The 72,089-nt window shown below is 41.2% G+C and overlaps 3 protein-coding genes and 1 pseudogene across 4 annotated transcripts; 1 reads left to right on the forward strand and 3 right to left on the reverse strand.

The window, feature by feature from the left end:
- Positions 1-23,213: 23,213 nt before the first annotated feature.
- On the reverse strand, positions 23,214-24,173 carry LOC308094022 (gap junction Cx32.2 protein-like; the record flags this gene model as incomplete). The annotated part of the gene is made up of 1 exon (XM_080440461.1): positions 23,214-24,173. One exon carries the CDS (start codon positions 24,171-24,173, stop codon positions 23,214-23,216), a length of 960 nt encoding a protein of 319 aa, XP_080296587.1.
- A 169-nt stretch (positions 24,174-24,342) lies between these two features.
- Positions 24,343-27,289, forward strand: LOC308094032 (acid sphingomyelinase-like phosphodiesterase 3b; annotated as a pseudogene). Its single transcript has 5 exons — positions 24,343-24,391; positions 25,284-25,453; positions 25,714-25,894; positions 26,602-26,735; positions 26,927-27,289. The product of its transcript is annotated as an acid sphingomyelinase-like phosphodiesterase 3b (transcript).
- Positions 27,290-27,893: 604 nt separating this feature from the next.
- LOC308098835 (enoyl-[acyl-carrier-protein] reductase, mitochondrial-like) lies at positions 27,894-29,532 on the reverse strand. Its single transcript, XM_080447293.1, has one exon. The coding sequence runs from the start codon at positions 29,476-29,478 to the stop codon at positions 28,282-28,284; it is 1,197 nt and encodes a 398-aa protein (XP_080303419.1). The 5' UTR covers positions 29,479-29,532; the 3' UTR covers positions 27,894-28,281.
- Positions 29,533-62,337: 32,805 nt separating this feature from the next.
- On the reverse strand, positions 62,338-65,511 carry LOC308098897 (galactosylceramide sulfotransferase-like). The gene is made up of 2 exons (XM_080447361.1): positions 65,284-65,511; positions 62,338-63,412 (listed from the first exon to the last, which is right to left on the reverse strand). The coding sequence occupies exons 1-2, from the start codon at positions 65,455-65,457 to the stop codon at positions 62,507-62,509; spliced, it is 1,080 nt and encodes a 359-aa protein (XP_080303487.1). The 5' UTR covers positions 65,458-65,511; the 3' UTR covers positions 62,338-62,506.
- Positions 65,512-72,089: the final 6,578 nt, after the last annotated feature.

Genomic DNA, 72,089 nt, shown 5'->3' on the forward strand with positions numbered 1-72,089 from the left:
TTCACTCTCATACCCGCATGTTAACTTGACAGCTTTAACAGTCTCCATGTACTTTTTTGGATTAATGAAATCTTTCATATTTTTCAAGGAGGTCACTCTCCTGGCACATTGAATCAACCTTCCCAATTCTCGCATCTTCTCTCTGACTTGCTGTTTATTCTTTGCTGATGTTCCTTTTATTCAGCAAGTGTTGCCCAAAATCAATAATGACTTGGTCATTTTTTATTATGTTTGAGACCGGGTCAGGATTCACGGAAGTAATTACCTCCCACAACTTTTCAGTTGTGTATGTACACATAGATTGAACACGGTTCTTGCCTGGCTTGGGGGCTACTGATCCAGGTTTGTCTGGACATATACGTATGTGTCGCCACAGGGCTTTGCGTGTGAAAAGTGCTTGACAATATGCACAGTGCATAAAGTGCTCTCCCTGTGTCTTTTTAGGAGGACGTTTAAATGGCACTAATTCTCCCTTTCCTGACCTCATAACAGAGGCATTATGAACATAGTTTCCTTTGTTTCGAATAGAATCTAACAGTCTTTTTCTTTCCTTAGATCTTATTGGAAAGCTCAGAGCGCGAGCCACATCAGATATATCTTGATGAGCATGTTCTAAATGCCTTGCCATCTTTGCATAAGGCTTAGAACAATACAAGCAATAATGTCTCTTATCATACACTCTTTTCCCATCCTTTCTTTTGCATTGACCAACAACGGTGCCTATGCTTTGACTTGAACAGGGTTCTTCATCTGCTCTACTGGAACAGGGTTCTTCATCTGCTCTACTGGAACAGGGTTCTTCTGCTTCACTGAGAAAGGGTTCTTCTGCTTCACTGGAACAGGTTTCCTCTTCTGCTCTGACTTTAGATGTATGGCTCTGCCTGTCAAATTCCATGTTGTCTGTCGTTGTAGATTCACAGATAGGGGAACATTATGGAAGGCTTATATTTATGTTTTGATTCGATGTGGATGCTAGCATCACTGTCAGTATCACTTTTGTAGGTTTCGGGGATGTAACATTCTCCACTCGATGCCGAAGAATCTTCAAAAACGGTATCTTTCATCTGAAATGAATTAAAATACTGTTACAATTGGGTAATTACAATGAAATTTAAATAAATAAATAAAAATCAGGTAGTCTCTAATTATTATTATTTCAATGAAGAAAAAGATGGAAGTGCTGATTATAGATAAAAATTGAGAAAAACTAAAAACAAAACAAAAGAAAACCCCTCATGTCAATTTAAGTGCTCATCAGCAAATGTCATTGCAAAAAAATATATGTTAATGACTCAGATTGTACCAGGCATGCAGACAAACACAACTGTCAGCCAGATACAACAGGTGTGTCATTTAAGGTGTGAGTTGTCTAAATCATACAGGTTAACATGTATTTATGTCGTGATCATTTGAGCTATGACTACAACATAAAATCTCACTCAAAAAAGACTGACAGTCGAAAGTGTTTTTGCCTAGAGGTAGAGTGCATCAGTGGCTCCCTTTTGTATGCTCTCTCATAATGGACTCCCTTTAATGGTGAGCTGACAATCCTTTCTTTTTTCCCCCCTTAAAAGTAAAAAACAAACTCCTTTTAAATCTATGTTGTGTTTCCCCATATGATGGATAAACTTACATTGAAACTTACATTACATTTAGTCCGTTTCGGTCTTGGTGCGAAATCCTCAGATGTGTCACTGTCACTGTCACTGTGTGTCACTGTCATAGCCTGCAAATAAAAAGTGAGAATACATTATGTAAATATTTACCATAAAACAATATTTAAAGTTAGTGTAAAGGGACTTAGAAATCCCCAGACAAACCCTGGATGCTTTCAGATGGCTTGAATCAAACAGGTTTTTGGGGACATTTATGAAAATAAATAAATAATAATAAATCTCTGTTCCTTATGGGAATAGAGTGCCTGGAATAGAGTAATAACTAAACAAGAGAATAATCCGTGTGTAAATTAAATCTGCCTGAAATATGCACCGCTAACACTAACATTCTGAATGCATTACATATAATTGCCTGTTGTGCTTATGCACAATACATTATCATGAAAATTAATGTCAATCATCATAAATGCTCAGATAGAGAAAAACATAACTTGAAAAAGTGATGGATATGGATATACCTGTTGAGCCTTGCTTGGAGAAGCAGCAGCATCCATCTGGTTCATAGATAGGGAAGGACAAGGGTCATCTGAAGCCACGTCATTAGCTGTGATGCTGGTCATCTGTAATACATTTAGTAAAACGACATTTCAGAATATGATATAAGAACCCAACAGTTATAAGGTAAACTTTATACAATTTAAAACGAGTGAACAATTATGCTGACAGTATCTCCCAGAGGAGATGCATGCCAGCATGCACAAAAAGTCAGAGAGAACAACATCATAATGAACATTCTTTTCTATCTTACCAACCTCTGTTTTCACACATCTTAAAATCAAACAGGCTTTGTGGGGACATTTCTTAACACAATGTGTTAGTTTCTCATGGGGACCAGACTACCAGTTGTCTGGTTTTCCTTATGGGGACCATATTAAAATATTTCACACAGTTTTTACTCAAATACCCAACACTCAAACACTTAGTGACACTCACAATTAGGGGAAATTGCGAGTGTCCAGAATAGAGTGATAACTAAACAAGAGAATAATCCCTGTGTAAATTAAACAAACTGTTTAATGACATTAACAATGACAACCTCCAAACGTCGTTTAATGATCTACAAGCTCATAGCGCGGCACATGGTGCCACACTACAAGCGCGTAGATCTGCTATTTTCAATAGTTAAAGTTATCTCAAAACATCAAAAGGCGTTCCCTTCCTGAATGGGTTAAACATACCTTCAAGCTGGAGTTTGCAGGTGCAGGGTTTCTGCGAGGGGGCTGTACATCTTCTGGGACCTGCAGAAGGTCACAATAGAAAGAAAAAGTGAGTTGTACTCAGTGTTCAACTCATGCTGCTAACAAGTGTAGACAGAAACGACTGGATTCAAAATACCTTGAGCTTGGACGGCACAGTGAAATCTCTTTGTTGGAGTTAACTTCTGTGCATGTGGACGACACTGGAACAGACAAAGTGAATCATGTTAGCTGGATATTCAATCTTTAGACCTGTAGGGTCCGGATTTTCACAATCTAAAAAAAAATAGCAGATCTTCAAGCTCATAGCGCGGCACATGGTGCCACACTACAAGCGCGTAGATCTGCTATTTTCAATAGTTAAAGGGATATTTCACTTTCAAAACAACTTTTGCTCATTTTATCATCTACTCAGGCTTTAGTGAACATCCCAGACATGTTTTAAGTTGCTTGATTCAGTATTTAGATATTTTAGCTCCTCCGCCCCTGCAGCTGCCTCCTCCCATACAAACCCATTGTAACTTCAAACTCCATTTTGACCATGTTAGATTCATCAAAAACACCCGTCCTTTTTTCTGGTGACTGATACTGCCCTCCTAATACGTGAGGGGGCCGTGCTTTTTTTATAACTTTTTTAATTTATTTATTATATTTTTTATTCTTATCCTGATGCTTTTTATTTTCCAAAACAAATATTAAAAATAAATGAAAAAAGTTATTAAAAAAACACAGCCCCAAATGGGTCCGTGTTTAGACCCTACAGGTCGTGTTTAGACCGTGTTTAGACCCTACAGACCCTACAGGTCTAAAGATGGAATATCCAGCTAACATGATTCACTTTGTCTGTTCCACTGTCGGGGGTCATACCTATGTTCCCCGGGTTCTATGTTCCCCACTAAGGTTATGGTTAGGGTTAGGTACAAAGAGACAACGTTTGGAGCCAGAACATACCGTGCTACCATGCATACCGTGGGAGAGCACACACACACACACACACACACACACACACACACACACACACACACACACACACACTCCCTCATTCTTTCTCTCTCACACAAAACTTGTCTGTCTGCCTGCCTGCCTGCCTGTGACACACACGCACACACGCACACACACACACACACACACACACACACACACACACACACACACACACACACACACACACACACACATACAAGTATTAGTATTATAGTTGTAATTATTATTATACCACAATAAGATATAGAAATTGACAAAAACACAAGAGGTTCACTCACCAATCAGTGAGAGAAGTGACAGCGGCTGGATGAGGCAATCCTTCTGATGTTAGGTCTGTATTCTGTTGTGGCAATCCTGAGGCACTGGTCAAGATGTTAATTTGAGAGTCTGTTTCTGTCCTGATTCTTGATCGAATTCATTGTAGAAAACGATGACTCACATATGTGGAGGGGAACATATGTAGATTCACTGCAGTAGCTCTCATGTTTTTGAATTGGGTTTGGGGAACCACATTGATCCAAAAGTCACTCGCGTTACGTCCTTGTGTTGTGCTTTGAGCACATCAGATGCGCTCATGTCCAAAACCTCCATCTGAAGAGCTGCCTCGTCTATGTTAGGTCTGCAGTCCACTGGCCATCAGCTGAAACAGAGAACGGCTGTCTGAGGAAGAGGAGGATGTCAGCTGATAGTTTATAGCTTTCAAATCGTTGCTTGAAGTTTTCTGCCAGGCTCGTCACAAAAGCCTTCATCGCTGGTGTCTCGCGCATTTTCTTCTCCTCGCAATGCTCCCGCAGACGTGGAAAATGCAACTTTCTCCCGTTAACATCTCGTTCCAAAAGGCTCAGCTTTGATCTGAAAGCCCCAATCGCCTCATACATGTCAGCAACAGTGTGGTTCTTGCCTTGCAGTTGTAGATTGAGGTTATTTTGATGAGACATGATGTCACACAAAAAAACATTTGCCATCGCTTTCTTGTCACTGAAGTTCTTAGGATTTTTGGCTCTGCTGCAGGCTGGATAAAAACGTCAAAAGCTCCTCGCTCAGGTCACACACCCTCTCCAACACATGGCCCTTGCTAAGCCACCGTACATCATTATGGAGCAAAAGATCTTTGTGTTGCGCAGACATTTCCTCCAACAAAGCCCTGAAAAGGCGATGTTGCAGACTCAAATTTTCACGAACGAAATTTACAAGTCTCGTCACATGCAGTATCCGTCACAGTTTTCATTTCCCCGCATAGTTTAGCGCACAATACTGACTTGTGAATAATGCAATGAATTGAGTGCTGGGTTAATGGCAGCAATCCTGCTTACCAAGCCCTTCTGCTGTCCCACCATGGATGGAGCCCCATCAGTCACAATGGAATTAATCTTGGTTATATCCAAACCATTCTTCTCAAAGAATTGTTCTATCTCGTTAAAGCATATTTCTCCCGTTGTGCGCCCAGGCAGAGGAATCAAACAAAGCAGCTCTTACCGAAAGTTGTGTCCATCAAAAAAATTGCAAACACAGACAGCTGTTCCATGTCAGTTCGATCACAGGACGAGTCTACAGCTAGAGATACTGCATCTGCTTTTTTTTTTAAATCAGTGAGTAGTATAGATTGGAAAAGCACTCGTTCGCTAAAACCTCCACTCTTCTTGTTGCAGAGTTATCTGACAATGGCACCTGTTTTAATAGGTCCACAACAGTTTTCTTAGTTTTGTCATCGTGACTTAAAACTTTGGTAACCATGTCAATAGCACACATTTTAATTAACTCAAATCAATTAATGGTTTCTTAGATTTAGCCAGGTTCCATGAAACAACCAATGATGCTGCTGTTGCACTCTCTTGTGTAGAAGTACATTTGCTGAGAGTAGACACAGACTTTTTGTATGATTTTATCAGAAATTCTATTCTCTCTTTGCGTTCATCTGTTGTAGGATACTTGGCAGGCACTGAAATCTCCATGCATAGTGTTGAAATAACGTTTTAGATCGTCGCTTTTACAGACAGCAACAGACTGTGTGCAAATCAAACATGTTGGCTTCGCATTGGCATGGCCCGGCAATGTAAAACACAACGTATCAGTCCATTCAGGTCTGAACTGACTTGTCGACTTTTCTTTTTATAACGCTGGCCATGATTCTTGTTGTTTTTATCTCCTGACTGTGATCACTCATGCATCATGTAGGAACCGTGCCCACATTACAGTATGTAATCATGTGCTGCAACAGCAGGTCAGGTGGAGTATGGAGGTGGTGTATCCTGGGGTATGTGGTCAAAATAGTGCTTTTTGGGGGGTCTGTTATAATTATTACGCGCAATTTGTAAGTGTGTGTGAATTTGGTTTATTTTTTTTTTTTCATTTTTTTTTACCACAAACTGTTCAGGTATAGGGTTTTTCCCCTGTATGAATCTGCATTGTGTTTCTTCAAATGACACATTTGACCAAAGCCTTTACCACAAACTGTACAGGTATAGGGTTTTTCCCCTGTATGAATCCTCATGTGACTTTTCACTTCAGTCATCTGACCAAAGCCTTTACCACAAACTGTACAGGTATAGGGTTTTTTCCCTGTATGAATCCTCATGTGTGTCTTCAAATTACACATTTGACCAAAAGCTTTTACCACAAACTGTACAGGTATAGGGTTTTCCCCCTGTATGAATCCTCATGTGACGTTTCACTTGACTCATCTGACCAAAGCCTTTACCACAAACTGTACAGGTATAGGGTTTTCCCCCTGTATGAATCCTCATGTGTGTCTTCAAATTACACATTTGACCAAAGCTTTTACCACAAACTGTACAGGTATAGGGTTTTTCCCCTGTATGAATCCTCATGTGTGTCTTCAAATTACACATTTGACCAAAGCTTTTACCACAAACTGTACAGGTATAGGGTTTTCCCCCTGTATGAATCCTCATGTGCCGTCTCATCTGACCAAAGCTTTTACCACAAACTGTGCAAGTAAAGTCTGTTTCCCCATGAGTACTCATGTGTGACTTCAGACTGCCCTTACGATTAAAGCTTTTGGTACAAACTGTACAAGTAAAGGCCTTTTCCCCGGTATGGATCATTGCAAGTTTCTTCAGGCTGTCCTTTCGTTAAACATGTTGCGAGTTTGTTTTGATGATTTCAGGTCTTGAGACAGAATGTTGCTCAAAGTCAATCTTTGTCTTTCCACATGTTGTGTCTTGTGTGATCTCTCTGTTTTCAAAGCTGAGTTATCTTCCCTGGTCTCCTCCCTCTCATCACTGTCTTCAGTGTCAGATTCAGAACAGCGTGAAGAGATTCAGATTCAGATTCAGATTCCTTTATTTGCCATTGTGTAATACACAGGAATTTGCTTTGTCAATCACATGATTGTGTTTCGATTTTTTTCACATATAACATAAAATACCAACACACACAAAACAACACCGTTCAAGAAAATAGATCTGTTCTGCTCTTTGAGCTCTGCTAAACAGCGCCCCCTATGGTTGTCATTTTATACTTGCCCCAGTATTTTTTCCTCTGACTCACTTCCTGTTTGAACCACAACAAGCTATGTGCAGCTCTCATTTCTAGCTGAAAAGTCTGGTCAAATATATGTCTGTAAGTACTGTTCTTGTGTTTTATTATCTCATTAATGATGAAGCATGATTGCCAACACCTTTTTTAGAGCTCAACTGTGTTTTCTCTCTGTGACAAAAACGTCATATTTTTAGCCTGTTAGCTTTCACCATTAGGCTGCACTGCAGTCTCTGTCATGTTAGCTTTTAAGCTATTGAGCTCTGAGCTAATGTTAATGCCTAGATGCAGCAATGCTGTATATTTCTTTTCACTCATGTGTTTATTTGTACATATTTGGGAGTGATCTGCTTATTATTATTTTTGGAACATTTTCAGTTCATGCCAATTAGAATTCAGTGTTATTAATGTATTCCTTAAAAACGGATTTATACATTACTTTCTATGCAAATTCACAACTTTCTTGTACACTTAAATTTTATGTTTAAGCTACTTTTCATGTGGTTTCCAGTATGTACATGCTACCTCCTTACCATTACAAAGGTTAAGCTGCTTAATTCATGTAGGCTAAAGTTACTTTAAAAGCAATGTTAAAAGGTTAAAATATTTACAGTGGAAAACTTTAAGAACACTTTGTAACAAATTCATTCCATGTGCATTTCATGTCTTTGCAGTTCTACAAGTAAAAGATAAATAAAGGAAGCAAAGGAAAAGAGAATTCAAAACCCAAAACAAAGACTTTGCCTTCAAACTGAAATCAGTCTCCTCCTGGTCCTTCTTTTTACTCATCTGATGTTAGCTGTCTGCCTAGCTCGGCAAAGGTGGCTATACGCTCAGCGAGGGCAGAACAAGATCAATATAAAGTGCCATAGTGTTCAGTAGTGCAATGTCATTGCCAGTGTCAAGTTACAGTGACCCTTGGGGGCGGGGGAGAAGGGAAGCCAGACTCATTGAGCAGCCTGGCAGCTGAGGGGAAGAAGCTGAGTCTGTGGCGTGCTGTGGTGGCCTTCAGCAACCGCATCCTTCTCCCAGAGGGGAGCAGGGTGAGGAGGCTGTGGCCAGGGTGGGAGGGGTCAGCCATGATCTTTCTTGCCCTCCTCAGCGCCCTAGAGTCGTGCAGGGTCTTGAGGGAGGGTAGGGGACGGCCAATCACCCTCTCTGCGGAACAAATCACCCGCTGCAGCTTGACGAGACCTTTTGCAGCTGCAGCAGGGAACCAGGTGATGATGGAGTGGGTGAGGATGGACTCAATGATGGCCGTATAAAAACGGGTCATCATAGCCCTCGACAGTCTGTACTTCCTCAGCTGCCGGAGGAAGAACTGTCTCTGCTGTGCCTTTTTCAGTAGGGCCATGATGTTCGGTTCCCACTTCAGGTCCTGGGAGATGGTAATGCCCAGGAACTTAGAGGACTCCACAGATTTCACCAGGGTGCCTCGTTCCTCCGGAAATCCACCACCGTCTCCACTGTCTTTTGGGCATTTAGCTCCAGATTGTTGCTGCTGCACCACCTACGCAGCCGCTCGATCTCCCTCCTGTAGGCCGACTCGTCCTCCTTGGGAGATCAGGCCCACCAAGGTGGTGTAATCGGCAAACTTGAGGTGCTTGACCGACGGGTGGAGGGAAACACAGCTGTTGGTGTACAGGGAGAACAGTAGTGGGGACAGGACACAGCCCTGCGGGGAACCAGTGCTGGTGGACCTGGAGCTGGAAATGCTTTCCCCAGCTTCACACGCTGTGACCTGTTGGTTAAAAAGTCCGTAATCTACCTGCAGGTGGAGGTAGGCACTTGCAGCAGGGACAGCTGGTGCTCCAGGATAGATGGTAGGATGGTGTTGAAGGCCGAACTGAAATCGACAAACAGGATCCTGGCATAGTTGCCGGCAGTGTCCAGATGGTGTAGGGCGTAGTGCAGAGCCATGTTCACGGCGTCCTCCGTGGATCGGTTTGCTCTATATGCGAACTGCAACGGGTCCAGCACAGGATCGGTAATGCGCTTCAGATGAGCCAGGACAAGGCGCTCCAGTACTTTCATGACCACAGAGGTCAGGGCGACAGGTCTATAGTCATTTAGGCCTGTGACCTTGGCCTTCTTGGGGACGGGGATGATGGTCGAGGCCTTGAAGCATGCTGGGACATGACACAGCTCCAGTGAGGCGTTGAAGATGTTGGTGAACACCGGGGCGAGCTGGTCAGCGCAGTGCTTCAGGTCCTCCAGTGCACTCAACTCCTTTAATCTCACTCAACGAGGTCCTATAAAGAACAGAAAAAAAGATAAATGTACTATTACTGTTTTCCTATGTTTGTGTTGCTGAGTTCTCTAGTTTTTGCCAGACCCAAGGGGTCGGCCTACATGAGGCTTTGTCGGTCGGTCTGTCCCTCTTTTCCTGTCCTGTCCCTCTTTTCCTCTGCACACACGTCATGCGAAGTCCGGCCATTCAGATTTCAACCACTAGGGGTCTGGCAGTACCAGGTCTCCTGGTTCCCTTGTTTATTTTCATGTGTATGGAAGCATTATTAAAAGGCCATAATCTAATTGTGAGCTTATTACTAATTTTGTTTTTGTAAAAGAAAAAGGATTACACACTTCAACATTTCATACAGGTGTATGCTACTACTATAAGAAAATGCTTGAGACTTAACTATACTGAAAGAAAATGCTTGAGACTTTACTATACTGAAAAGCAATTTATTGATGACGTTAAATTCTCAGTGGTTACAATGTCAAATTATTACATATGTTATATTGTTGCTTCGGTTATTTCTTCACCAAAACTAGAATACAGTGTATCATCAAATATGTTACTTTATCCACTTAAATCTCTTAAGGAGTGTTGGAAAAATAACGTTATTCCAAAAAGCTAAACAAATTGTGACCAACAGTGTATTTGGGATCAGCTGATAACTGGGAGGTCAGAGGCCATCCACCAGCTTTTAATAAGTAAATTAAAGAAACATTAAAGTAATTTAAAGAAAATAAGAAATAAGACAAAAAATAAAGGCCAGTTTGCCGAACTTCAGGAACCTCATCTTCATTCATGAGGTTCATCTTCATTCCGCCCTCTAGTGGATAAAGAAAAAAACAGTTAAGAGCCTGACATACTGTAGATTGACATTTCTGAGCATTAAAATGCTAAATCAGAGTGGTATTAAAGGCCCAAGAAATACTGATGCAAAAACACAGACACCCTGTGTGTCCTCAGCGGGAAATATTACTCAACAATATTACTCACAACGCCTCGCGCTGCAAGGCGTTGTGAGCTTGAAGATCGGCTATTTTCGGCAAAGAGGTTTGGTGTAGGGGGAAAGGAGCAAATCAAGTACTAAGTAGCCTATTGAAGGTTTAAGTGGTTAAATGTCTGAAATTGACAAAAAAAATCATTTACACAACACTGATGACAGTTTATGAAGCTACTGTATCTATGAAATCTATGAAAATGTTTAATCTGCAACACAATTTTATACAGTATGTAGTGGGGGTCCCTGCGTGTCTTTTCGTTTTTTTCGTTTTTTTCCACACGGGAGGGGCTGGAGCAGCTCTGGGATCACCCGTGGTGATTCTGAGAAGTATAGGCCAGATGGATCACCATGTCAAAAAACATGGCTCCCATCCGCTTCCGTTCTATCTCCTTCTCTAAAACCGCTATAACTCCGAAACCTTTTACGCTGGGGAAAACGACTCATTTTGTATGCACGATCGCTCCGCCATTGTTACTCGCGTGAGAGATGTTATCATTTCAGGCGTTAGCCAGGACCATCGGGCAAAATGGAGGCATGCTTTTTTTCACATGGAATGCACGTCGTGGAGTCTACAGCTTAAACAGCGCTGCGCAGCTCAACGTCACTGTAGTCGGACCCCCGAACCGGTCAATTATTTTGCGTATGAAGCACATGTCGGCGACTATTTGCCAAAACAAACCACAATCTGACAAAACATAGTCTCTAGTCTTGTTCAGTGCTAGTCTGGGAGAGTTGATTTGCCGCTTAACAAGCCTGTGAGCTCTGATTTGTCTGAACGGCCTGTCAATCTGGGCTCTCCGCCAATCAGGGACTTGCGTGTAAACCTTCGTTTACTATGCGTTCAGGTGATTGGTGGGTCAGAGATTGGGGAGGGCGGGCTGTTATGCGTGCTAGGGTGTCGCTTCTCAAAAAGACCTGATCTACAAGCTAACAACGCCTAGCGTCGTGAGGCTTTGTTAGCTTGTAGATCAGTTCTTTTTGACAAGCACGTGATTTGTAGCCTACTTGCACACAACTCTGTGTCTTCCTGTTTCTAAATGTTCTCTTTACATTTCTACACGGTGTAGTTGAATAAGTGAATGCTTAGTCTGCAACTTCAATCCGTGAAGATCGTGGTGAGACACGGTAAATACCAAGCTGCCACTTACATTGTTTATAAAAATTACAAGGTACCTGATACAAGCTATTATTAGGAGCTAACGTTAGCCAAGCCAACTCTGCGACAGCTAAAAGTTACACGCTTTAATTGGCACAGAGTTATTGTGGTTCTCCTCCTTAATTGAGTCCAGCTGAATAGTACACTCTGTCTTCTCCAGGGAACTCAGCTATGCACCTGTTGTTGATTTCCCGGATATCGTTGTTCAGCGGAGTGTATACAGTGCCTTAGAGAAGATTGTGTCTGTCAATACATTCATTCTGCAGGTCATGGAAGGTGTATGCAATTAGTGTATTCAAGTCTTTAACCAAGTGGTGTGGCGGAATGTGGATTTGAACTTCAGTGTGTCCATGTGCAAGTCTGTCTTCCTCTAATTCAAGGAGATAGTTAGAGAAGTCCTTCTCAGCTGTATCTATCCTCATGTTGATGTTAAATCTGTGCTTCTGCATGGCAAGATATAGTGGTGACGTGTGGATGCAAGCTCTAACTATTTGGGCCCTACTTGCTCTCTTGATAACAGGGAGAGTCTGTCTAGGGTCTCCACCCAGTAGAATAGTTTTGCCACCCTCTTCTAGGGTCTCCACCCAGTAGAATAGTTTTGCCACCCTCTTCTGACTGCATCAGGTCTCTGAGTGTTCTTTCCACACACTCAACATTAAAGCGGTTAACGCAGAAGATTTCGTCCCAGATGATTAAGTTGCTCTGTTTGATTAGTTTAGCCAGAGAGGACTCGGCTTTGATATCACAGACAGAGTCTTCAAAGATGGGTATTGGGATCTGAAATCTTGAATGTGCTGTGCTGCCGACACATAGTACAATGCCATTCTTTGCTCTAATCGTAGCTGCAATTACCTTAAAAGTAAAGGTTTTTCCATATCCTGCAGGTGAATTCAGAATGAACTGTCTCGTAATGGGGTCCTCCTTTGGTGCATGGACTGCCCGATAGACAGCTTCACAGAATACATCTGTTCCACATTTAGCTGAGGACTAAGAAACTTTACAATTTGTTCCTGCTCTACTTTGTTGAATTGTTCAGATCTGAAAACTACCAACTTTTCTTGCCCAGTTAGCGGTCTTGGCTGTGGCATGTCCTTGTAGTTGGCTAGACTACTTCCCATTTGTGACAGTTCATCATCAATGGCAAGAAGCACCTGATTGTGTATAAATGCTTTGTCTACTGCATCTGTAGAGCACTGCTGTGCAGTGGCTTCCTCACAGATAATGTCATCACTGGATTGGAGAGAGTCCCTGTCAAACAGAGATTGTAGTTTAGGAGGGGGGTCCATGAATGGCTGGAGTTGGATCTTTCCATACTGGCAACAGTCACGGAAGGACTTCTTACCAACAGGGCCTTTTCCCAAGGGAACATCACAGCATGGCATGAATTGCAGATGCTATCCATAATTGGTGTGTCAAAGTCAACTATTTGTGTGGGTTCGTGTGGAGGTATCCATTCTCTTCTGAAGTTTCTGTCCTTTTTTGTGGTCCTTTTAGGCTTTACTCTCTTGCTTTTGCAGCATGTTGCGTTTAGATGTTCTCCTGCACGAAGCAAACACTTGCGCTTGGCGTCTCATGTCCGGCGGCCCAGAGATAGTTTTCTTTTCCGTGGCATGGTTCTGTAAGAGATATTTATGAACCAGGACGACCTTTGATGGCCTAGTCACTCTGCACACACGTCATGCAAAGTCTGGCCCCTCTGGCCTCTCCTCTACTCTCGGCTCCTCTCCTCCCCGCTTTGCTTTGCGGCCCTAATAGCCCTCATGTGATAAAGAGGTCAGACTTCCTGTATCTGGTTGCTATGGCAACCTGCCAGATCAGGCTGAGGGTCTGATAGGCAAATCAGAGAATCAATCAAGCCGAGAGTCTTATCACTGATCGAGGTGAGGTAAGATGCCTACAACATAGCCAGAGCTCTGATCAACAGTCTGTGGCAGGTCTTGGAGGCATGTGGAGTAAGATTATTCTTACTAGTTAAGATTAATAGATAAGATTATTCGGGCCGGGCCCTGTTCAGGCTGGCCCAGTTATGTCCCAGTTAGGGCCTTGATTTTCAGGCCCGTTGAGAACTCTACTGTGGATGAGCCCACTGATAATGCCCGGTTCAAAGTTCAAACTGGTCTTTCTTGTTACATCTTGTGTAAAGTTACATAATGTATATATACATTTATTTATATGTATGTATCTATCACTGGTTCACAAACCATTTACCAATAAAGAATTGTTTTGTCTCCTCGGAACAGAAACTAGCTAGTGAAAATAGACGATCTACAAGCTCACAACACGTTGCTATCTGAAAAGTTGTGAGCTTGTAGATTGCTATTTTCAAAATATTTTTTTGACATTTGAAAACTTGTGAAACGGGACATTCTGCAGAATGACTACGTTCTACTTTTGGTACTTTAACTACATTTTGATAGCAATACTTTTGTACTTTTACTCAAGTAAAGTTTGAATTCCAGACCTTTTACCTTCTGTCTACATTGCAGTATTGATACTTTTACTTAAGTAAGAAATGTGAGTACATTTTTCACCACATGTAGTGCCCCCCCCCTCTCCTCTCCTCTCCTCTCCAGACTTAATTGAGTGACTCTTCCACCTGGGCACCCAGCTGTGTTGCATCTAAGTTGACGAGACTCTGAGAGTATATAGTGAGTGGGTTTAGAGCAGTTTAGTGACTGTCTTCTCACCGTCATGGTGTGTGCTGCGTCATGTCAGAGACTTGCTTGCGTTAGACTCGCTCAGACATTTGCAATAAATAGTGAGAACCTTTTTTTCCTCCTCTGTTGGAGGACAAAGCCTACCTTTGTACTTTGACCAGTATAAAGTTGTCAGTCGGCCCAACTTTCTTATTTTAAGTCTTACTTTACCTCCCCAGGTGTGAGAGAAGTGACATGTTCACAGATTGTTTCCATTGTGGCCCTATGTATTTAATTAATCAACATGGCATCTAAAACAAATCACACACCAATACATGTCATCAAACACGACACTATAAGAAGAAATTGGGGCGGGGGGTGAATGTCATAAGTGAATGACACTTCCTTTCAATGGGAAATTGCATTTACCTCCCTATGAGGACTTATAGAGTTTCTCAGGCTAGTTTTGAAAGAAACCAGTGATTCAAATGTTTTAATGGTGTCAGGGCAGTCCAAATTTTGGTAGCAGAGCAGTAGAATGAGAATGTTCTCATGTTGTTCTATATTTGGGCACATTTCCCAAACACTCTGGAGAGGGATTAGACAGTTGAGTATAAGGGTGGGCAGTGGTTGTCAAGCACTCTCAAATGAATATGTGTGTGTGTGTGTGTGTGTGCACGCGCAGACCCTCATCTCAAAATATGATGTGCCAGGGACCCCCCATAAGATATTTGTGTTAAAATATTTCAAACATATTCCAATGTTTTTTTGGGCGTAGCTGATCTACAAGCTCACAACAATTTTCTGTCTAAGTCCCAAGACAATGAAGTGATAATTTAAGGACTTTTAAGACCTTTTTTTCTTTTCTTCAAAAGGCCATTATTGCGTCAAAAATAGCCTACTCGCGCGCGCAGACCCTCATCTCAAAATATGATGTGCCAGGGACCCCCATAAGATATTTGTGTTAAAATATTTCAAACATATTCCAATGTTTTTTTGGGCGTAGCTGATCTACAAGCTCACAACAATTTTCTGTCTAAGTCCCAAGACAATGAAGTGATAATTTAAGGACTTTTAAGACCTTTTTTTCTTTTCTTCAAAAGGCCATTATTGCGTCAAAAATAGCCTACTCATAAAAGAGGCAAACATTTTGAAAATAGCCGATCTACAAGATCTTGTGAGCTTGCTATTTTCACAATATTTATCTGTGGAGTCAAACTAATTGTAATGCCTCAACTCCTACAATTCCAAAGTCCTTGTCAGTTTGGGGGATCCCTGCAGTTCAAATATGATTATTTTGGGGGTCACTGGGTCAAATATGGTTATTTTGGGGGGTCCCTGCAGTTCAAATATGATTATTTTGGGGGGTCCCTGCAGTTCAAATATTATTTTGGAGGGTCCCTGCAGTTCAAATATTATTTTGAGGGGTCCCTGCAGTTCAAATATTATTTTGGAGGGTCCCTGCAGTTCAAATATTATTTTGGAGGGTCCCTGCAGTTCAAATATGATTATTTTGGGGGTCACGGCCTGAAAAGGTTGAGAACCACTGTCTTAATGTGTTCTTAGTGTTCCCAGTAGGCTACTGTAACAGAATGGGTTAAAAACACAACATTGATCTAAATCCATTGAATAAATGTAATGGTGCATCGTTGGTGCACCATTACATTAATGGTGCATCCAATCGCGGTTGGATCTGGTTGCACGTAAGCAGAACTTGGTCCTGGAACGCAGCACAAAGTGACACAGTATGAGCTTGTATATCTGCTATTTTTAATAACCAACCAATGTGCTATATACATAAATGTGCTAAAATCTAAAATAACACAGATGCTTTCCCGGTTTTAATGGGTTAAGAAACAACAGACAGAGCTGATAAAACCTGACCCCGTATGTCATCAATGGCTCTTGAAAGCCAGTGGTGGACAAAGTGTCACGATCCGTGTCCTAACTGTATTCCTGATGTGTTCCTTGATCCTAGTTTTAAGTTAGTGTTTTACTTTTCTGTTGTGTTCCTTTCATTTTGAAGTATTGTGTATTCCGTGTTTTTTGGTTGCAGTTGGAGTTTTACTTTACACTTGTGCACCTTTATTTTGTAGTATGTAGTGTCTCCTGGTTTCCTCTGTTGCCGTCTCTGTACCTGTCTTGTCTCACCAGTCCTGTGATTTGCCAGTGTTTCCACCTGTGTCCTCTTAGTCCCCCAGCCTATCCCAGTGTTGATTGTCCAGTTGAGTTCACCTGTGCCTAGTTAGTCCTTGTGTATTTATACCCCCCTGTTCCTTGCAAGATTGTGAATCTATTCTTTCCCCAGCCAGCAGGCAAGGTCCACTGCATTTTCTTATTTCCATTTATTTTGTATAGAATTTTTCAAAACGGGAACAAACATACATGAAAAAGGGAAGACTAGCACATAACTAACAAACAAACCGGACATACAAATACAAACATATGAGGAGAAAACTGTCTCAAACTGCCTCTCTACTATGCATACATATATCACATACACTTGGTCACATCTTCAAAACCGGTCAACAAAAAGTCCATTAATGGGACAGATTCAACATACACCCCATTCAATATGGTCAATCAAAGAAAAATTGCAGAAGGAAATGTTATTAAAATAACTGAATTCAAATAAAACCAGGTCTTATGGTAGAGACATGTGGGGTAGAGACATAGTCATTTTCCATTGGTGTTTACGTCCTGTATGCACTGTCCGTTAAGAATTAGGTAATGCTATATGTATTTAGCCACAGACCCCCCCATCTCAAAACATTTAGTTCCAGGGACCCCGAGAAGCAAAGATTTGAGTTAAAAAAAGATTTGCCCACATTTTCACAAAAATAGCAGATCTACAAGCTCAGAGCCCGGCACTCGGTGCCGTGCTGAGCTTGTAAATCTTCTATTTTTGAATAGCCAAAGAAATCTAAAATGACACGGTATATGCGTTCCCGGATTGAATGGGTTAACCCAGTGGTTCCCAAACTTTTTAGCTCAAGACCCAAAAGAGAAATTAGTCGTTTGCCCGGGACCCGAACTATTGAAAATAGCAGATCTACTTTTTTGACATTTACTCGCTATTCATAAAAATTGGTCTGCGACCCAAACATGACCCATTGTTTGGGAAACAGGGCTTTAATGCAGACTACTGCACTAATTGATTGGGATGTTTTACATTTGGTTGCATTAACCATCACACAGTGGTGTAAGAAGTACTCTGATTTTGGACTTAAATAAAAGTAGCAATACCACAGTGTAAAGATATTCTGTTATAGTCATGCATTCACAATCTTAATTACAAAAGTATTAGCATAGAAGCAGCACAAGTACTCATTATGCAGAATGGTCATTTCAGAAATATATATCATGTTTTGGACTAACCCGCTTAAGCACTATTTCATACTTGGATTATTTATATTTGAAGATTTTGGATTATTTGGATTCATTATTATGAATCTAAATTTGCAAAGTAGACAGTAACTAAAGCAGTAAAATAATTGTAGTGGAGTGAAAAGTAAAATATTTGAGTCAGAGATGTAGTGGTGGTATCAAGAAATGGAAATACTCGAGCAAAAGTACCTTGAAATTGTACTTAAGTACATTACTTGAGTAAATGCACTTAGTTACTTCCCACTGCCATTACACAATCCCACCGGAGATCGAGACACAAAAGAGTTTGGATAAAAAGAGAGAATAACTTTATTTTAACAGGCATCTTTATCAGAGAATACAGATGATTATTCAAACTCAATATTTTAAAGCTTGGCCTCGTTTAAACTATTGGTAAAGACACTTAATTCTCTACACAACAACTACTATATAAACATCAGATACAAAAAACAAACACAAAAAAAATCAATGCAATTATTTTATTTTCTGCATGTCACAGAAACTGAAGCGGATATGAACTCGGCCACATTCCCAAAACTGTCAAATTAAAGTGAATCTCTGCCATCTAGACAACCGACCGGTGACAAAGATTAAGACGAGACCAGATCAAGCTGAGACCGCGTCTATTGTTGTCCTAGTAACAGCAGATGTTGTCCACGGTGAAAGAAAGCGTAGCTGTCCTCGTCAATGCCTGTTTTTTGTTATTTCTTTTATATCACAATGCCAAAACATACCGATCTGATTCTTGTTTGGATGAAGAAACGTCAGACAGACGAACACTCACGTTGCGTTGGACGCTGCTTCTCCGTTGGTTGTGTTGTTGTTGAGAAACAGGAAGACAACCACTCCTTCCTTTGTCAGTCTCTCTAACAATAGATTTAAATGTTTTATAAATGCAACTATTCTAGTCGGAGTCAACATGTGTAAGGTACAATCACCAGACAATTGGACTCGAGTCATAGTGACTCGACTCGAGTCTGACTCGAGTCGCATATTTGACGACTTGCGACTCGACTCGGACTTTGAAGGTAAAGACTTGCGACTCGACTCGGACTTGGAAGGTAAAAGACCAACGAGACTTGAGACTCGACTCGGACTTGCTAGCCAATGACTCCCGACTCGACTCGAGACAAGATGACTCTAATGACTCGTTTTGTTTTTTCCCCTATGAATGATCTGTGTGTGAAATGCGCTCTCTCTTTATACAAACCCATGCTCACTCTACCGCAAATGCCTCTCTCTCTTTATACAACCCCATGCTCACTCTACCGCAAATGTGCTCTCTCTCTTTATATAAACCCATGCTCACTCTACCGCAAATGCGCTATCTCTCTTTATACAAACCCATGCTCACTCTACCGCAAATGCGCTATCTCTCTTTATACAAACCCATGCTCACTCTACCGCAAACGCCACCGCCACCCCCAGCGGGGTCATTTTGATTCTATGACGGCTGCCGTCTAGTTATCATCAGTGCCAGTGTTGTGAGGAAAAACAAGCAACCAGGTCTAGGAAAACCAGCCCAAAAGAAGCGAGTCAAGCGACTATGGGCCACATGAGCACTCTACATCAGCTATTTGAAAATAGCAGATCTACAAGCTCACAACGCCTCGCGATGCAACTAGTCATTCGTGTTTTGTTTATGACCCCAGCCAGCCACCACCCCAACAACAACAGTAGCACCAGCCAGCGAGATATACTTACCTACGTAATCCATCACTTTCTCACGTCGCCACTTTTCCATTCGTCCGCAGGTTTAATAACTTTAACTTCACCAAATCACTCCCACCAAACTTGAATTCCATCCTTATTTTTTTTCCACCATAAGTTTCTCTCTGCTATATATATATATATAAGCTTAAAGGAGATGCCTTTATTCCACTGTGTTTTATTTTATTTTATTTTTTTACCAAGGACCCCTTTGCAAAACCAAAATAAAGACACGTGTAGTGTTGCCAGATCTGCTTATTATGCCAGATCTGCTAATCATCATTTCCCCGCAAGATTTTATTTGAACATAGCAGATCTACAAGCTCAACGCGTCTCAAGGACAGTAATAATAGTGATACATTGCACTCTGCTCCTGTGTATGGGTTTGTAACCTTTCCTGTGCATGCTGATGGAGCAGGTGACATTGGTTGGCAGTGTAGAAATGCACCATAATTGACTTTGGTAGGTTGAACTGAATTTAGGCATTTAGCACACTCTTATCCAGAGTAACTTACAATAAGCAAGGTAAACATGCATCAAATGCAGAAAGATAAGCCTCTGTCTAAATAGCATGCCATCTAAATTGCAATGTAACCTTTGCAGAAGTCTGCATCCAGACTAGGTCAAGAGCAGCAAGACAGGTTATCTTTTTTGGGGCAAAAAAAACAACTATGCTCATACAGGATTCCAAAACAAAATCATAAAGAGTTCCCAGCTGGCCGAGCAGTCCAGGCGCAGACCATTGGCTCTAATGCAGCCTGACCGCAAGCGGGTTCCAACCCAACGACATGTCTGCATGTCTTTCCTGTCCATCTTCACTGTAACAATGAAGGGGGAAAAAATGCCTCTTGATGAAAAAAAAAAAAAAAAGTGATGATGATCCATCCTGGCATCACACCTGGCATGACACCTACAGTATGTGGAGATCCATGTGCATTGTGATTCCACTGGGTTATGTGCAGGCTGGGCACAAGTAGTCCTCACTGGTGTTAGGCCTGCCTACACACACCCAGTGGAACCACAATGCACATGATGAGCATTCAATCTGAAAGAAGATGGATACAATGTTATTGTCTCCGCCGGAGGTGGAGAGTATGTTTTCGCTTCGTCCCGCCGTGTGTTAGCATGGCCCCTAGCCAAGCTAACATTGGTCAAGCTTCACGTGACACGTGTCAATAAGTTGACACCAATGTCTTTGATTGGCTAGAGGGACGTATGACGAAATAAAACCCTATAAATAGGTGTGTCACTTCAAAAAGCCATTACCTTACAGTACAAATCACCCGTCCGTGCGTGTGTGTGTTCCTCTGAGAACACCTAACATTGGTCAGTTTTACGTGACATCACAATATGTAATATAAATATATAAATAACTTAGATAGGAGAGGCTGAGATCACACAATGCAACTAACTCCCATTATGCAAACTAAAGAAGCAGCAAATGAGAATCTGAAACCTGATGAAGACGCAAAGGCGCAGAAGGCCAAAGCTAAGAAACAGAGAGAAAGAATGAAATTAAACAGAGCTAAGAAACAGAGAGAAAGAATGAAATTAATCAGAGACAAATAATCCCTAAATGACAAAGAACGAAGACTAGCCACAAATGCTGACAACATGACACAGCAAAGATTGCTACAATCTCTGGAAGAAAAAGTACAAGAGTCTGTAGAGAACATCGAAAGGAAAAAAAGGAACTGGTCAAAGTATTCAAGTAATGAAAGACAACATCAACAAGCACATAACACCAGTAAGAAGAGACGCTACAGATCACAAGAACTAGAAGTTGATCAAGCTGCTGCCGCATTCTTAAAGAAGATGTCAGAAAGTGGACCCAATTATGTCTGTGCTTCCTGTGAACGAATTCTCTACAGAGAATCAGTGGCAGAGTTAAAACCTGGAAAGTATACAGGAACGATAGATATTGTAAGTCTCCTGGACAAAGACCCAACTGCAATCAAGCAAAACAACACTTGGATCTGCCACACATGTCATCGGTCCATTAAACTAGGGAAACTCCCTACACAGGCTTGGGCTAACAACTTATTACTCGACCCCATACCCCGAGAACTGCAGGATTTGCACCCGTTAGAAGAAAGGTTGATAAGTCAACGTATTGCCTTCATGAAACTTGTTGGCTTGCCAAGAGGCAGACAAAAGGCAATCCATGGTAATGCAGTCAATGTGCCATCTAACCTAGACACTATTATCAAATTATTGCCAAGACTTCCTGAAACTGCTGAGGTTGTTCCCTTGAAACTAAAACGAAAACTTTTATATATGAAACTTTTTATGAAACTTATATATGAAACTATATATGAAACTTTTTTTGATCTCTTTTTTTCATCTTATTTTTTTTCAACATTGGAAGACAAAATATGGTTTTTAAAACATTTTTTTGAGAATAAATATTTCTTTAACATTCACCTTTTAAGAAATAACTTTTTGTTTAACTAAAAGATATATATTTTACCCTACTGTATCTCATTAGTTATTGCTATGATAATATAATTGCTATATATCAGATGCGTGATAGTATATATACATTTTTGTAATACAGTAATACATTTATGACAATTAATATTATTGTCTGTTCACCTGCCAGAGGTTGTATCTCATTACTTATTGTATCTCATTACTTATTGTTATGATAATATAATTGCTATGATATAGTAACATGTTCTATTTTACGTAAAAAATAGAACATTCCTAGAGAACTATGGTTAAAGATAGGGTAAGTGATTTCCATTTGATTAAAATAGCACAGATCTGCTGGCGGAGACTTCTTTATTATTATTACAATTTAAGGTTAGAGCTAGCATGTGCTAGCATTGCTTACAAAATCCTCAGTTTCCATCCAAACATCGCAAAATCACGGTAAAATCCGCTATTTCTACCCGATCGTTTTGAAAGGTATCACTAGTCTGTTGGCTTGTGTCTAATCAGAATGTCAAATAAAGATGTATAAACAATCATATTTTGTTAAAACTGTTGTGAAAAGGTATCTTAGTTAAGTCCTCCTGGTCACTGGAACCAGCCAGTTCTAGCAGGGGGCAGTGGCAAACACTTGATCTCAGAGATTATGCATAACAAAGAGAGCCTAACCCTAAACCATTAAACAAAGGATATGTAAATCCCGCTATGCATGATGGGATTGATAGCCCTGTTTACTATCTTTGAATGAGATCCATTCAACTGGTCTTTTCTCTACTGAAGAGTTTTAACTTGACTTCAGTTCTATAAGCTGTAGTTTCAAAACTATTCACTCAATCTTATTAACCAATATATCATTATTTTGCTATGATTCCCTGCTTTCATATGACATGAAAAAATTAAAATGAAAAAATGCTAGATGACTGTCTCCCAGTCAAAATTGGTCACATATTTATATTTTGAGCACTTGTTATTGTATGCCCATATATGGAGTTCAGGCCAGCCTCTGACATCATATTGATGAAATCAGCGCACTCCATATATGGACATTTTCAGACGTATCAATGTTTTTGGGAGATCCGCTGATCTGATGACTTTCCACTCGGTGCATCAGGTGATACAATAGAATAGAATAGAGTTTAGTTACTATTTTCAGGCTGGTTTGTGGCCTGAAAATCTGCATATTCTTGATTCTTGATTCATCGTCCACAGCTGTGGATGCAGAGACGAAGGCTGTAGGCTTGTAGTAGAACGTTTAGAGAAGGTGGACGGCAGGAGCTGAAGGTGAATACTGTTAGTCGTTATTCAGTGACCTTGGGGGACAGGAGGTCTTCAGAGTGATGATGAATCAGAGCTGCTGTTTCTCCTCCCTCGCCTCCACCCAGACTCCCAGAGAGGCTCCTCCGCCCCAGTATGTTCTCCAACTCCACGATGACATCGTTGCTCTGCCACGGTGTGTCCTCTGTGTTCTGCACCATGGTAGAGTTGTAGCTGGGGGCGCTTCCACCGGGCAGGCGGTCCGGGTCCTCCACCGCTGTCCTCTTCACGGCCCTGCAATTGCGTCGTCGCCTGCAGCATCTGCAGAGCAGGTACAACACCTCCAGAACGTTGAGGAGCACGGAGAAACAGGCCACGGCCAGCATGAAGACGATGAAGACGTTTTTCTCTACGTGACGGGACGGGTAGCAAGCCACGCCTTTGGAATGGCACGGTTCGATGGAGCATGTGTACTCGGCCTCCAGGAAGATGGTTTTGTGGTACAGGTAGTACTGTCCCACGATGGAGGCCACCTCGATGAGGATCTTGACCACCAGGTGGATCAGGTAGGTGCACAGAAGATTCCCTTCGATCTTCACGTGGCCGCTCTCGTCGGTGTACCTGGGGTGTTTGAGCTTCCTGGTGCCTCCAGGGGGCGCCGGGCTGCTGGCCAGCTGCTTCCTCAGTTTGTTCTCCTTGTGGATGACATGCATCACGTGACCCAGGTACCACAGAGTGGGCGTGGACACGAAGATGATCTGCAGCGTCCAGTAGCGGATGTGCGAGATGGGGAAGAAGTAGGTGTAGCAGAGGCTTTGGCAACCGACCGCATTGTTGTTGCAAACGAAATTGGACATCTCGTCGCCCCACACGTTATCGGCGGGACCGCAGAGCACCATGATGCGAAACAGCAGGAGGACGGTCATCCAGATCTTCCCGATGCCGGTGGAGTGAGACTGGACTTTGTTCAATAAGCTTGACAGGAATCCCCAGTCTCCTGCCATGATCCTACCGGTTCTGTAAAACACACACGTTAGACTTGATGAGATTGAGAAGAGAGTTCTTTGAGCGGAGAATAACACACTGGACCATACAGTCCAGCCCTGTGCTTCTGACATAGTGATGATGTCACGATGAGTCAGTCATGTCCAAATATGGAGTCTCAGTTCGACCATGTCCAGATATGGAGCCTTTGGCATCTGTACTCACTCTGACATCACGGGTAACCATGGTGATCTAATGTAAACAATAGATGACATCACGGGTAACCCTGGTGATCTAATGTAAACAATAGAGTAACCATGGTGATCTAATGTAAACAATAGAGTAACCATGGTGATCTAATGTAAACAATAGATAATAATAATACATTTTATTTTATTTATTTGTATAGCACCTTTCATGACATGAAATGCAGCTCAAAGTGCTTTACAGAGCAAGAATACAATTACAGTTAGAACCAATTTAACAATAAAGCAAACAAAAATAAAATAAAATAAAATAAAAGCAAAGGCATAAAACAACATTAAAATAGGCAATACAGTGAGGAATTAAAAATCAACCAAAGAATCAGCTAAAAGCAAGAGTGAAGTAATAGGTCTTGAGCTGTGCTTTAAAGCTATCGACAGAGGCTCCGGGAGTTTATTCCACACTGTCGGTCCGTAAAAGCAGAATGCTGCTTCACCGTATTTTTTACATGTCATTGTATGTCATTGTAGGCACAAGCAGGTTCTTAAACCTTTTCACGTCAAGGACTCCCAAATTGATATGTATAAATTCCGCAGACCCTCTGAAGGAAAGGATTTGAGCCAGGGATCCCCAGAAGAGATGACTTATGTTAAAAATGTCTAAATGCTTCACCTTTTTTCAACATTTTTCCAAATGTTGCAAAAATAGATGATCTACACTTGTAAGCTCACATGATATCAAGAACTGTATATATTTAGCATGAGTAGACTATTATTGTACATAAAAAAAATATATATATATAATAACAATTGAAAGTATCTACAGTTATTTGACTGAGGGATGTGTAACCTTGCCATGCATGTACACAGTATGTACAAACTGCTCATGCACTGTTGAATTTAACATGTACATTTTCTTTTGTATAGGTGGATATTACAGTGAGAAGCTGTTGAATCGAGAAGGCTTCAGGGTCCTGGTCCTAAACACCAACCTGCACTAAAGTCAGAACAAGCAGACCCAGAACATGGCAGACCCAGTGGGCCAGTTCAAATGGGCTGATCAGGTTCTGACAGAGGCAGGCAACAACAAGGAGAGGGTAAACTTCCTCTCTTCCGTGTGAAACTCAAAACAGTACAGCATCTACAGTAAATGAAACTTTAGAATTCTATTTTACCAAATGACCTGAGTGTGTAGAGAATTGTACAGTATGAATTGGGATCTCAGACATAAAGTATCGTGTCGAGCTCCGTGGCATAATACTGTTATTAAATTGAGGGTCCTTGAGATGAAAAATGATGAGAATCATATATCTATAGACTCTATAGCATCTCCCAGATTGTGTCTTGCGTCTTTCAGGTGTACATCATTGGCCACGTTCCTCCAGGTTTCTTTGAGAAGAAGAGGAGTATGCCTTGGTTTAAAGCGGAGTTCAATAAGCGCTATTTGGAGCTGATCCTGAAACATCATTCTGTAATCGCTGGCCAGTTCTTTGGTCATCATCACACTGACAGCTTCCGCATGTTCTACAACTCTGCAGGTATTCATATACATTTGTTTCCTTCGTTATTATTTTGTATGCATTGGCTTTGATTTCAAGTAATATCCAATATTTTAACTACTTGAACCCTAGCATCCCTTCTCTGGGGCTAACAATCGGCAAACATGGCAGAGCTACAAGCTCACAGCTTGTAGATCGGCTATTGTCACTAGAATATAATCAAACATTTTGAGTGTAGATTGAAAACAGGAGAGGGCCTATAGAGCCCTTGGGAATACGATCAACTATGCACTTAGTTAACTCTAAATAATTGTACTGTTATTGACCACTTAAACCCTATACTTGGCTTGTAGATCTGCTATTTTCTGTGAAGGTTTTCCCCACAATATGGATGCTGGGGTTCAAGTAATTCATTGTTATATGAGGATGTAGACCTAATCATTTCATTTTATGAGGGTGGAAAAGTCAATGTACATCAATATTACTGCACCAGTGAACCTATTTAACAATGACACCTATTGCCAATTACATAGAATTTTTGATCACTGGCAATGACCGTATGTCAACTCAAGTGACATTGCCACAGATTGTGGACTTTGAGCCTGCTACAGAAGATATACGTACATTTATTGATTGTGTGCTTGAGCAACTCATTTTGAACAATAATTAATATAATGGTCTTGTTAATTTCAGCCTCAGTATATATGTTTAGGGAGTTTCAATATGTTGCCTTCTCTCTGCAACAGGCTCTCCTATCAGTGCAATGTTCTTGAGCCCAGGGGTCTCACCATGGAAGACAACACTGCCTGGGGTCGTAGATGGAGCCAACAACCCTGGGATCCGTATCTTTGAATACGACACTCAAACACTCCTAGTTAAAGTAAGAAAAGGACTTTCTCTTCACTTAATGTGCCAAAAGAGGGACAAGAGGGTTAATGGGGTTAAGTACACCCTTTTTTGACAGAGGGACCATGAATGTGTAACCTTGCCATGTACACAGTATGTAGAATCTGCTCATGCATACTGTAGTCCAATTTTCATTCATGGCCTTTCCTATATCAACTCCCACAGGATGTGGTGACATACTACCTGGACCTGACCCGTGCCAACCAAGCCCAGGCTCACTGGGAGCAGGAGTACCGCCTGACAGAGAGCTTCAGGGTGGCAGACGCCTCTCCAGCCTCCATGCACCAGGTGCTGGAGAACATGGCCAACGACCACAGCTACCTACAGAAATACTACGAGTTCAACTCGGTCAACTACGACCTGACAGAATGCGACAGTGACTGCCGTATTGACCACGTGTGTGCTGTTAGAGAGGTAGACTTTGACAGTTATGAACACTGTCTGGAACAAGAAGGAGCCACTTCACTTCATGCTGCCTTGCTGCCAGTCCTCACTGTGGCATTCGGTGTAGTCTTGAATTACTTGTAAAATAGCATTGAAGTTGAAACATCACCACCCATCTAATCTTGCATCACCAGGCCATCTGCAGTACCTGTGGAAAGACTGGTTTCTAATTGCTGTGCAGTGATCATCATATCTGGTCAAGAGCCCACTTGGCCTACTGTCCACCGCAGGTCAGTCTACGGGTCAACCACTCCCTCATTGATTTAACGCATTCTTTCGTGTCAGGTACACTAGGTCTCTCATAATTGGACGGGTGGGTCGAGATTTAAAAACAGTCCATTTCTGTATCCACTCTAGACCAGATATGCAAACTGCAAAGCGAACCGATCCCAGTCTACCACCTGTCACTGAACCTTTTGCCATTCAGTGAGCCATTGCCTGCCATATCATACGATTCAAGTAAAGAGCTTTTGATATAAGCAATGTCTTTTTTATTATTAGTTGTCTTTAATCTATTGTTAAATAATAATTCCATTATTATTTGTCTTTAATAATTGGTGGCCACTGCTACCAATTATGCATTTTCACCCAGTGATGCAACACGAATGCTGAAATCAGTCATGTATGTGTAAAATGTAACTTATACCAGGAAAACAGCACATTTATCTTCAATATTCTTAAATCATTTATCGCATGTTTAATTCAAGCAGAAAACAGAAAAGTGCTTTGACATATTGGCCATTTGTTTTTCAGCCAAATATGGTAAGTGAGTGCATTCTTACCTGTAGAACATATAGTGCTATATACACAATAAACCAACTGCCAATTACGACTTTATTGTCATAGCTGCTAGATTATTCCTGTAATTCCACAGGAAGTGTTTTTGATCACTGCCGGTAAACCAACTCAAGTGCCATTGCAACTGATTGTGCACTTTGAGCTACAGAAGATGTAAATTTATTGATTGTGTGCTTGAGCAACTTATTTTTGAACAATAATACATTATGGTCTTGGTTCTTCACACGCTGGGATTTTGACAGTGCAGTTTTTATTGCTCCGGGGAGAGCTCAAACGGGTCACATGACCAGGACCTGTTTGGATGAGATGAAAGGCTGCATGGCGGAGTCCAGGGCTGTGCGGTAGTCCTGCAGGCTGACCTCAGTACAGCCCGGTGCGGTCAGCTTCCCCTGGCGCACCAGGGAGCACAGCTCCTCCAGCATGCCTCTGAAGGCCCCTTCGTCATTTGCGTGATCCTTCTTCCACCGTGTGACCCAAAAGCCGCGCACTTCCACATCCTTAAAAATGAGAGCACTCACAGGTACAATGACAGGCTGTTTAGCCATGCCTCCATAGGTCACCATGCAACCTCCAACCTGTAGGTGACGGAGGAGTTCCGTTGCACTCTTGCCCCCTACGCCGTTCAGTGCCAGCTTGGGTCTTGGACACGTCTTGAATAGTTCTTTCATCTCAGGCCGTCTTAGCGTCTCCTCCTTGATGACATGGCTGGCCCCCATGGCCTTCAGCCGGTCACTGAGCTGCGTGAACTCTGGCCTGTCTCGTACAACGTTGATGGTGTTGACTCCCCTTGCAGCGGCAATCTGTATAACAGCCTGACCTACTCCACTGTTGGATGCATTTTGGATCACTGTGTCACCTGGCTTGAGGTCCTTAAAGTCAGCCAGCATCCTGAAGGCAGTGCAGGGGTTGACCCCCAGTGTGGCAGCACACAACAAGGGAATGTCATTTGGCAGTGAGATGACATCTTCCTCTGCTAGCACTGCTGCTGTCCTCCAGGTCCCTTGCCCAGTGTCTTTGGGAATAACCCAGTCTCCCACTTTGAGAGATTTCACCTGGCTCCCCAGTTCCACAACCTCAGCCACGCCCTCATTACCCCCCACTGCTGGGAAGTCAGGTAGGATAGCATATGTGCCTTGAATCATGTTGATGTCTGCAGGGTTGATTGGGGCTGCCAGCATTTTGACAAGAACATCTTTTGCACCAATGGAGGGCAGGTCCACGTTCTCCAACTGTACAACTTGAGCAGGGTCTCCATGGTTCCTGTAGACCAGTGCAGAGCAGCATCCTCCTCCAGTAGGACCAGTAGAGGAGTACAACCTCTGTGTATGAACCCCTGAACATGTGTTACTATGTGGTGCTGCTGCTGCTGCTGTAACTGGCTGTTTTAGCACAACAGTCGCGAAGGTTCTGCAAGTTGTCTGATGTCTGGAACAACTGCTCTGAATTAGTACGCGTGCAGCTCGAGGGAGCTTCATTTTACGACTGTATGACTGTTGTTTACACCGCTCATGAAGTATAGGAAGCGGCCATGTTGGATTAACCCATTTTATGCCGATGAAACGTAACCATGGTGATCTAATGTAAACAATAGATGAAACGTAACCATGTCACACAGGGGTTGTTGACATTAGATCGCCATGGTTACCAAAGAGGTCAGAGTGCGTCCATATGTCATGAAGTCCATATTTGGATGTGATGGTTGACCCAGGACTCTATATCTGGACCAGACTTTCCGCTAGGCAATTTGTGGGCCGGACACCGTGACCGGCAAGATTATATTGTATCCGTCAAAGAATATATATTATCGGCCATAATAATGGTTTAGTTTAGCTTTAATTTTCAACTCTCAGAGGGTACAATTGGTCCATTTGGTTGGTTTGTAAACTAGCAACCATATAAGGAGTTCCCAATGCAGCTACGCCCAAATATGGAGTGTGTTGTCTAACCTCATATTGTCTTCATGGCATCAGCAAACAAATCAGTCAGCTCCATATATGGGCACAAAAGGGGGCATGCCCATATATGGGCATTTACTGATGACATCAGGGATCTCCATATATGGGAATAAAAGGGACAAGGACTGACAAATACAGAGATCTCCATATATGGGCATATCAGTATGCCCATATATGGGCATATATTGATGACATCAGGCATCTCCATATATGGGCATTAAAAGGACAAGGACTGACAAATACAGGGGTCTCCATATATGGGCATATATGGAGACCTCTAGTCATGTATAATGCCCGAACGTACCATAGACCTGTACTCAGCACCAGTGAACGTACCATAGACCTGTACTCAGCACCAGTGGCACTGATCAGCCACGGGCGTGGCCGCTGATCTGAGGGACATTTATATTGCGGTCCACCCAGGAGAAGGTAGCTGTGCTTCGTAGAAAATCCAAGCTCAAGAGCAGTGACAACCATACACTGTAAAAATTAATGGACAAAGTGACGCTATTGGTTTCTACAGAACGTAAATGAAGCCTATTGTTCAGGAATTTCAAATCTGCCATCTTTCTACATTGCGTCATATCCTGCGCAACCGGAAAGAATGTTATTGGTTGGGTAGCTTGTCAATCAAGAGCGGGGACGGGGAACAAATTCTATTGGTTGTGTAGCTTGTCAATTAAATCATTCCGCCCCTCCTACAGCATATTGCATATTCTACTTTATCATCAATTTGATAAAGATGTCCGATTGCCGTGAAAGGCCTGAGAAGAAATGGCACCCTTTTCACATTGGCCTATTACAGTGCCACCAGGAGGCCACAATAATAACCTACCTGACCTGGCGGAGACCTTTTCTAGTTCATTTATGTATTTAGTTAGTTACAGAAAGAATGTGCTCTCCATGTAAAAAACTTTAAAGGTTTCGTACCCAATCATCCACGGATGCGGCGGACCTTCCTGTCCCAGCGCTCACCTCCCCACAGGAGCGACAGAGATGTGTCTGGTCATCTATGAAAACATATTTCTGAGTTCAGTGAAGTCCAATTTTTTGGTCAGGGTGAGGCTGATAAACATTTGATTGAAGCCTACCAGAGTCCTCCTAAAGCTGTCTTCCAATATTTTGGCGTACCAGGTCAAGGTTGCCTAGCAGGCCCTGCTCCACCCCAGCAGTGGCTAACACCAGCATCTCTGCGATCTTAAAATACAGGTTAGTGTTAACAGTGTTCTTTTAGAATGTATTAAATTGTTACTAGGATAGATATTCTAGGCCAGGGCTACTCAACTTAAGATGGCTCAGGGGCCACTCAGCAAAATACCAAAAGTCCAAGGGGCCGCCATAAAAATGACGGTCCTATTTTGGATTTTTCGATTTTGTAACGCACAAGAAAATGTACATTTTGACATCATATTCTTTTCACTGTACCAGTTTATTTTGTGTTGTGTGTATGTCCAGTGGCAGACACCTATCCTGGGCGCGCGGCAAAGCCGCGCGGCCGGAAAAATTTGGGGGTCAAACCCCCCCAAAAACCCGAAATGCATAGAAAACTATGCATTATACCTGTAACAATTGACGCACCTGTATGTATGTCTGTCTGTTTGTTTTTGAAAAATGTTTTAGCAACCCATATATTTGAACGGAAATGTATATTTTTATCCTGTGCTTTTTTTTTGACCATGAGGGGGCCGCCAAGACGCTGCGATCGGGCCGCGGGTTGAGTAGCGCTGTTCTAGGCTATATAATCTCACTTTGCCCACAAACACCCCACATGATGTCGTATCCGTTTGGCGGGGATGAGGGACAGTCTCATAGGTCCAGCGAGAGATTGTGCCCCTCATCCTCCGCATATAAGCTCTGAAGAAAAAACGAAACCGTTGGTTACTTGTGTATCAGAAGCCATTGAACATACTTGCAATGAAGCACAATAAATCTATGATTTACTTGCCTTGTTCTATTTTGACAATTCTCCACTTGTTTTGGGGTGGCAATGAGTGGGTCCACAAACACACACTTGTGGTCATGTGGATACATAACCTTCGGCAGATAGAATACTTTAATACTTCAAAAGCTTAGTTGTAAATATAGCATAATTTGCATTGATTAAAGTTAACTTACTACTAGTGTGTAGTGGCCATTTTTACACACTGCCCCCATAATGATGTCCCATTCCAGGACATCAGTCTGCAAGTGAAGTGATCATTTAATTTGTTAACATGGTGCGACTGTAACCAACACTTTTAAAAGTAACTATTATCCTTACTTTTTTAACCCCCCTGGTCAGACCGTCCCAAATACGGTTGACCTCCTCCACTGCCAAAACGGTCACCCTCCTTGTGGCCTTTTGGGCCCCCCACACGAGGTACGCATTGACTATCTACACACAAAAATAAATACAATTAAAAATCACTTTAATATCAATGAGAACACTTGCTCACAAAAGGAGACTTACTTCACTGGTCAATGTCTCCCCTGGAGCCAGGCTCTGTACGTCGAGGGTCACAATCTTAAATGGACCAAATTTGGCCCACAGAATTTGACCCCTTTGGCCCTTCCATATAGCTTGGAGAAGTGGAAATTCAGAACATTTCAGTCATTCAAAATTGTACATGGCATTATTATTCTTCATGTCACATTAGTGAATGGGATTTACCAGTGACCTGGTCCTCTGCTGATCTCCCTCCTCTGGCAGGTGGGGAGCCAGTGGAGGGGCCCGAGGATGGTGGTGGGTGGTGGAGGGCAGGAGGAGGCCCGGAGGGGCTGCATGATGGCTGTGCAGGGCGGCCAAGAAGAGGGCTGGAGGGACTGGGTGACAGTTGGGGAGGGTGGAGAAGAGCAGGAGGATGAGATAAAGGGGTGTTAGACTCCCCACGCAAAGCCAAAATGCTGAATAACACCGTCACTGTAGTCGGACCACCGAACCGGTCAATTATTTTGCGTATGAAGCAGGAGAGCAGGAGGATGAGATAAAGGGGAAAGTGGTGGAGGGGGGCGAGCCAAAGGAAAGGTTCCAGCTAGCTTCAAAAGCTTCGCTGGAATCCTCTCCTCTGGCTCGATGTAGCGTTTCAGCTGGTCCAAATTAGCAATTAGCTTATGATTTTGGTCCCCAACCAAGTACACCACTTTCCCCTTTATCTCGGTGATGGTATAGGGGCCAAGCATCTCTGGTGCCAGCTTGCCTCCCTTCCTCTGCTCTTCTCTGATGTTTTTCTTTAACACCACATCCCCAACTGTGAACTTGTCATCCCAGCCCTGCTCCAGCTTCCTCTTCCTGACCTTGTCTTGCCGTTTGAGGACATTGCCCTGCACAGCCTCATACACTGGTGTCTGCTTTTTCAGCCCCTCACAGACCTCCTCCGACCTGCAATAGGCCTCCATATCTTCTGGTACAAAAACACCAGGTGGGGTTATTGACAGCAGTGGTTTTCAATTTCATGTATTCATGTCAAGGACCCCCAAATCAATATGCATTTGGCATACATTTTGGGAAATAGCAGATCTACAAGCTCACATCGTGTCGCTCTGCGTTGTGAGACTGTAGATTGGCTATTTTCAAATAGCCAATGTATAAAGGGGGTTAAACTCATTTGGTGATCTGCTACTAATTTACTGCCCCCCCCCCCAACAAATGGATCCACTTACATCATAATCCACATGGATTCCGGAAGGATAACGTGCCTCTCGCCCATACAGCAGGTAGAAGGGCGTGTATTGTGTAGTTAAATGCTTTTTGGTCCTCAGCACAAACAAGGCAGCTGCAAGGTACCTGTCCCACTGGTTGGGATGATCCTGACAAAGGGCTTTCAGCGACCTGAAAATGTTCACATTACATAACATTATAGCAGACATTCAGATGCATTTAATGTAGTCTACAGCATTCATGTTGTGTACTGTAGGTGTATCTGCCAATTTGGCAGTATGCAACTTACTTCTGGATGGTCCCGTTAATTTTTTCTACCAGGCCGTTCGTCTGCGGGTGGTAGGGCGCTGAAAAGCTCCTTTTGATGTTGAGCTCTTCACAGAGCCGAGAATTCACCTATAAATTCCATTAATAATAGATTTGGAACACAATTTGACACAAATCTCAAAGTGCTACATTGCATAAAAGTATAAAAGCAATTAAGAAATGTTTTTAAATGGAAACAATAATAATAAAAACAATTAAATGAACACAATTCAGATCAATGGTACGAGCCCCATCCCCAACATAAAAAATGAAATAACAATATAATTTGTAATGTTTGATGAGTGTTGTACCTGATTTCGGAATTCCGATCCTTGATCCGAAAGTAGCCTTTGCGGGGCCCCATGCCTGTAAACAAAGTCGATGATGCACTTGGAGACCTCCCCTCCATGTTTGGACCTCAGTGGGTAGGCCTCCGTCCATTTGGTAAAATAGTCGACCATTACACAGACGTACTCATTGCCATCTTCCGTCCTCTTTAGCTTCATCAGGTCGATTCCCACAAGTTCAAATGGCTCCTTGACCTGATACAAAGGGGTGTTAGACTCCCCCCGCAAAGCCAAAATGCTGAATAACACCGTCACTGTAGTCGGACCCCCGAACCGGTCAATTATTTTGCGTATGAAGCAGGAGAGCAGGAGGATGAGATAAAGGGGAAAGTGGTGGAGGGGGCAAGCCAAAGGAAAGGTTCCAGCTAGCTTTAAAAGCTTCGCTGGAATCCTCTCCTCTGGCTCGATGTAGCGTTTCAGCTGGTCCAAATTAGCAATTAGCTTCTGATTTTGGTCCCCAACCAAGTACACCACTTTCCCCTTTATCTCGGTGATGGTATAGTGGCCAAGCATCTCTGGTGCCAGCTTGCCTCCCTTCCTCTGCTCTTCTCTGATGTTTTTCTTTAACACCACATCCCCAACTGTGAACTTGTCATCCCAGCCCTGCTCCAGCTTCCTCTTCCTGACCTTGTCTTGCTGTTTGAGGACATTGCCCTGCATAGCCTCATACACTGGTGTCTGCTTTTTCAGCCCCTCACATACCTCCTCCGACCTGCAATAGGCCTCCATATCGCTGGTACAAAAACACCAGGTGGGGTTATTGACAGCAGTGGTTTTCAATTTCATGTATTCATGTCAAGGACCCCCAAATCAATATGCATTTGGCATACATTTTGGGAAATAGCAGATCTACAAGCTCACATCGTGTCGCTCTGCGTTGTGAGACTGTAGATTGGCTATTTTCAAATAGCCAATGTATAAAGGGGGTTAAACTCATTTGGTGATCTGCTACTAATTTACTGCCCCCCCCCCAACAAATGGATCCACTTACATCATAATCCACATGGATTCCGGAAGGATAACGTGCCTCTCGCCCATACAGCAGGTAGAAGGGCGTGTATTGTGTAGTTAAATGCTTTTTGGTCCTCAGCACAAACAAGGCAGCTGCAAGGTACCTGTCCCACTGGTTGGGATGATCCTGACAAAGGGCTTTCAGCGACCTGAAAATGTTCACATTACATAACATTATAGCAGACATTCAGATGCATTTAATGTAGTCTACAGCATTCATGTTGTGTACTGTAGGTGTATCTGCCAATTTGGCAGTATGCAACTTACTTCTGGATGGTCCCGTTAATTTTTTCTACCAGGCCGTTCGTCTGCGGGTGGTAGGGCGCTGAAAAGCTCCTTTTGATGTTGAGCTCTACACAGAGCCGAGAATTCACCTATAAATTCCATTAATAATAGATTTGGAACACAATTTGACACAAATCTCAAAGTGCTACATTGCATAAAAGTATAAAAGCAATTAAGAAATGTTTTTAAATGGAAACAATAATAATAAAAACAATTAAATGAACACAATTCAGATCAATGGTACGAGCCCCATCCCCAACATAAAAAATGAAATAACAATATAATTTGTAATGTTTGATGAGTGTTGTACCTGATTTCGGAATTCCGATCCTTGATCCGAAAGTAGCCTTTGCGGGGCCCCATGCCTGTAAACAAAGTCGATGATGCACTTGGAGACCTCCCCTCCATGTTTGGACCTCAGTGGGTAGGCCTCCGTCCATTTGGTAAAATAGTCGACCATTACACAGACGTACTCATTGCCATCTTTCGTCCTCTTTAGCTTCATCAGGTCGATTCCCACAAGTTCAAATGGCTCCTTGACCTGATAAAAAGGTGATTAAAAAATAAACCAATTAGACATCTGTATGATTGCTGGTAGCCTATCTTTGCACATTTAGATGCATGGGATTTTCAGTTGCAAAACACTCACTGTTATGGGTTGATACTGAGCTTTGTCCTTCAAGCTACCCTGCTTTTTTTGGCACCCAGGGAACTCCTTGATCTTAAGACAAATGATATGCACATTAATTTATATCACAAGCCTTTGGTCAAGCACAAACAGTAAGTGAAGGGCATATACAATCACACGAGTGTGTGCATTTAGTTAATGCTTCAATTTGCCATTGTTTTCCTAAGTAGGCCCTGCATAAATAGGCCTGCATGTACAAATGATATATACACATTTGGATGACCCTTGACCCTTCCAACTTACCCATTTGCGGATGTCAGCCTCCATTCCAGGCCAGTAGTATCGGTGGATCACTGCGTGGTGTGTTTTCTCCACACCACCGATACTACTGGCATGGAATTCCTGGAACATGGAATTCCTGGAACACAGACGCCGCCTCAGCAGCCGACGTCACCACCTACATACATAGATAGCATATAGAGAGATGAGATAGACAGATACTTAGATTCCTCTTTTGATTCCCATGGGGAAATTCAAGTGTTTGAGCACCAAAAGTAAGCATGAAACACATTTACCTTGGTGAAATGGGGCTCCTGCTTCTTGCTTCGTGTGCACAAGTAATGAAGCATGCCATCTAGTACAAATAAATGTGAAAATGTTCAATTTACTCTTAAAGGGACATTTTATCGTCGACTCTTGCTTGATTCAGTATTTAGATATTTGATATTCATTTTATCAGACACGCCCCCTTCCTATACAAACCCATTATAACTTCAAACTCCATTTTAACCATGATGGATTAATCAAAAACACCAGTTCTTGGTCCTGGTGACTGATATTGTCCTTCTAATGTGTGAGGAGACCATGTTTTTTCAAATAATTTTAAAAGGTTAATGAACAAAGTACTTTAAATAAAGATTGATAGTGTAACAGAATACATACCCTTAAGGACATATTGGTTGGCCCTTCTTTTGAGGTTCAACCTCTGGTGCTTTGTGAAGCCTTCTGGAAATGTTTAATTCCTCTTGAAATTAAATATTTCTGAAAACATTTGTGGGTCCATGACTCAGTCACTCAGTCTCTCTCTCTCATAGTGTCTCACTCTCTATAGTTATAATCGCTCCAACTCCCAACACAGTTGTTCAACCTTTTATATGTTTGTTAATTGAGCAAGCAATCAGCACACCTGAGCCCCTCCACATTTTCTGACACCATGTTAAAGGGATATTTCACTTTCAAACATGTTTGGCCCATTTATTTCTTAATCTACTCAGAATTGTGTGAGCACCCCAGACCTTTTTACGTTGCTTGATTAAGTATTTAGATATTAGGTATATCCTATACCAACCCATTGTATACCCATTGTCAAATAGCAGATATCATCTGAAAGTGTGAGAACTACTGATTTAGAAGGCATTTGTAGAATAGGTGGTCTCAATGGGTTAAGGTTACTACTCATGGTTACTGGTTGTCATGGTTACTAGTTCTAATGAGATAACGGCTGGGCTTCATGGCAAGGGAAATTTGCTCTTGCAAATACCCCTATACACAAAATGCTACACACACACACAATGCCTTCAATGATTCATACTTTTAACTTATAAAGTGGTTTGTAGGTGTGTTGCCTACTACGAATTTGTTCCTTCTGGGTCTGGCAGAACCAGGTCTCCTGGTCTGTAACATAATGAATAAGAATAATAGATGATGATGGTGGTGGTGGTGGTGGTGAGAGATTTTAGAAACAAATCTGTATTAAATAGTTGGAAATCAGTGTGGTGACTGAGGTCTCAAGTGAATCTAATGACCATGTGCGTTTTAATGGCTGGTTTTATAGTCTATGATTTGTTTATGATTATGAGTGGGTAGACTGGCGCACAAGAGTAGGCCATGCCCCAGACTATTTCTGCTGACATTGGGAGGAGTTCGAATCCCATGAAAGGCTAACATTTATTTATTTGTGACGCATTAAATGGCCTGAATAGTTAATGTAGGCTACATGACGCATGTTTAATCCACTGGCGAAATGTTGCATTTTTTAAATGTATTGTTAGAGACTTTCACAGGAAGAAGTGGTTGTCTTCTAATGAACTGTTGATGTAACCTATCATGTGTCATATTTACTATTTCTAAGTAGCCTCTAACATAATGAATAATAGATGATGATGGTGATGGTGATAGATTGATAGAGAGCAGTACAATGAAATCAGTGTGGTGACTGAGGTCTCTACTTAATCTAGCGACCATGACTATTTAGTTTTTTAATGGCTGGTTGTATACTCTATGAGTTGTTTACGGTACACATTTGTCGGGAGAAGAATGGCGCACTGGAGTAAGTGGATGTCTGGTGTAATTGTGCTGATGTTGGGAAGAGCTCGAATCCCAGGAGGGAATGAACATTTATTTATATACTTATTAATTAATTAATTAATTGATGCGTTTATTTGCACGCTTTGAATGGGCTGAATAGTGATTGCCTTCCTTACACATGTTGACCCCAACTCCAATGGCGAATAGCTGCATTTATAAAATGTATTGTTAGAGATTGTCACAGGAAGAAGTGGTTGTCTTCTAATGAACTGTTGATGTAACCTATCATGTGTCATATTTACTATTTCTAAGTAGCCTCTAACATAATGAATAATAGATGATGATGATGATGATGGTGATGGTGATAGATTTGAGAAACAAATATGTAGTAAACAGCCGTGTTAGAGAGCAGTACAATGAAATCAGTGTGGTGACTGAGGTCTCTACTTAATCTAGTGACCATGACTATTTTGTTTTTTAATTGCTGGTTGTATAGTCTATGAGTTGTTTACGGTACACATTTGTCGTGAGAAGAATGGCGCACCGGAGTAAGCGCCTGTCTGGTGTAATTATGCTGATGTTGGGAAGAGTTCGAATCCCAGGAGGGAATGAACATGTATTTATTAATTAATTCATTGATGCGTTTATTTGCACGCTTTGAATGGGCTGAATAGTGATTGTACCTTACACATGTTGACTCCGACTCCAATGGCAAAAAGTTGCATTTATTAAACGTGTAAATCTATTGTTAGAGAGACTGACACAGGAAGTGATTGTCTTCCTGTTTCTCAACAACAACAAAACCAACGGAGAACCGTCCACAACGCAACGTGAGTGTTCGTCTGTCTGACGTTTCTTCATCCAAACAAGAATCAGATCGGTATGTTTTGGCATTGTGATATGAAAAAGAAACAGGCATTGACGAGGACAGCTACGCGTTCTTTCACCGTGGGACAACATCTGCTGTTACTAGGACAACAGTAGACGCGGTCTCAGTTTGATCTGGTCTCGTTAAAAATTGAAACACCGGGCCTAGTCCACAACCAAACATTTCACCCACAACATCAGCATTCACGTGATTAACCACTTGAACCCCAGCATCCATCCTTAGCAACCCCAAAAATAGCCTATCGTGTCGGGAACGCGACGCGTTGTGAGCTTGTCGATCGGCTATTTTTGGCAAAGAGATTTGGCGTAGACTGAAAAGTTGCAACTCAGGTCCGTTTCACTGGGACTAATGGGTTTTTAGAGTGGTGGCATGTGCGACTAGGCCCCACATGCCCCAGAACAAAAAGCATTCAAACTGGGCTCAGGTCCCACAAACATGGCAAACATTGAGCCGACAACACTTTGAACACAGAGAGTAATCCGGCTTTTATGTATGTACAAAAGAACAAAAAGCTTTCAAACTATACAACAGAAGTTATGTGTTACTGTAAAGAGTAAAACCTGTTTTTGTTCTGCTTCCCCCAAGTCCCCGAAAAAGGGTTAGGGAGACGCATTAAGCTTGTCGGGAACCGAGGTTCTCTGGTCAGGATCGTCCTTCTCGTGGAGGAACCGTTCACACCAATAATAGTGATTGGAGGGGAGTTCATACACACTCACCCAGGCACCAGCATCTGTGGGAACATGGTGGACACAGGACCAGTGTTAATTTCGCCTACTAAAACTATGAAGAAAAACTTTTATCGACTACCTTTTTGTACCCGTATCTTCCATATTGTTTAATAAAAAGCATTTTAATCTGATCGGCAGCCATTTCCCCATAGAGTTATAATGTATCAGAGTGCAGTACACCTCCCAACCGATAGGGTCACGTGGTTGAACGCATATGGAGGAAGTTTTTAGAACATGGCCACCGATAGGATTAAAACGCTTTTTATTGAACAATACGGGAGAGACGGGTACTTAGACCCAGGCGTTTTAACTTGTTACATCCATGGCTATGGGGTCAGCACGTTATATTTGAAATCTGATCGTTTATGTATATGTACGGGTTGTAAATGGAGAAAGTGCCAAAACCAGGTACAAGTTGCGCCATGACGCCATGATATGACGGTCATGTTTCAGGGCTATGGTCCTCCTCCTGATAGTTTAACTTTTTAACTTTTACTGAATTCAAATGTCCTGTAAATTTGTTAATTTTTTCGTAATCATTTATATAAAGTACATTGAATTGCCTTGTTGAAATGAGCTACAAGTAAACGTGTCTTTTATGAGTTTCTTCATTATTTGAAGAAATATTGGTTTAGGAAAGCATGGATCACGTTAATGTATAAAAACTGCTCAGCTCAAATAAACATACCTCGTCCTCACAAGTGTGAATCACGACAGCCGCTCCAAAAAAACTGCAATGACTTTGTTATTATAAATGATGTTAATTAAATAAACATCGAAATATTGGCTTTTAAACGTTTCAACTCCAAGCAAAACAAACGCCGCTTGTCAACTTCAAGGGGAGGAGGTGTAACCACTAAATGTGTCCTGACCAGTGTTGCCACGTTGTGCGAGAGAAACAAGCAACCAGGTATATAAAAACAAGCCCAAAAGAAGCAATTCAGTGCGCCTAACTGAGCACTTTCAACCTATATATTGTATACATTGAAAATAGCAGATCTACAAGCTCACAACTTATCGCGATGCGAAGCGTTGTGAGCTTGTAGATCTGCTATTAAAAAATAAATTAAAACATTTGTGGAATATTTGGAATATTTTTGAACATTACAACACAAATCTGATACACAGCTCCCTGGCACAAAACATTTTCAGATGGGGGTTAGGGGACAAATACATATTAACGTGGGAGTCCTTGACATGTAAATGTTTGAGAACCACTGGTTTAAATAATAAACAACATTTGAAATTAAGCCCAAATAATCAACTGCACGCTAGAAACAAGCCCAAATAATCAACTACACGTTAGAAACAAGGTCAAATAAACATTACATTACATTACATTACATTACATTACAGTCATTTAGCAGACGCTTTTATCCAAAGCGACTTACAATAAGTGTATTCAACATAGGTAGGGAACGAAAACTACTAATCACCAGAAGTCTTTAGTGCATTTGCTGCAAAAACAAGCAACCAAGAGTATACCTAGCGCTAAGGTAAAAGTGCAATATATCAGCTACCTATTTCCTTAAACAGAACAAACGACTACACTTTAGAAACAAAGACCCACAAACCGCAACACAGAAACAAGCCCAAAGTCGCTTATAATAAGCGGACATGGCAACACTGGTCCTGACAACACACGCAGTCATCATGGTTCCGGACACAAACCATGTAAATACAAAACAGTTCCATGAAATACATATTATTTATCATATCAACAATGTTTCAACAATATTTATTCCTCGTAATAAAAAATAATAATCAGGATTCATACAAATAAATCCCAAACTTGAGAACCTGTTCATTTATTCAGTGGTTCTCAAACATGTTCATGTCAAAGGAAGGACCCCCCCACATTAAATATGTATTTGGCCACTGACCCTTATTTGAAAAGAGTTTCGTGTTGTTAGACATTTACACAATTATTTAAAAATAATTTGTAATCTATTACTATCATTAGGATTATTATTTTAATAGATCTACAAGCGAGTGTCGGCTATTTTCGAAATGGCCAAAGTATAAATTCTGGGGATCTTGGCTGGAACCCCCCCCGGACCACTGGGGGTCCCAAAACCCCACTTTGAGAACCAGTGTGTTTGTTCACTGGAGTCAGTGACTCAGGAGGTAGAGTGGTCAGCTGGGAATCACAAGGTTCACGGTTCGATCCCCAGCTCCCTGGGTTAGAGTACAAGTGTTATTGAGCAAGACACTCAACCCATACGGAAGACATATTAATCAGAACAATCTTGCTCTGATTAATTCTAAATTCTTGCACCCATTCATGTTAATCATCACACCAATCTTGCAGCTGGAATATAATTCCAATGCGTGAACTGAATAGAAAACAATGCATGTGGATAAATCTGTATCTAAATCTATCCAACGTGAAAGTATGGCTTTCATAAAAGCTAGGATTCTTTTCAAGACTTCATTTAACTTCTCATTACAGAGGATAATTCAAACATTATGGCTCACATTCAGGGTTTGGGCTTGTTTAGTATAATAGAGATGAGGTTTGTCCAGAAGGCTCAAACATCTTGGATATAATGAGACATTTAATATGAAATTGATATACGTTATATATTTTTTGTTCTTATATGCAGTGGTGGAAAAGGTACATACTTAAGTAAAAGTATCAATACTGCAATGTAGAAATACTCTGTAAAAGTCTGGAATTCAAAATGTACTTGAGTAAAAGTACATCATTATCGATATCAAAATGTACTTAAAGTACTAAAAGTAGAAAGCACTAAAATTCCTGGTAGGATATAAAACCAGCAGTTCTAGAGGTCCTGGTAGGATATAAAACCAGCAGTACTAGAGGTCCTGGTAGGATATAAAACCAGCAGTACTAGAGGTCCTGGTAGGTTATATTTAACACATAGATATAACGCAATCAAATAATTATATTAATGACATTTGGATGCATGTTGAGTCTTCATGAGCTCTTCAAACAGAGTTTTGGAGACATTCATTCATATACAGTATGTCCACCTAATTACTGATAATCAGGAGATAAAACACAGGTTGGAAGACTGAAGAGGAACCACTGGGCTGCATGTGGCCAGGGTTAAGTAATAATAGGAAAGAAATCCATAAAAGAAAACATTAAAGACATTAATAGATCAGTCTTTATTGATCCCCATGGTGAATGTAGGTGTAATAGCAGCACTGCAGTAGGCATGAACAATATTACAACTTAGAATCAAATACAAATAAGGGGGAAATAAGTAATAAAGTAGGAGTCTGACCTAGCCATCAGCACTTGAACTGACCTGGACAGCATAGTGTATATATGAACGATGACTAAATATATAGGCACACATTTATGAAGAAAAAAAAGCCTAAGTACAGGGCACAATCCATCACCAGAATATGAACATATCTACAGTATACTGTATGTGAAAAAAAACACTGTGCTGTGCTCTTGATTAGAGCATATCACTTCTTACAGTCGAACTAGATGTGTGGTTCTCAAATACATTCTTGAAGACATTTCTTTTGCTGCAATATACAGATGTAATTGGGCCTCGGCTATTTTCAGCACACAGCTAAATGATTTTTGTCAATTTATTACATTTTGTTTTTAAATACATCCTTTATATTTATCTTAAAGGGAAGTTGAAATATTAAGATTGATTTTAAATTAAAAAACATTATATCAAAAAAAGCTGTCCCATGTTTTCATGTCACTACCGAAACACAAGGAGTTGTAGTCCATAGGTGGAGCCTGGTTTTAGCCACACTCCCACACTTTTCACCAAGAAATGACATAGACTTCCTGTTCATCATGGCCACCTAGCTAGTTTACTTCAGTCAGAAGTAAATGTCTTCCAAAGTCTGAAAATCAGTGTGTATTTTTAAGGATTGTCACTACCGAACACATCATTTCTGCAATTATAAACTCCTTTGGGGTTTTACTTCAAATGTGATGTTTTTTATCCATGTACAACTGCTCAAAGCTGTGTTTGCAAGCCATGTCTTGCATAGCATTGTTGAGTTAAGCTAAAAACTAGCTAAAATTGTCACTACCAAAACAGTCACTACCGAAACATTATGCTCACGTTTCGGTAGTGACATCATTGTTTCGGTAGTGACAAAATTGGATGTTCATGCTTTTGAGACATTATTAAAGTAAGTTTTTCAAACATGTACATAATTGTAACATGTACATTCTATTTCATCATGTGGTTTTGCAGGGAGAGATAAAACACCTAAATGCCAAAACAAAATTTGGGGCAGAGGGAGACAGGCAAAGGAGATGGAGAAAACATGTGTTATTTATAATGTAAATAAAGGTGTGAATATTATACCTAATCTTGTCATTCAGGCTCTGTTACATATTGCTCCCTGCACAGTATAATTGGAAGACAGCCATTTCAGTGCAGGGAGACATAGAATAGTGATGGTGGGAGCAAAGAAACACAGCCTGAGGAGTAACACAGGGATAATGAGTAGAGTAGTTTAAATGGTCTACCAAACAGATCAGCTGTTTAACATGTCACAGTTATGTAATCCATAGAGTATTCAGCATCTTGCCTGAACTTCTTGCAGGCCAAACATTAGCCGCAGTCTTGGACATTTCATGACTTTCATATGGTGTTTTCTTGATGCAATGACAAATTAAAAAGAACACACTTCCATATGGTTTATTAAAATCAGAAATTATTTCAACAAATATTCAAATGCAAACGTTTGATGAAATATTTTCTTGTCTGTTTGTAAATGATTTTATGGTATAGGACATACATATTGTATGGTGTTTAACAGTCACGTAGATACAGAGAAGGCCCACCCCATTTGACACACAAGCACAGTATGTCCGTGAACTGTATACTGCAGAGACATGTTGTGGATTCGTCTGGCAATGGATCGGTCTGGCACCTGGAGTTTCGTCTAACCAACTATGAGAACTGAAATGTTACCATTCCTGAAGACTGCTATCAAGACTTTTGCCACGAATCATAGGAGATATGGTTCAGAAGACCTTAAGCCTGGACCCTCCGGTGGTGGGGGTCTGAAGTCACCAGACGTCAACATGCTGATTGTGATGAACAGTTAAACTAAACAATCCCTTTAATATTAGGAGATCTGCCTGACTGTAGGCAGTTGCGACATTTTGATTACAGACTTTAGACCTCTGTTTGTAGAGCCTCCCGTCTAAACTGTTTGTGCAAACTTAATAATTGTCAGTTCTAAGTTAATTGGAATAAGAACCCCTTCTTTGAAAAGTCGTTGTCGTCTCTTTTATTGAAACATACTTTTAATAACTCTCACGTGTATTAAATATACTTGGTCAAGGTCCTGGTTCCGACTGTTAGCTTGGGCTCCTTATTGCAGATTTTGCATAAATTCCTAAGTTAACAACGTTACTTAATGTAGGATAGTTTTACCCCTCAGTTGTTGAAGTGGTATTATGAAAAATCAACCAACACATCTTTTTCTTAAGTTAAAGTTTTTCTCCCACTGGTGACATATTGATCCTTGTGTTATTCACTGCACCTCAAAAACATACATACTGGTTACAACTTAGTTCACAGAATTAACATTTAGCATCTTCTCTTCACACAGTTTATGTTATTGTTGCTGAGGTTTATAAATGACACGACTCTACTTGGTAGTGGTAAATGGATGCTTTAGATATTTGGATTACAAATGTGCACATTATCATAATCGATCTATGCTTAGAGTAGACACTTTTACAGTACAGAGTAACGGTCTAAAAGCCCTGTTGGTATCCACTAAAGCTGTGCTGCTAGAGGAAAGATCAGTAGAGTTCACCCTGCAATCTGCCTATTGGATTATGTGATAGCTGAAGTTTTGGCCTGAGGGTTGAGGTAAATTAAATGCAATGTGGTCATGCAAATATTTAGGGGTCTTTCTCCAGGGAGCATGAATGTACTCAACAATTCCATGGCAATCTACCCATTACAATTTAAGATAACTTGTGTGAACCTGCACATTTTGGCTTAAATGTCACCTAAGTGTGGCACACATGGATAGGCCATGGTGAAACACAAATCAGTAAGCTTCATCCTGGCTGAGCACATTAAGTTTAATGGAAATCAGCCAATGAAATTGTGAGATTTTGCATGTGCAATATGACATTTGATCTGATGGTGGTGCTAAAGGAAAGGCCATAGGGTCACCAAAGTCTGTAGAGGCCATCATGGGGTTCGTGAAGCTGGACAGCAAAATCTGGCGTTTGATAACTATGTTGTTTGGGACCAAAGTGTAAGACAGATGCGTGGATGGATGGACAGACACCGCAATCCTAGCCTTGTTACTAGTGGGGCTCAAACTGAAACAATGAAGCACAATTTCAGCTATTGCACCATATAGCATATCATACAGTCATTATGACTGATAGTCCCTCCTGAGTCATACATAGATGCATTGACACAGCTGGTAGTGTTTCTAGGCTGTCATTTTCCTGCCTGAGGTATTTAACCATGATAATTCTTTGTTGAGAAACGTATGAAAATATACATACAGTACATAGTTAATTTTTGAAAAGCAAACTGCTGCAAAACACGAGCATGAATTTCCATGAGCAAAAAGACAGGCCCAATTTTGCAGACAAAATGGCCTGCTAATTTTGTATCAATTGTCTGACAAATTTTGAAAGAAAGTTATACAAAGGGATCAATCTTTACATTTTTGGGGTCGGAAGTAGAGTTTCTTTGTGAGCACGGAGTTGAAGCAGGGAACTTGTTTCTTCCCAATTGCATCCTGGTCTTTGCAATTCATACCACTCCTCATGGAAACTCGTCTGTTGACCAGAGTAAGAAGCTCTGTGAACTCTATGGTTTCTCCGAACTTCCGCAGAGCAGCAGTCAGATCCTGGATGTACCAAGAGCCATTTGTTTCCTCCCGGTAGGAAACGTATCCTGAACAAACAGAGTGGACAGGACAATCTGGATGACTGAACAAATTGTGTACCCATTGATCTGTTCTCCACTAATATAAATTTGGCGAGAAAAGTAATTAATTGTGCTTGCTCAGAAAAATGTATATTGTGGGAAGAAATACTTTCAAAACAATTGAAATACAAACCAATCACTCTAGCAGAGCCATTAATATAGAGATGGCCACTATTCCTGTGTTTTATCCCAGCCAAACCAGCCTCACCTTCAGCCACGGAGTAACACATGATGAAGTCTGCCCCAGCCGGAAGTGTGTAGATTATTTTGTTATCTGAAACAAACAGAGGAGACATACTTTAAAGTTTAAATAAATAAATATATTATTTATAATGCAACTTCTTTGACTATCTTTGGGTATTTTTCAGTACCTCAAAGAGGCCCAGAATTAACCGAATTAAGGTACCAAAAAACCCCGCACGGAACACATGCACAGTACTGCGGGAAGTAGAGGTGCGGCCGCCCCCCTCCCCCCAGGTACCGCACCCCCTACCGCCCCCCTCCCCCCAGGTACCGTCCGCTGTCCGCACCCCCTACCGCCCCCCCCCCTCAGGCAAAAGGGGGGGAAGGATGAAAAAAAAAAAAAAAACCTGACACGTTAAACCTGTCAATATGTGTTCTGGAACCAAATGAACCGAATTTAGGTGACAAAAAAAAAAAGAAACCCGACCAAACCCGAAAATTTATCGCGCACAGCACTCATGCACGCACGTGCATGAGTGCGCGTGCATGAGTGCGCGTGCATGCGTTAGGTGTCCTCTTTTGGGGAATTCAGAATATGGTCACCCTACATACCAATACAGCAAAGGACAACATAGAAACATATTATTATGTTTTTTGGTACTTATTGTAAGCTTGTAGATCTGCTATTTTCGAAAGATTTCTATACATCTGAAAACTTGTGAAATGGGACATTCTGCATAATGATTAGAGTACATTAACTTTTGTTCAAGTTTACTTTTTATTAAACTTATATACTTAACTTAAGTATGAGTAAGTATTCTCTTACGTGCATGCTCTATTCCATGTGTGAACTGACAGAAGGAGACTCGCTCACTGCATGGAGGTTAAGGAAAACTCCTTAGACAAGACTTAAAGAAAATATATTTTTCTTTATTTTGAGATGCCCATAATGTGCTCGGTGCTCAGTGGATTAAAAAGCAAACGTTTCAGTACTCCCAGGACCTTTGTCAGTGCTATAATGGTGGGACACAGACAAATACACTGTTTTTATAGGGTGCTTGATCACCTCAGCTCAGGTGCTGAGGATCCCAGTGCTATTTTAATCACACACCTTATGTGACCTGTTTTTCTGTTCCTTTATCTCATTCCATCTGTCTTGAAACTTACGACAGAGCTTGTACCACTTTTGTTGACACCTGCAAACCTGTGATGTGCCAGTAAAGTTGAACTGTATAAAACCTTTAAAAGTTTAAAAGATGTGAGATAAAATCTCATTTATAATATACAGCAGTTTTTCATCCTAGAGTATGATTAAAGAAAACATAACATTCTACATACAGTATTATGCAGAAAACAAACAACTGTGGAATACCGCAGTAAATAAAATGGTAAACCATAAATAATGGTTGTGTTGTACATGCGTGTATGTGTTTAACTGTACTGTGTTTCACTGTTTACATATGCCATTATTTAAGCGTTTGAGTGTACGGTTTATAAAGATCACCAACATAATTCTAAATACCTATTCTACTGCACCTTTTCCCTCATATACTTTAAACACTTGAAAACAATGAGTATCATTATAAGATACAAACAGACCAATTTTTAAACTGTTGATGATTTATCAAGGTATTTATTAAATATGTACAAGTTATATACATGCATCATTGATTTTATAAATACAATCTAAATAGATTCATTAATAATTCACTAGAGTAATGATAAAACAAAACAAAAAACACAATAACTTAATTTCATTGAACTGCAAGTTGAAAGCAACAACCATCAAGTCAAAATGTAGACATTATGCAGCTCTAAAGTTGTACAGAGCACCATGCAGTTGGTGCTGATGCTGCATGGTCTATCAACCCTGTTCTTTGCCCTCAAAGTCCTTGTCATTGTTGTTCATCATGTCTTTGTCTTCATTATTCTTCTGCTCCTCAGCAGAGAGAAACATGTGACAAAGCCTCCTCCTCTTCTCTGATTAGTTGGAGTCTCTCCTCGCCCCATTTCTCCTTCTCCGTCCTCAACTGTCCCTTGAGGTTTGCAATGTATAGGTTGGCCTCTTCCTCCACAAGGCTAGCATCTTTGTCTCCGCTTCAACCAACCTTCTTGCCATGACCAGGAGCTGGAACTTTCCCATCTCCTTGTCTTTCTCCATGGCTGCTATCTTAGTCCTCAAACTGTCGACCAAGGGCATTGTGCTCTTCCTCACTTCCTTCATGTCCTTAATTGTCATTTCTTGTGAGTGGAGCCTGGACCTGAACACATTAAGAGAAGATAAGATGAGACCTTTATTAATCCTGCAAGGGAAATTCAGTCGCCAAAGGCAGCACAGCAGCTTAAGATGATGTTAAAGGGCAAGAAAAGTACTGTAGATACAGCAGAGTAAAACATCACACTCAAAGAAACACCATTGATAATTAACAAAATATACAACACTATACACCCTCAACAGTGCTTTCATAGTGCTGATAAGAGAACACACAGTAAGCATGTCACATAGTGTACTTACTGTACATTTTCTACAGCAACCTTCTCTCTCTTTCCGGCAGCATGCCTGATGATGTTTGAAGCATCACTTGGACTCTTTGATTGCCAAAGAAGCGCTTCTTTAACCTATAGAGAGATAGATAGAATATGTTATTTGCATCATTTAAAAGCAAACAGTGCAACCATTAAAAAAGCCAAAATATAAAATCACAAAAAAAACGCCAACGTTTGTTTCCACTGTGGCGCATTTAAAACATTCAACATATCAACACCCACCCAACCAACAGACATGACAACAGTGCAAACACCAGGAAATGATTGAATATAAACAGTTATAAACAATAACAAACATATAACACGTTAACATTGCCTGTCAACTTGATTAGGTCCACCATCAACACCAACAACAACAACATCAGAAAAAATGGGTTCCTCCATCCTCATAAAAAATGCACTGCTTTATGGGTGGAGTAGCCTCGGAAACCCATGCCTTTTTTTATGGGTGGAGTGCTTGGATGGATTCCCTATTTCCCTTCATAATTTAACAATTTATGTTAGAGAAATGTCTTCACCTGAAATGTTTGCCATCTCATCCTGAAAATGTGAGGCAAATGTTGGGTCAATTAGGTAACAGTTTCCACATACTGTAGGCCTGCTGCTTTACTCGAGCACTCTGGTCAAAGTTTCAACTATCAAACTAGGCAGTGCTGTTCAAATTAATGAATCTAGATTATGTTACTGCATTGCCTATTTCTTGTCTCAAATGTTTTCAGAAACATACTTTAGTGTATTGTTGTTTAGCTGTAAAATGTGATTGTTTGTTGTCTCCTGGCGAGAGAATGTTTTACCCTCCGTGTCCGTCCGTCCGTCCGTCCGTGTGTCCTGTCCGTGTGTTACCAGCTAATCTCTGGCACCGTTGGCCCGGTCGCCTCGAAACTGTGCACACACACTCCCTAGGTGCCAATTCAGAACCTCTGCCTCAAATGTTTCACATGGGCCTGTTATAGTGCCACCTGAGGCCGATTTGTGCAAAACCCATTTGTTTACATTACTCCTACAGATTTTATCCAAACGTCATGCAAATCGGTACACAGTATCTCTATAGTCATGTGATCAACACGGATCTGTCCGATTTCCCATATTCAATCCTCATTGGCTAAGGTTTGCTTCAAAACATTTCGGGATTGGTCCGTTTTGAACAAAATGCCTGAAATCATGAACGCAGCTTACGATTTCCGTGAAATTTCACAAACACATTCCCACCAGGCCAAGGAAGAAATTCCACCCTTTTTCACATTGGCCTGGTATAGCGCCACCAGCAGGTCGAATTTACCAAAACAAATTTTTGGAACAAAATGCCTCAAATCATGAATGCAGTGACACCCTTTTCACATTGGCCTATTATAGCGCCACCAGGAGGCCAGAATAACGTACCTGACCTGGCGGAGACCTGTGCTCCGAGGAGCACTTTTTCTAGTTTACAGTGCTTTGCCGCCATTATAGAAATGGTAAATCAAAAACCAAGCATCACCCAACTCGCAGTATGTATGTGGCTGCATACAGCATATCCTACAGCACTGTCCTGTCCATCAACTCGCCGTGCCATATCCATCATGCACCGCGCAGCTGGATCCCCTGCTTTAGGACTGCTTTGAAAATGAATCGGATCTGTTGACTTGACACCACTCAACATATCCAGTCTGTCGGCAACAATAGAGGATAATGTGGAAAAAAGAAACGGCAGCCTATTATCTTTTCTTTATTTAGTTCTAACCGATTTAGGAATGTTATGCTGGGGGACCGTGGAACACAAGAACAGATATGTTCAAATATTTGTTCAACTCAGAACCAACTTTGTCATGTACATTTGAAGCTTCTGTTGTGGAGGGATTTCTCGGTTTCTCCCCGTTAGTGGACAGCAGTGCAGTGGCACTGAAAAAAACTCCTGAGGGAGAAGCTCTCAGACATATACATTGAAATGACATAGAAAATGTATGCCCAAATTAGCAAGGTATTGTCATGCATGTAAACCAGGTAGTAGCCTAATCCATTTGCTAGATTTGACCAATAAGTCTACTCTATAACCAGAAATATAACTCGAATGCTTTTGAATAAGATATTTAGCATGTGGACAACAAGCAAACAGTAGCATAATGTTAACAAGTAACCAGTATACATCTACATAGTATCATCATTCAAATCGTTTTATTGAATTTAACTAGCCTCTAATAAAATAGGCAACAAGTGATACAAGGCATGAAGAGAGCCAGGGGGTGAGGTGGAGGCAGAAAAGGTGAGTTTTCAGACTGCGACAGAAAATGGGGAGTGAGTCTGCAGCTTGGTGGCCAGGAGGGAGAAGAGTCTTGGATGCTTGGAGCACTGGCCAGGGTGTCGTTGGGCAGTGGTTCTCAACCTGTGGGTCCCCAGATGACAATGAAGTGTCAATTTAAGGACTTTTAAGACTTTTTAATACCTAAAAAAAAGAAAAATACCATTACTCCATCAAACATAATCAGCATTTGAGCTGGTAGATCTGCAATTTTTGTAAATAAATCTAAAATGACAGATGCGGGCCCGGATTGAATGGGTTAATTACAAACACAAACCCTAGAAACATTCGGCCTTATTTGTCTTGTATTTTTGACTCAGTCCTCATTAAGATTTCTGCCTACACACCTTTTGACATCCATGGCTCTATTTCTCCTGTGGTCCTCTGCCCTGTTCCTCATTCCTGGCCTCCAGGACAGCTACCCTCTTCTCCAGCGTCGCGATCTTCTTGGCATGATCCTTGATTTTCTTGTTCCGCGAGACATCCCTCGTCATCAGTTTCACAACTGCGAACACTACGGACCGACTTCTTTGGACCCTTGGCGGGGAAATAAATATGGTTTGACCCAAAATCTATGTTATCATACATGACACAAATTTGGATGCCATGCTGCACGTTTTTGTAGTTCAGATTATTACAGTACAGTGCCTCCTTAGGCAGGTCAATGTTATCAAGCAGGTTATCACCAAAACTAAAGGTATGTTTAAAGGACTATGTTTCAGCATTTCTTTAGGTAAATTACATTCTGACTCTTTGGTGATGTCGGGTAGACACCTGGTTCATACCTCAGCAAATCTGATGAAGATATTGATTGATTGATGTACTTTATTTAGTAAGACATGAGAACAACAGTACATGGAAGTACAAATTCGCAATACAAGGTCTACTAAACTGGAAGACTCATTAAGCACTGAGCTTGTTTAAAATGAGATCCCCATGCACACACATCATGATGACATATAAGAGACAGACAGATATACACACTACTAAACAGAACGTCATACAACCAGCTTACAGGTTACTGGTATGAAGAGTGAAAAATATGTACAAGAGAAGAAAAAATCACACCCAGTGTGAAGTGGGCGGTGTCTTGCTAGCTAATCACAATACTGAATGGAGTCAACCAATCATGTACAAAAAATAAATACATTTATTGAAACACTGCAAAGTTTGCCCCTTGATATTCTTCATCCAATTTGATCATCAGTTGTATGACCTTTTGTTGTTGGTCTTTGATGACTGCAACAAGGGTTCCTCTTGAACCATTGGTCAAACCATCAAGAGTGTCCAAATTGTGAATTAGCATGACTTGAGCATCTATCTTGACTCTCAAGGTTTGCAGAAATGCTGAATTGCCAACTGTTCCTTTTGTGTTCAGTTTAGGTTGAAAATTTGGAATTGTAGGATGATGATTAATGGCTTCTATTTCAATGTGCTTTGTCACAATTCTGTCTTTAACCTTTTCTGATATATCCTTTGATCTGAAAGGGCCAGTTCTAGGAAGACTTTCTATTTTCTTCTCAATATCGGTTTTCCCTTTTCTCATTTCAGCCATAGTGATCTTTGAGTTCTTTTTTACTGTTCTCACGAAATGGACAGCATCTAAGTTAAATATACTAGTGTCACATCAAAGTGGTTTTAGATTAGTTTCATCATATGTCTCACTAGCCAATCACAGCATGTGGAATTGGAGCACTATGTCACTGTTGTTATTTAACAGTGGTCATCACGGTGATGGAAGCTCACTTAAAAGAATAATGTGTTTTAATACCCTTTCCACCCACAATGTGTGATTCACATAGTCCTATTTATAGGGCTATGCACATGTGTCATGTTTCCCTAGCCAATCACAGTCCTGAATAGACTGTGATTGGCCAATCACGGTGCAGGGTTAGGGGGGTACACTGGTGGCCAATCACAGCGCAGGATTTGGTGTGCAAATATCCAAACCTCACATATAGGGGCGGTTTCACCGCCCAAAAATCACACCCAGTGTGAAGTGGGCGGTGTGGTCATCACAGTGGTCATCATAGTGATGGAAGCTCACTTCCAAAAAAATGGATTTTTGGAAGTGCATAATCCTATTTATAGGTTATTAATGTCATCATGTGTCTCGCTAGCCAATCACAGTGCTGAATAGAGTCAGCCAATAGAGTCAGCCAATCACAGTACAGGAAAGTGGGCCAATCACAGTGCAGGAAACTAATACTAATGAGGTGTCCCAACCCCACTTATAGGGGCGGCTACACCGCCCAAAGAAACGGGAGGGGGGGGGGGGTAGGTTAAGACTTAGGCCTAGGCTACACGTATATGGATCTTTTTCTAAACGCACATTTTGGTGTGTGTTTGGGCCTTTCAGCCACACGCAAACAGTGTTTTTGGCTGCTAAAACGGACAATTTTGTAAACGGATAAATAAGTGAAGGTTTTCCAAAAGATCCGGTTCAGTGGCTCTGTGTGGACACGTAATCCGGAGGTTTTGAGAAACGATGACGTTGGTCATTATAATGATAAATAATAATACTACATAAACACCGGACCGCTCATGGTCATTATAATACCAAATGGAGAGATAGAGAGAACAACACTTACAGTCTATGAATCAAGGCATGCTCATTTATGGCAAAATAACTATAATTAATAATAAGACAGTGGTGGAAAAAGTACTCAAATGTTTTATTTGAGTAAAATAAAATAAAATACATTCTCTGTTACAAGTAAAAGTCCGGCTAATCAAAATGTACTTGAGTAAAAGTACAAAAGTATTGGCATCAAAATATACTTAAAGTAGAAAGTATAGGCTACTCATGCAGAATGTCACGTTTCACAAGGTATCATATTCATAAAATGTATCAAAAAACTTTTGAAAATAGCAGATCTACAAGCTCACAACATTGCATCGCATCGACAGGCGTTGTGAGCTTGTAGATCGGCTATTTTCAAATAGCCAAAGTTTAAATAGGGTTGAAGTGGTTAATGTATGTTTTGTATTAATAATCACAATCTACAAAGTAACTAGTAACTAAAGCTGTTAAATAATTGTAGTGGAGTAAAAGTACGATATTTGCCTGAGATGTGGTGGAGTAGAAGTAAAAGTACTGAAAATTGGAAATACTCTGGTAAAGTAAAAATACCTCAAAATTGTACTTAAGTAGCCTACAGTATTTGAGTACAGTTACACCCTGGCCTGGCCTGTACTGTACTGTACACTGTTGCCTATGTTACAGTCAGGCAGTGACAGAAACCTCACTGCTGTTGGTCATAGTCAGATCCACATCACCAAAGCGCATCAGACGAACATCATTTTCATCTAGAATTGCTGCAGGGTCTTTTTGACCCGTTTCCGAACGTTGTATGGTAAAGCCAACCACACGTTTCCACATGTGTCTTTAGTAAAGATGGCATGATACAAATTTAAGATTGGTTGTAGGCTACGTTCGTTTTCTGACGACTTGTGCCGAATTTAACAGATGAGCGTTCTTGATCTAGCCATGGTTCACATGACGCTCGTCTGTCACAAGCGTCATGGCGCTACTTGTTCCTGTTTTTTGAACATTTTACATTTACAACCAGTACATCTCCATAAACGTTCAAATTTCAAATATAAAGTGCTTACCTCACGGCCACGGATATTAAAAGTTAAAGCGCTCGGGTCTAAGTACCCGTATCGTCCGTATTGTTCAATAAAAAGCATTTTAATCCGATCGCGGACATTTTCTTTTTCTTTTTTTCTTAATGTATCAAAGTGCAATACACCTTCCAACCGATAGGGGCGCGTAGTTGAAAGCATAATGAGAACATTCGAAGAAAATGTCCGGTTCAATAAAAAAAACGTTTTTTATTGAACAATACGGAATATGAGAGTACTTAAACCCAGGCGCTTTAACTTTTAATATCCGTGGCCGTGGGGTAAGCACTTTATATTTGAAATTTGAACGTTTATGTAGATGTACTGGTTGTAAATATACAAATTTCAAAAAACAGGAACAAGTAGCGCCATGACTGTCATGGTAAGACATGTTTCAGGGCTAGACAGTCTGCTGCTGATCAGAAATGCGCTCCCTTGTCAATGCGTTTCTGCGTTTTAATGATGTAATAATTGTTACGTATATGATTTGAACATGCACAGTATATCTTTATCAGACCTAAATTTACCCTTCAATGTCTTGTATATCCCCAAAATGACTGGATATCACAGGTTTTGTAGCAATGTGTAACAATTGTAGAAGTATTTGGACTTAAAATGTGATTAAAAATGTATATATGTATTTGGCCCCTCATATATAAAATAAATGTAAATATAAAATCTGATATAAAATTTAAACTTTCAGCTGATCAATGCGTTTCTGCGTTTACGTGTGGACAGGGATTTTTTTAAATCTTTGTCATGTGGACAGGGATTCTCTTAAAAACGGAGGGCTAAAAACATCCGTTTACAAAAAGATCCATATACGTGTAGCCTAGGCCACGTATCTGCCGTGTGATCCTCACAGAGTGCCTCACTCTTCAGAGTGTGTTCCTCATCAGAGAGCTCGCAATCAGTCTCCGGTAGAATATTCTGCCTGACACTGAACACCATCGTTTCCTCCAATGTTCGCGTTTAGTCAGCGGCAGCTCCGGCGAACTGCGGCGGTTGCCACGGCCATGGGAAGGGGGTCCACGACCACGGTCCACAGGAGTGGAATTACCCTTGGAATTACCCTTGAATTAACCTTGGATTTAGGCATGGCTCAAATAAACTAAACTAAACTGATCAAACTAAACTATACAAAATATATCTATACTAAATACAAACTACTAAATCTAACTACTACTATACCTCTATGACTGCCTAGAGAGATATGCCTAGAGAGATATGTTCCAAACCGGCCCCTCAGGTCTTCAAGTGCTGACCTGCTCGAGGTGCCTACAATGACATATAAAAAATACGGTGAAGCAGCATTCTGCTTCTATGGACCGACCGCGTGGAATAAACTCCCATTACACCTAAGACAGGCAGCCTCAAGACCTATTTCTTCACTCTTGCTTTTAGCTGATTTTTTGGCTGATTTTTTAATCTCTGTGTTGTTACCCATGTCCTCACTGTATTGCCTGATTCACTGCCTTTTGCTATTATTTTAATGCTGTTTTATGCTTTTGCTTTTTTTTTTTTTTTTTGCTTTATTGTTAAATTGGTTGTAACTGTAATTGCATTCTTGCTCTGTAAAGTACTTTGAGCTGCATTTCATGTCATGAAAGGTGCTGTACAAATTATTTATTATTAAATCAAACTACTACTAACTACTACGAAATCAAACTACTACTACTAACTACTACTAAATCTAAATCTCAAATCTGTCTCTACTGCTCGCTACTGTCTACTGTCTCAATCTCTCTCTTGCCACACACACAAATATCCTACCTACTCGCTACGCTGAGCAGCTGCAAAACGAACCTATTTATGTGGATTTTTTTAATCACGTAATTTCTCGTGTCCTCACATGAGCCAGGAGGCCCAGGTATTCTCAAACGCTGCAGAACAGCGCCATCTAGTGGAAAACCACTGAAAACAAAGTTCCGTCCAAACTCGTCGTTGGCAAGGAAAGCCTTAGCAGAATCGGACAGGAATTCCCGTCCATGGCAATGAAAGAGTTAACTCATTGACTGCCATTGACGAGTATACTCGTCATGTGGTGTTTTCAGTGGTTTACAATAGAGGGCGCTCTTCCGCAGCCTGTGAATGATCCCAGCATCGCCAAAGAAGAGTACAGCCAAAGATCACGTGATCACAACAAAATCAAGATGGTGTAGTTACCATGTATAGTGCGTGCCCATAGATATAGAAACCTAGATACCTCATTGGCCTCTGCAGTTCGTTGGAGCGATCTGTTTCGTATGGTGGCCGCCATATTTCCGGGGGGAACGGGCACTGGCCAGTCACAGCGCGTTGACTACTGGCCAATCACAGCACGTCTTTTCCAGGACTTGTCAGAATCTAGTTGTACCGCCCCCACCTGCCTCTGATTGGTATACCGAACGCCCCCCTTCTGTGACGCACGTGGAAGTTTCCAGCTTGCCCCCCGGAAGCGGAAGCGCGCCCGCCATACAGACGCCTCAGAGCCAGAGGAGGCGTCTACCTTTATATGTCTATGTGCGTGCCAACATGTCGTCACCATGGGGGGCGTGGCATAGTAGCTGCAGACATACTTGTGGGGGGCAATGTTAAGTCAACCTGTTTATACCCCACAAAGATGTCCGCCACTACCAAATGACACTTGTTGACGCCCCCTTCAGGATTTTTGGCACGCACTATAGGATTTATAAAAATAAAAATGTCTCTGCTTTCTGTTGCTTTTTGGCGAAAACAAGCTACATTCAACAGTCAATAACTATGGAACGGATTATCTCCGATTCTACGAGACTCTACAACATCTTTTAAAGCGATCGGCGGGTGGATCGTAGAATAATATTCTACGATTTTTCAAAAGTTAGTGAAAACGCTCGGTATCGCTGGCAAGGGCAGCTATAGACAATGTTTTAACTCTGGCAGTTAATGTTAAGTGTGTCAAATGTGGCTACTGGAGTGCTGTTTGAGGAGATTGCCTTTGTGCGCACGCACCACCGGGTTGGACACAGGCCTAAGATGTTGGTTACCACTTCATCCACACCAAAGATAGATTCATAAAGTTGTTCGTGTTTTGATGATTCGTTTATGACGACTGCTACACCCTGCTCAAAGTTCAGTGCGTCCACCACAAGGCTCACCTCACGGCTCACGCACAACTTCTTGCAATACCAGGTCCGGGGAATGGTTATATCATTGACTATGGGCACAGCTCCTTCAGTCGTGCTTGTACGCCAGAAAAACGTCCCGACATGTTGCTTGCTCCATACATGATAAATAAGTGAAATTGGAAGTTATGACACAAAGAAAAGAGTAGACAAAATTGGAACTGGAACACTATAAAAATGAAGCTGATAAATGGGTAGGCCTACTCTCTCCTGATAGGTTGAAAATGTGCAACCCACATGAATGAAAATGAATTTTCTGTTTATTAGAGAGCTGGAGAGACGGGGAGACCCCTGCTACTGAACAAAGACTCTATGACAATGATTACTGATCAGAATATAGTGCTTTAACCTTTTAACAAAAAAAAAACGTTTTGTTTTGACCAAAAATATAATCACATATCCTTCCTTTAATTGAACACTCTATAGAGACATACATTAGGAAAATGTATTTAATGATAAAGTCTTGTCAGTGTTTCAAAGCCCAAAATAGCCAACGAAGGTTTAAATTAACAAAGGAATACACCACAAATTAAATTGGGGAGGAAAAAAATTGAAGAAATTTGGAATATTTTTGAAACATGTTGACAACAGAAATCCTGTATGGGGGCACACATTATTTTCAGATTGGGGTCTGCGGCCAAATACAAATGCATTTGGGGGGGCCTTGCCATGAAAAATGTTGAGAACCACTGCACTACACCATCATTACGGCTCCATACTGCCACCCAGTGACGGATTGTGGGTTAGTAACAGCAATGCTCATGCTCCTCTAATACAGTGGTTCACAACCTTTTCATGCCGCGACCCCCCAAAATAATCATATTTGAACTGGGGACCCCCGTACCTGATAAGCACTTGGAATTGTAGGAGTTGAGGCATTCAATTTAGTTTGACTCAGTTCCACAGATACATATTGTGAAAATAGCTGATCTACAAGCTCACAACGCCTCACATTTTGAGAGGCGTTGTGAGCTTGTAGATCAGCTATTTAAAAAATGTTCCCACACACAGCATAAGAATGAGTGAGGTTCTTTGGGTTGCAAGTAGCCTAAATATCCTGTAACTTTTATTATCATTACATTATTTTGTTTTAAAAAATGTGCAACATTTTATTATCATAATTTATTATGACATCCGCCCGTACAGTCTGTATTCCTCCGAACATGTACAAATGCAAAATATAACGGTAGCCCCGTATGTTAACTCGGCATACTATCATAGCTACGGAAGTAAAAGTCAGACTCGATAAAATACATCTATGATACTCTTGATCCAAGGCTATGTATGTACTCACCCAATAATTAACTTCTGCGACTGGAATGGAGTCAACAATTGACCTAGTTTCATATCCATTTTAAAGTTGTGGCAGCAAACACGTGTTCAGTAAAATATCTCCACTTTTCCATGAGCTTCACACGGACGACATAAAGAATAATAATAGTAATAATACATACGATTTATATAGCGCTTTTCTAGATACTCAAAGTCGCTTTACAGAAGCAATACAAAAACTTTATTAGAAAGAACAAGTTAAAAAAGGTTAAAACTATAAAAGAAAGGTAAACAAAAGGGAGGGGTGGGGGTTGGGATTTTATGTAGGGAATGCAAGTCTGAAAAGGTGGGTTTTGAGTGTGGTTTTAAACATGGTGAGGGTGGGGGCAGCTCTGATGTGAGTTCCACAGTGAGGGGGCAGCCGCCGTGAAGGCCCTGTCACCCCGGGTTCGCTTATTTGTCTTGCAGGTGTCCAGGAGGTTGGCATTACCCGACCTGAGGGAGCGGGAGGGGTCTGATGAGTTCTGAGAGGTAGTGGGGGGCCGGACTGAACATAAAGAAAACTTCCTTTGGGGAGGTAGCGGGGGGCCGGACTGAACATAATGAAAACAATCCACCTGTATGTAATAATCACAGGTGTTGCCAATGTATGTAATAATCACAGCCATGGGCCTAGGGCTATGGGGAACCCCGGTTGTACGTATACTTCTTCAAATATGATTTGCAATACAAACCCATGAACAAACTCTTAAGCTTGCTGAAGCTTCAGTAGCTTTATTCACACAATAAAGTATTTAATTGAGGCAGTTGTAATACTCGTTTCTGTCAGCTGCGCTCTGGCTCCACCTGGTGGCTATAATAATTAAATGCACATGTTCACATGCATTCCTCACAATAGTAACTACGTTCATAAAATAAGCCAGCCTTCATTATAGCACCATGGTATATAGGCAAATACAGTTTTCAAGTTCAGTGGTTATAATATCCCGTAACATGTAGCTTAAGCCTATTTGTTCAATAGTGTGTAGTTAACAAAATATCCACTGTGCTCATTAGCTGAACATTATCACATTGATTTGGACCACCTGATTGGTGTTTTGCTGACATGGATCAGGCACTTCTGGCTCAGAATGTTTTTTTCCATGGTTAAACTACTAGCCTACATAAGAAATGTATTTCAAAGAATAAAAAAATGTTATTGTTGTGTGTGGGTGAGGGCTGATTTAAGCAATCCATTTGGCCTGAATCCAAACAAATTGGAGCTGGGTGTGACTGCACACCTGATTAGTCATCTCCCCACACACTCAGGAGAGCATCTGTCATGACAGCATTTACATCTGCTCTGGCTTGTACCATCTTGCCCTCTACAATAAATGTATTTGGACAATCCAAATGATGTTATCAATTTATGACACCATCATTATGATGCCACAGAGAAAGCATGCCATCATGAGCCCCTGTCTTGTTTCGGAATATCACTGTGCTATTCTGTAACTTGATTTGTTAGCGCCACACAGACTATATATGTGGACATTTAAAATCCAGTGTGGTTCCCTGTGTGTTCAATTTGGGGTTGGAAAACCTGAACATGGTAGATTAGATTTTCTGTTCATCATCTGTTGAACAGGTTTGCTGAATATTTGATGTAGAACTGCTGATTGTAGGCCATGTAGCATTGTTTACTCGGTAACTGGGTTAACTTAAATGATTAAAAAAATATATACTATAAACATTTTGGAATACTGGATATTGACATCAATTATAAACAATTGCTAAACATGACATTAATTGTATTTCAGCTCATTTATTTTGCAAGTGTTGTCCTAAACCTTTACAACATTTGTAAAAAGAATATAAAAATACTAGGCTCATCGGGTAAGAGCCTATATTTACCACATAAATAAGGCTATATAGTCCTCCCTGCAGCTGACCCGGGTTCGAAGTGTTTTGCTATATGGCATACTGTACTCTCTCTCTCACTATCACTATCAGACATAAAGTAGAAAAGCAAAATAATCATTTACAATAAAATAGAAATTGCAAATCTTTGCCGTCATGCAGAAACCTGATATTTCCTAATTAAATGTGTATGTTTTTCATAAATTCCCTACTTCGTCATACTGTCACACAAAAGTAACACAAATAGCCTTAGCTTAAAATGTGTTGCGTTGCGACGTGACACGTTGTGAGCTTGTAGATTGGCTATATTTACTATTTGTGATTTTTTTAAAGTTAAAGTGAAACTGGTTAAGTGTGTCTGTGGATTTTATGAATATTAACCAAAGAAAACAAGATCTTGTGATTAAATGATAACTGCGGTGGATCCATCGGAATACAGTTCTTTTTTTCCAGTTCCTGAAAAGCTCACACTTTTGGTTTAAATACATTTACAGTGCCTCTTTTCTTTTTTTGGCAACCGAAACTGCTGCGTGTTTTATCACCAGTTAATGATAGCTCTCACACGACCCCATAACTTGGTCATCCACAGGTTCACCCCCAGATCCGTCATGTACTGAATCTCCGGGGTCAGCATCTTACGGCACAACGTCCTGTGGGCCTCATCCACGCTCGCCTTGAGGTTGTACCCCATGATGGTCTTTTCTCCGATGGGTTGCCACGGCTGCATGGCGGCCTCGTGAATACTACCGGTGTCCACGGCGTGGCCCTCTTCGATGCAGAGGGCCGCCATCTCCGCGTTCCTCCTCCTGAGCTCTGCCACGTCCTGCGCCATGCGCCTCTCTCCGTATCCTTCCACTTTCTTCCAGAAGGTGGCGTTGAAACGCTGGTACAGCCTCCAGTCGATCGCGTTCCACTCGAGAGCTTTTGCCCTCTGCGCCGTGGTCAGTTTGGATATGGTAGACTCGGCGCGGGCGTTGAGTTTAAAAAAGAGCACGTCCTCCATATCCCAGCAGAGGGCGTCCTTGAGTAGGATGAGTGATTCGTCAAAGTGTTCCACCAGCATGACCAGTTGGAAACGGTCAGCGATGGACCTGATGCCTTCCTCCACCCTCGGGTCGTCCGGCTGCAGGGTGTTGTCCTGCCCGAAGTCGAAGAACAGCAGATTCTTCAGGTAGAACGAGTTGTAGCCGTCGGGTTTGAAGTAGTGCTGCGGGTCCCGTAGGAATTCGGCCATCCTGTCCTCGCCGGGTATCGCCCAGGTCAGCGGCACCACGTGGCCAAAGTAGTGGAAGGAGGATTCAAACAGCTCGGCGGGGTCTCGCAGAACGGTGAAGTAGGAGGTGTCCGCGGGCAGAACCGTGGCCACCTCGGGTGCGTTGAAGCGCATGTGATTACACATGATGTTGAAGCACATTCCGGGTCTGTAGTCTTTAACCTTGGAGCGCTAGAAAGGAGACAGTGTTATACCAGTTAACTAAAACTGAATAAATTAAACAAAAATGTACAAAACATTTTAGTTAAAGCGGCACCATGTCACTTTTTTTTTATGAATAAAAATGTATTTTGTCCAATCTATGGTATGGTAGAGTATGTTAATACCATACATACAGTATAACTTATACAATTGGGGTGGTTGTATTTTGTCTCCCTGCTCTTCTATTGAGACATTTAGATCCAGTGCGTGAGACATGACCTTTGACACAATCTTTTTTTTGGGTTTGATTCAATTTATCCCCTGAGCAAGCAGGCAGACTCTATTAGCTCAAAGGTTAAAATGTCAGCGCTTGTGCAGAGACAGGTTCAAATCCGGGGTAGAGGAAAGTTACATAGTGCAGCTTTAAAGGTAGGGTAAGTGATTTGCTTTGGTTAAAATAAGTGTTAAATAGCTCTATATTCTGATAGTACTCATTTGCTATAGAGTGTTTGTTCAGTAACAGGAGTCTCCTTGTCTCTCCACCTCTTTATTAAACAGAAAATGCGTTTTAGTTTCAGTTTCAGTTTCATTTCCAATTTTATCCAACCAGGACAGAGAACTCAATCAGGATATAGATTAAACAAGTGAAATTGGAAGTGATGACACTCAGAAATGAGCAGACAATTGGAACTGGAACACTATACAAACCAGACACCTACCAGAACATGTATTTTCTGTTTATTAAAGAGCTGGAGAGACAGGGAGACATCTGTTACTGAAAAAAAACACTATAGCAATGATTACTATCTGAATATAGTGTTTTAACCTTTTAACAAAATACTTCCTGTTTTAACCAAAACATATCACTTACCTTACCTTTAACTGAAATAAAAACGATAACTAACTGAAACTGCATTATCTGCTTGCAACAGATAATGTCCATAGTTTTAGTAAGAAAAAAAAGGTTTTGAGCTTGTAGATCTGCTATTTTGTTTTACTGTTTTTAAATACCCTGTATTACAATAAACTAAAACTCACTCTAAAACTAGGCCTTAAAAAAATAAATAATAATAAACTAGCAAATCTTTACAAACCAATTAAAACTCACTGACATTTTTTATCATGACTAGAAAAAGTGCTCCTCGGAGCACAGGTCTCCGCCAGGTCAGGTAGGATAGTGTGGGGCAGCAATGTTTGGAATTCGCCAATCTGGCTGGATGTGAAAAATCATGCGGATCGGACAGATCCGTCTTGATCAGTTGACTATAGAGATCATGTGTACCGATTTGTGTGATGTTTGGATAAAATCTGAAGGAGTAATATTAAAAAATGAGTTTTATATAAATTTCACGGAAATTGCAAGCTGTGTTCATGATTTGAGGCATTTTGTTCAAAACGGAGCACTCCTGCAAACTTCAGGATGGAATATGAAGAATCTGAAAGACCCTTTTCGTGTAATGACTATAGAGATACTGTGTACCGATTTGCGTGACGTTTGGGCAAAATCTGTAGGAGTACTGTCAAAACATGTGTTTTGCAAAAAGCGGCCTCCTGGTGGCGCTATAACAGGCCCATGTGAAAAATCTGGGGCAACGGTTCTGAATTGGCATCCAGGGAGTGTGTGTGCACAGTTTCGCTGCGATCAAGCCAACGGTGCCGGAGATGACCTGTTCACAGACGGACACACACACGGACGGACACACACACACACACACACACACACACACACACACACACACACACACACACACACACACACACACACACACACACACACACACACACACACACACACACACACACACACACACACACACGGACGGACGGACGGACGGACGGACAGGGTGCAAAACATACTCTCTCGCCATGCCTTTCGGCCTGGCGGAGACAACTATAATAACCTGGAAAGGAGACGGGTACGAGAAGTCATTCCTGCCGTTGGGGAAAGCAAATCTAAGCCGGTGTTTCTCTCCGAAGCGGAACAGGATGTTGAGGATGGTGCTGCTGGCGGTCTTGTGGGTTTTCATGAACATGAGGTCTGTTTTAGGAGTACAGAGTCCAGTGCTGCCAACCATGGGCTGGGAGCCGTTTGCAGTCGGCCGGCTGTGAGCACAAGAATGAGGCACCGGAAAACTATAAATAAAGAATTCAGAATGGTCAAATCATGAAATTACAACATAAGTAAACAGCATCATCAGAAAAGTAGAATCTAAGCAGTCTTGTGTGGAAAAAATGGCTACAAGTTCGAAACGTGTCGCTGCGCGTCACGTTTCGAGCTTGTAGATCTGCTACTTTTGATACTTTTGTGTGACACTATAGTATCAAGTAGGGCATTCATTTATGAAAAGACACAAAAAATGTACAATATGGATATAAGAGGTTTCTGCCCGACAGCAACAATATATATTGTATATTTGAAAGACACCAGTCAACACTGAAGACATAATTAGGGCTGAAATTGTGTTAATCCTGGACAGTTAGGTTTTTTTTTTGGGGTATGAGTCGAACTGGATTACCAGCCTAGGTGCCCAGACGGTTACGCCAACCGTCCGGGCCCTGGACAGTTAGTTTGATGGTAATGTTGTAACTGCATAATGCAGTGGTTCTCAAACTTTTTCATGTCAAGGACCCCCAAATTGACACTTATTAGCCCGTGGACCCCCATTTGAAAATATGTGGTTTTTACGGCCCTAGCAGTGATTTTCAACCATTTTAATTTCAAGGACCCCCAGTTTGACACGCATTAGGCTATGGACCCCATTTAATGGCATTTCTATCTCTGGGACCCAAATTTCATTTGTAAAATCAATGCTAATTTAGGTTTTAAATTAAGAGAGTGTACAAACTCAGAGAGTTTGGACCCGTTAGGGTCCATTTGGTTCCATTTGTACACTCTCAGAGTTATAGACCCAGAAGAGTCCATTTGGTTCCTAACTACCTTTTAGCTACTACTCATTTAGCTGGGGACCCCCTGGAACTCCCCGGGCCCCACTTCGAGAACCAATGGTATAATGAATGAGTCTTACTCAGGCTCGGTGAAGTGGATGTTGGGACTGGAGAGGCAGTAGAACAGGATCATAGTGATGAAGAGCCCAGCCACCAGCATGCGTTTACACGCAGGCCTCCACTGTTTGCCTTCATTGCCAGCCATGGTTCCAGAGCATTGTCCACCACACCATAACCTGTGGACAGCCACAAGAGGAAGAGGAAGAATGCATTTGTTTGCCGTTCTTATTATAACATGAAGTGGAGGATAAACAACAAACATCCTCATGTCGACTCATGATGTTGGCCAGTCTAGTCAACAAACCAAAAAAAGACACTGTTTCCCAAACAGTGGGTCGGGACCCATGTTTGGGTCGCGAGTAAATCTCACCCTTTGTTTTCTTTAAAAATAAATATATATACTATTTAAACAGATTTGTAAAAGTAAAAAAATATAAATAAATCACAACTTTTCATCAAATAAAAACGACTATTAAAAACAACCTTACATCAAACAATTACAAATAAATGTCAAAAGTATTTCATAAATAAAATAAAAATACAAAAAGTAGTGAAGTCTGCTATTTTCACTAGTTTGGGTCCCGGGCAAATGTCTAATCTCTCTCTTGGGTCTTGAGCTAAAACGTTTGGGAACCACTGGTGTAATATCACTGATGTACTCTATTCAGCAGTGACACTGTAGGGTGTGGTTGCTGTACTGTTTTTGACTCTGCAACAATATCTGTGTATTTCTGTGATGTCAACCTTTTGCATGTATTTTTTGCTTGCGTGCCTTATAGTCTAGGGTTGGATTCTGTAATTTGTGATGTTTATTCTTCTATCTATATTCTGTACCCCACAGTACTTCTCTGTACTTCTCTGTGCAACATAGTGGAGTATGTTGACAGTTTTAGTGACAACACCTACTCCCTTTTCAGTTTTTAGATACACCATACAGCAAAGGGTTAATTCTAGCCTGATGTTGGTTCCACTGGCAATAAACTGTCTCTTTTATAGTTTTATAGCCAACCACGGCAGAGAAACCACCCATGGACTCTAACCTCTCCTCTGCCTCAGTTAGCAGTCAAACACAGACACAGACACAGACACTCACACTCACACACACACGCACACGTACGCACACACGCACACACGCACACGCACGCACGCACGCACGCACGCACGCACGCACGCACGCACGCACGCACGCACGCACGCACGCACGCACGCACGCACGCACGCACGCACGCACGCACGCACGCACACACACACACACACACACACACACACACACACACACACACACACACACATGTGTTCTGGTTAATTTAACATAATAGTGGGTGTTTTATAGACTACCATTAGTTACTGCAGGGACCGCAGTCTTGACAGCATTATTTAAATTATTTAATTAAGCTTATGATTTAATTCTTATTTTTAACACTCATATTTCCGTACACGATTTAATTCATGTTACATAAGATGTATTTATTATTTTTTTTGTTGTATTTATATTATGATTTAATTCACATTTTAACACATTTCTACTGTATATTATTTACGTTTCTGTATATGATTTAATACAGCAAAACACTAACGCCCTGGCAATGCCTCTGTTGTCACATTCTTCATTGTGCTCCTCTCCCGCTATTTCTGTAGTTCTGCCTTTACATTTGTTTTATGTGGCATGATTTTATTTGAAAAAGTGATTGTATAGTTTTATAGTTGGGTGTTCATTGGGCCTCATAAAAGCACACTATTGTTGAACTCTTTGCACTCTGTTGTTAAAAACGCACAACATAAACATAGTCATATGCAATAAGCTGAATACCGTACTGCGCACCAAACATCATTCTAAATGGAAATAATAATAATAATAATAATAATAATAACAGTAATAATAATAAACATTTATTTTCATAGCACTTTTTTCTAAACAATGTTGCATGTTTAAATTTTTTATCATGTTTAGAGAACATGATATCTGATTATTTGACCTGTTTCTGTCCTTGTATTTTGCCTTGCTCTTCTTTCTACAGTATGTCTAATCTACCTCCCTTTCCTGAAAACTACAAATGAAAACAATAATTTCAACCACTTCATTACAGCTGTAAACGTGTGATGTGACAATAACGTTCATTCTGATTTCTGATTCTAAAGCCTGGTCACCCTCAGAATTGAGCTGGGAACCAGGTACAGACAAGAGACTGTCTGCCACATACGGAACTAACATGTAACTTATACTGGGAGCCCAGTCATGTCAAGGCGTTAAACATTACCAGTAAAATCTTTAAATTCTAAAACAAACAGACAACCAGTGGAGACAGTTCAGAATGGGTGTGATGTGGTCTCGTCTCTTAGTGTTATTGAAAAGCCTGGCTGCTGCTTTTTTTTTGGACACGCTGATGAAGGTACAGTATGCGATTGTTTTCTGATGAAGTCCAAAAGAGTACAAAAACGTTCAATAATCTAACCAAGATCTAAACGAGATAAAAGCATGGATGGCCTTCTCATGGTCTGAGGACGATAAACAGTACTTTAGAAAGAGGATTTTAGAAATATTATGTTCTTCATAATGTTCCTTAGAATATTACATAAAATGTGTACAGAAAAAAGAATCAGAGCGATCCTACCGTTTTGCTGGCATGTCTGTCATCTGCCTCTCGCATTGCACTGACCACCCGGCTCCACCTTTGATACGTTATCATCTTTTATGACCATGTTTGTGTTACCAGTGACTTCATGGAGCATGCTGTCATGGAGCAGACTACATTAAACATTGCCCTACACTCTATAATAGACTGGTCTGAAAATGCTCAAAGCTCTTAATTTGAAGGACCCCCACAAGACCACAGACCCCCGTTTTTCTTTGGGCCCCCAATCCACACTGTAAAATACTCATTGTTAATTTAACTCTGAGAGTGTGCAAATGGAACCAAAATGTACCATAATTGTAATAAATTCAATACTTACAATTATTATTCAAATAATTCCAAAAGTGTAACATAACAATAGTTTCCAGTGCCGATGTTCAATCCTGCATTCTCAGTCATGACCTGCTACAGCTACACTGTATCATTATTGTACTGTAAAACTACAGAGCAACCTGCTCTTTCTCTGGAACTCACTAAGTGAAAGTACAGTATGCGCCGCCATTGTTTGTACATCATTAATTCACTTCAGCACTTCAAAGCACATCTAGAAGACTGGAACAGGTGATACTGCAGTGTATGCACAGTGTATGCACTGTGAACTCGATAGGACTATAATAGTACACAGGTTTAATATGAATTGAATAACATTTGATGCTTTTGTATCTTAGAAGTACAGTGGTTCTCAATGAGAGGTCTTTTGAGGTGAGCGGCTAAATAATTGTGAGCCAAATGAACACGTGGTTCCATCATGAGTTATATGAACACAGAGGAATGTACAGCATGGACTCCCACAGATAACTAGAAAAGGTTCTCGGCCCTCCGACAATGACCATTAGTGCTGGAATCAGGCCTGTGTCCGAAATACACTAACTTTATATTCATTACATTATTTTGTGCGTGTTAGAAACAACGTTTTACTGCTGGAACCTTTATGTGTAGTACCTCTGCTGGCCAACAGATGGGTCACTTTCCTCACATTATGTGTGGTTCAATACCACGTGACCTAAGCAGTGCATCTGAAAAGATGCTCTTTATGCACAAGAAGTATGTTGAACAACCCATGGAGTATATCATCTGTGAACAGCCTAGGAGTTCAAAGTCTCTAAGAAGAGTCTAAAAGCCGCAGCAGCCCCTAGAGCATCAAAAAAACTGTTTGAACCAAGCGACATAAAGGTCAAATTGACAACAAAAGTACAGTTTATTGCAATTGTAGGCCAATATAAGTATACCTTGCAGCGTGATTCTACTCTCGAGGGTGCTACTTACTGCATAACACAGCAAATATTTATAGAATTCATTAATGCAGGAAACACCAAGTAAATGTCCCCTGGGTGCAACGTACTGTACCTTATGCATAACATAAACAAGGCAGCTGTGGCAGAGGATATACAGCATACATTATGGATGTCTGAACGTGTGAGAAGGTCTTAAAGCTGCAATCGGTAACTTATTTTAATTAATAAAAGGTTATTTAAAATAATCGGTATCGTATTGATTGATTGATTGATTGATGTTTTTCACAAAATCATATAGTATGTTAATATGCATAGGGTATGTTGCTGCAATGTAACTATTACAGTGGTTGGAGGTAGCTCTCCCTTCTCTTCCATTGAAAAAAATAGACCCTGGTGTCGGGTAGGACATACTGGTTGATAAGTAGTATTGCCTGAAGTTCGTAAGCGTAATCTCTCCCCCTGGCCAAAAGTTTCAGGTCGGCATACCAACGTTATCCAATCTGGAGCGAGAACTCCACAAAGATAATCAATCAGGCTCATTGTTTTATTTTTGTTTGTTTCATCACTTCCAGTTTCATGTATCCCAACCTGAAAATGTATTTTCTGTCTACTAAAGAGCTAGAGAGATGGGGAGACCCCTGTTAATGAACTCTATATAGAGGCTCTATAGCAATGATTACTATTGGAATAAAGAGGTATTTAACCATTTTTTTTTTAAAGAGAAAAGAAAATCCCTTACCCCACCTTTAATTGCCATTGAATTGAACTAACTAATTAAATTGAGTATGATACATTTTCCAGATATCCATGTGTGAACAACTCATCACAAGCCAATGGGTGAATGAGGGAACACAAGATGAAAGGACAGCTTAATTAACGTTAGCTTTATTGCCATCCAAACAAACAGAGGCTCTCTTGGCCCACGGCCGTAAGTAAACTGGAAATAATAAACGCAGTCACCGAGTGACAAGAACAAAGGCTGAGTTTAAACAGAGTTTTGTGCAAATACAAATACACTGCAGCCCTGTACGAGCTTTCTCTCTCCACTCCCCAGAGCCCAGGGTTGCCAACCGTCGCTTGAAATATGGAATGATCTAAACCAGGGGTCTTCAACAGGGGGTCCGGAGAGTTACTACAGGGGGTCTGCCAAATCTTTGTGTGATATGATTTTTTTTTTTTACCTTAACCACTTGAACCCTAGCACCCCTTTTCTAAGGAGAACTTTAGCCAAAAATAGCCGATCTACAAGCTTGTAGATCTGCTATGTCATGCTATGGCAAAGAGGTGTTTGGTGTAGAGAGAAAAAAGAGCGGACTAAGTAAACAAAAAAAGTTTAATCTGAAACACAATTTTATTATATAGAGGGGGTCCCTGCTTCATCTCTGTCTCAGCTAGGGGGTCCTTGGCCTGAAAACGTTGAAGACCCCTGGTCTAAACTGAAAGGCGGTCCTTTCTTGAACTAAGTTCAAACAGCTCATGTAAAAAGGTGGTCCAAGTACAGAGACAGACAACCCGGGTCCGGTTCACTGTCTACACCCCAAATCTCTTTGCCAAAACATATTCTGGGGGGGCTAATATTCCCCCTCAGAATATGGATGCTGGGGTTCAAGTGGTTAATCTCTACATTCAGTATATTCAGTGACATAGTATCTTTTTCTGGGCGTTCCTTATTTGAATTTCAGGTAGTTGGCAATATAGTGTGGACCCATGCCAGCATACCAGCCCCATTGCAACACAGAGAAGAGCATACAGGACTGGCTGTGATGTTTCCGAAGGTGACATACAGTACATACCTGTTTCCTGTTCCAGTTCATTTTCCCATAGCTTTGTTTG

The sequence above is a fragment of the Gymnoscopelus braueri genome (assembly GCF_963280865.1).
Source record: "Gymnoscopelus braueri genome assembly, chromosome: 2".
Lineage (NCBI taxonomy): Eukaryota > Metazoa > Chordata > Actinopteri > Myctophiformes > Myctophidae > Gymnoscopelus > Gymnoscopelus braueri.

Coding starts and splice junctions, on each gene's coding strand:
- LOC308098897 (XM_080447361.1), bottom strand. CDS start 65,457: ATGGTTGGCAGCACTGGACTCTGTACTCCTAAAACAGACCTCATGTTC. Junction 63,413..65,283: donor CGTACCCGTCTCCTTTCCAG/GTTATTATAGTT, acceptor TCTCCTTTCTAG/CGCTCCAAGGTTAAAGACTA.
- LOC308098835 (XM_080447293.1), bottom strand. CDS start 29,478: ATGAAGCTCCCTCGAGCTGCACGCGTACTAATTCAGAGCAGTTGTTCC.